We start from the raw sequence: 66,091 nt of genomic DNA on the forward strand, positions 1-66,091 counted from the left end.
CAACACTGTGGAATGGTTGACAGAATTAACAAATCTCTGAAGCAAACCTTGGAAAAGTTATTCCAAAAAACTTCAAACCATGACCAAAACAATTACGTATTGCTCTACTAAGGATGAGAAACATACCCATCTCTAATTTACAACTCAGTTCTTTTGAGTTATTATGTGGAAGACCCTTTCTTCACTTTCCTATTGGATACTGACCTTACCAATTCTAATTATGTTAATTCCCTCTCCCAGTTTCTGCTGGTGGCTCAAAAACTAGGCCAAAATATATTTTCACACCCTGAAAACTCTGACCAAATTTTAAACCCACCCGTACTCAAGTTCTCATCAAGATTTGGAAGGATGGAACTCCAAACTCTCAACTGAGTCTTATTTGGAGAGGTCCTTACACTGTTTTACTCTCCACTCCTATAGCAGTTATGGTGCCAGGGATCACCAAGTGGATCCACTATTCCAAGGTAAAGCTATATGATGCGTCTCGGGCAGAGGAAGTCCTAGAGGTGCCATTGGACACCTGGACCACTTGTCCCCTCCAGGATCTCAAACTCCTCTTCAAGCAAAGCCAAAAGAATAAACATAGGTAAATTAGTAATGCTTTGGCCTGTTATACCATGAGTCATAATACTCCTTGCAGGTTTACTAATATGTCTTTGCTACTATGAACCAAAATCCCCTCCAAGAAAAGGTCTGTTCTGTACTACCTGGATTTAAATCTCAAAGCCATAATCTGGGCGGCATTCTCTCTAATACTCACCGAGTTAACAGCTTCTGTTTCCATAATCAAGAGACATCTTGATTTGGCTTTAATCTGTTCTCTTTGGGATCATGCAACTCAGTGCTCTATGCTCACTAATGCTTCTACCTAAAATCACCCTCATAGGCCCCAGCAGCCCACAACCACAACGAAAATCTCTACAAGCAGCTCAACAACTACTAAAGTTCACCAAATCTTCCTGTGCCTCATCCTATTGGCTATACATGAATTCTTTCCACCCAGGGCAGGAACAGGCTCCCCAGCCATGATACAAGAGTAGGCAACTATTCAAGCCCAATTTAGATTCACCTATCATTGGGAGCTCTGCATACAAAACATTCCAAGAGATGTCATACGGTACCTAATACAAGTTAAAGTGGACATTCAAGCCTTGTCTAAGCCCACTTGCACTATTTTAGGCCCCTTGTACTCCCCCATTACCCTCATCAGCCAGGCATCCCTAGGCATCACTACTACCAGAGATTCTGGAACTTTTGTGGGTTCTCTTAACTCTGAACACTTCAACACAACCATCACCATTGTTAATATCTCTCATACTTTTTTTCTCTACAAACTAAAATCTCCAAATACTAAGTAAGGTTCTCTACCCAACCAAACCAGCATTGGGTCATGCAAAAAGTTTCAAATCTTTAACTCCCTTTGGGAGGTTCTTCTCCTTACCGTTACTGGACACATGATCCTCTGGGAAAGAAGAACCATCCTTCTATTCAAATTAGTCACCCATGTCTGGCTCCCCTGGCAGCTGAATCTTTAGTGACAGAATATCACGTCTCAGGTAGCCAACAGGTATATTGGTCAATGTTTGGAATTGACCTTGCCTCCTTCAGTGTCCGTCCTTGTCTACCTATAACAGAACTTTATTTTCTATGTGGGACACAGGCCCACCTCTGTCTCCCTGCAAACTGGACTGGAGATTGCTCTCTGGCTTATCTCACTGCTAACATCACCATTGCTGCCAGTGATGCTTCTCTGCCTTTTCCCTTATTTATTACCTCACACTGGGCCCACCAAACAATACAATTAATTCCCTTTCTCATCAGACTTGGCATCACCACAGATGCCATGATAGGAATAGCCAGCATTGGCACAGATTCCTCAATCTACCACAGCCTGTCTCTAGAATTGACTCAAGAAATAGGAACCACTGCTTGAACTGTAACAGAGTTACAGTGGCAAGTCAATTCTCTTGCAGCTCTAGTTCTCAAAAGTGGCTGAGATCTTGACATGCTGATTGTAATTTAGGAAAAATTAGTCTATGCTTGGAGAAAAGTATTAATCTGGGTTAAGAAACCAGGGCAGACCCAGGAGCACATTAGAGATCTCATAAACCAGGCCTCTCGTCTTTGGGAAAGGACTACTGAGGGTTGGCTCTCCTGATTCTGACTCTTACGGTTCATCCCCTTCCTAGGACCCCTGGCCTCTACCTTCCTTCTTCTCCTTTCTGGGCCTTGCTTCTTGAACCTGCTAACTAGGTTTATCAACCTCTTTCCTACCCTTGAGGACAATCAAATCCTTGCACGTCTCCGCTGGACACTGTGGTTCAAACCTTTAGAGATACAGCAACAATCTCTGAAACCTTGTCACCATGACAGCAAGGAAGGCAGGGACCCTGAAGACCCTCGATACCCCTTTTTAGCAGAAAGTATCTACAGAATGCCCCCCATCTCATTTCCCAAAAGATGTCTGGGTCCCAACTCCTTGAGGGATAAATGTAAGAGTAGGCAGTTGGTCAGATATGAGCAGGCAGGAGGGGAGGTATCCATGTTGGAAGGAACAGCCCAGAACACCTCTTCAGATGACCAGTACTCACTCTATGGTCAAACTCAAAATGTGGTTAACTAGATCCTGATAAGGAAGGAAAAAGGCAAAAGTAGAATTCCTGAGAGCTGCGCTGGTGCAATGAGTACAAATTTGACTGCTATATGACTTTTCTGGGTGGCACTAATGAGCAATGTCACTATTGGGTAAGATTTATATTGATCTCTAGGTCCAGTACACATGCATTACGAACAGTAAAGGAGAAGCAAGACCAGTCAGGCATGGTGGCTCACGCCTGTAATTCCAGCACTTTGGGGGCTGAGGTGGGTGGATCACCTGAGGTCAGGAGTTCAAAACCAGCCTGGCCAACATGGTGAAGCCTGGTTTCTACTAAAATAGAAAAAATTAGCCAGGTGTGGTGGCGCATGCCTGTAATCCCAACTACTTGGGAGACTGAAGCAGGAGACTTGCTTGAACCTAGGAGGCAGAGGTTGCAATGAGCTGAGATTGTGCCACTGCACACCAGCCTGGGCAACAAGAGTGAAACCCCATCTCAAAAATTTAATTAATTAATTAAGGAGAAGAAGACCACAGAAGACCACAATGCAGAATGTCCTGGGGCTGTTTCCAGCAGGGTCAGTGCACTCCTGTCTTGAAATTCACTTTTACTTCCCCCAATAAAACTTTTGCCTGCTTTACTAATTGGTCTTTTTGGTGAATTCTTTCTCTAAGAAGACAACCAGGAACACTCTGGATCACCGAGATCCATAGTATCAACATGTGATTTCCCTCATGGTAGGAGTCCATTTCTGGGGATCTCAAAATGAATCCAGTAATGACAAGGTGTATCAATTATAGAGTTGGTAAAGAAAAAAATAGTGCAACTATGCTTGATTAATTTTAAGAAACTTTCCTAAGGTTTGACCATTTTTCAACTAAGGGAAAATTACAAAAGCCAGGTGCAGTGGGACACAAATGAAGTCCCAGCTACTCCAGATGCTGATGCAGGAAGATCACTTAAGCCCAGGAGTTCAAAGTTGTAGCATAAAATGCTGGTGCTTGTGAATAGCCACTGCACTCTAGTACTACAGCCTGGGCAACACGGTGTGACCCTGTCTCTTGAAAAGATTACAAAAATTATAAAATACTTGTTTCAACAAAAATAAATAGGCAAATTGTAACTAGTTTCTTGTGTCTTATTTTTATTAGAAAATTCAGTCAGTGCACTTTGGCTTATCATTTGGATGGTGTTTTTGTGATCTCCTTAATGCACAGAAAAGTAATAATAAACCCATGATAAATGAAACCATGAAAAAGGCAGTGCATTTAATAAAATACCTTTCCAGAGCAAAATCTTAGGTGTATTTCTTTAATGCCAGTGTCTTGGATGATGGGCCCCTAGAAGTTGTCAACATCTCTTCTCGATTGGAGAAAGTGTTAAGCCCCAAAGTAGCTGGAGCAGTATATTTTCACCTTTTGTCAAGAAGGCAGGAACTTGATTACTTTGAGTGCTATTCAACAGTTTCTGATTTAATTAAAAATGCAACACAAGCCAACTATATTGCTGCTAACTCCTCGCTAGATATCTTCTGCTACTGTCAAAGGAATTGTGGTCTCACTGGACAATCAATTAACTGGGGAGTCTTCAATCTTGGATGACAGCTGAAAAAACATTATCCACCAGAGGAACACCAATTCTTCAAATACCCCATATCCATCAGTATCTTGAATCATGCTTGATTCTGAAGAATTCTCAACAAGTCATGTCAATGGGGCTCTCTGGCCTTGGATTTGAAATGTTGATGTTCATTTTATAGAAAGGAGACTGTTCTGTTGTAATTATTTTATTGAGAAACACAACTTTTGAGCCGTTGGAAAAAAATACAAGTTGCTGGAAAATCAGAATGAAGAATACAGAATTATCAGACTACAATGTAATATCAAATTTGATTTCAAGAAATTACAGAAAACCTTTCCTCAAGTTTAATCTCACAGAATTTATTTCTACAAAGAATTCCAAGATAAATTCAGTTTTCTGGAAGATTTTTACATGGCTTTTACTCATTCTTCATATCGAATATCAACAGATGAGTACATCAATTATTTGGCTAGTGAATTCATGAGTACAAAACTCAGAGACATTCCAATATTACACTGCTTACATCATTAGGCATACGCTCAATGCCAGCTCTGGCAATTGAAAATAAGCTCTTTTGTGATCTAAAGGCTTAAATTCCTCCAACCAAACTGCTTGATTCAGATGCATCTCTGCAAATTTTAAAATTGTTTCTGGAAGAACATGTAAATGAGACTTAAGAGAGAAAAGGGCTTGAAACTGGGACGTGGAGGTTGCGGTGAGCGCAGATTGCGCCATTGCACTCCAGCCTGGGGGACAAGAGCGAAACTCGGTCTCAAAAAAAAAAAAAAAAAAAAAGGGGGAGAGAGAGAAAAAGGAAAGGAATGGCCACAAACCAGCTGAAATTAAAAAAAATGAACTACGGAGAATGCCAAATCAGAATGAAAACAGAGGTACAAGATTATAAACAGAATGCAATCAAACTTGTCTTGAGCTCACCTAAAGTTTTCTTTCCTGATAATTTTAGGCAACTTTGATTAACATTAAATTGACATTCTAAACTACCAATTCATTTGAGTTTATATATGTTAGTAAACATTCACTATATTAATTTTATTGTCCAAGGCTAAATCTAAAAAGTTTAAGTATAATTTAAAAATTAGTCTTCATTGATCGAAAAATAAAGTTTGTTAAATTTAGTACTTTCCCAATTAAATTGATCATTGTTAGTTCTTTATTTGAGAAATCTGCAAAACTCCACTGAAAATTAATTACTAGTAGAAATTATTCCTAAATATCAAAAAATGAATAATTTAGTCAATTGATTTCACAAAGAAATAAAGGAAATTTGCTTAATTAGCAGAGAGTATCATTCCTACTATTTTTGTTGTACTTGGATTAGTGTTCTGAGACAGATACAGTGGCAAGTAATTGCATAATTAAAGTAAATATGTATATATTTTAATTAAATGACAATAAAAATAGGTTATGCAATGTCCTTAAGAACATTGTGGGCTAATTCTAATGTTATTTACTACTATGCTACACCACACCCAACATCACTTAAATGCTCTGTCTGGAATAGGTGCTATATTACATTTTAGCAAACTTCACAAGACCCTTATGGGATGATATGCTTCAGTGTTGTAAGTTTGTGTGCCTGTACTAGCCTTGAATTTTCTGGGGGTATACTGACCCAGTATTACTCCAGACACCCAAGAATCTGTCTAGACTTCACAGTAGAACTGATATTAATCTTGACCATAGGTGACAGTGTTGTGGCATTTATTTGGAAATTATTTTTCCTTGATTTTTCTTTGCCTTTTAATTGTTTCATGCATTTTTTAATGTACAGAACATTTTAAAATTCTTATCTAGATAAACTGTTTAGTCTTCATTTTAAACTCCTGCCTCTGAGATGTTACTTAGGTTTCTCCTACTCATAATATCATACACATATTTGCAATATTTTTCTTGTACTGTTTTTTGACTCACTTTGTTTTTCAACTTTTTTAGAATAACAAAAGTGATATCAATTAATTGTGAAAATACTGAAGTGGCATATAAGTTTCCGAAGTGCATATATGTATGTATTTATTTATTTTTTAACCGATAGATAGGGGGAATGCTGTGTCCTATTTTAATGTACGTGTTAAATCTTTCAATACATGAACATGGCATGTCTTTCCATTTATCTGTGTCCTCAGTTCCTTTCATCAATGTTTTAGAGTTTTCAGTGTAGAGGTCTTTCACTTCCTTGGTTAAATATACTCCTAGGTATTTAACTTCTTTTTAACTACTATAAATGGGATTGCTTACTTGCTTGGTTTTTTTTTTTTTTTTTTTTTTTTTTTTTGATATCTTGTTGTTAGTGTATGAAAATGCTACTGATTTTTGCATTTTGACTTTGTATCTTTCAACTTTACTGAATTTGTGTATTAGTTCTAACAGGTTTGGGGTGGTATTTCAATTATTTAATGATGAAATCAAGGTCCAGAAAGGTGAAAAACTTGTCTAAAATGCTGTGGCTAGAGCTCCAGGTTAAATCCCATGCTTCAATCTCAACTAGTAGGGTAATACTTTCTGATTTCTAAGTGTATCAAATGTATCACTAGTATGCGTGGTGATTTTAGGTAATAATTGTCCTTTCTTTTCATATGCATTGGAAAAAAATATAATGAACAAACCAAGTCTGGAATTTCATAATTATTCTTGTTTAGGAATTTTTTTTTTAAAGTGAATTGCTGGCCAGGTGTGGTGGCTCGTGCCTGTAATTCCAGCACTTTGCGAGGCTAAGGCAGGCGGCTTATTTGCGGTCAGGAGTTTGAGACCAGCCTGGCCAACACGCTGAAACCCCGTCTCTACTAAAAATACAAAAATTAGCCAGGCATGGTGGTGGGTGCCTGTAATCCCAGCTATTTAGGAGGCTGAGGCAGGAGAATCGCTTGAATCTTGGAGGTGGAGATTGCAGCGAGCCAAGATCGTACCACTGCACTCCAGCCTGGGCAACGGCGTGAGACTCAGTCTAAAAAACAAGAAAAAAAGTGAATTGCTTTAAATCATAAATAATAAATTCAGATGTATTGTAGACATGATTACAGTCGTGGAGGTGGCCCCTATGTGCTTGAGATTTAGGTAACTCTTCCCTACCTTCTATGACAGATGCCATTCCTCTCATTTATAACAATGTTAAGATTTCATCAATTTCACCCTGTGCAATGTATTAATACAAGGAAAAATTAAGTAAAAGTTCATTAATGAATATTTCCCTGAACAGCATTTTTGTTTCTTTCTTACTTTTAAATATTACTTTTCCATTTTCTCCAACACCGGTGTAACTGAACAGTATTCGTTGTATACCAAAAGTATGTCTCTTAATCCAGCATTATGACTTATTACAAACAGAAATGAGATAATTGGTGTACTTAATCCTTTGTAAAAGCTTAGAGGCCATCTTAAAATGCTTCACAGAAATTGGAAATACAGTATTTTGAGTAGGATTTTTAAATGTTTACTGTGGAATTAGAGCACAAATCTCTTCAAGAAGAGAACTGTGAACATTAAAGACTCTTATTGTCCAGTGTGGATGAAAATGGAAATGTAATTCACAATTTGTTGTGGACAAAGAGCCTGGCAGAGAGAATGTGTCCATGGTCTTAAAGTGTATTACACAGCTACCTTACTAGCATTTTTTTCACTGTGCTGACAAGAAAGGGAAGGAAGAATATTCGCAACCCAGGTTGCTAAACTAAGAGCTTTAATTAATGAGACTCCAGAAAGGGCCCTAGCAAGATAAAAATGTGATTGCAGTGTGCTCTCTGACCTCAATTGCAGGTTCCCTGACTTCTCTTTCATGTTCTCAGACCCTCAGTGTAAGGATATAAGGGCTCTCTGAGATGGCAAGTTGTTTTGCTAAAAAGCCTCTTTACACATCTGGAATATAACTCTGAAACCTAACCCAGGCTTATGTTAACACTGTGGCTTATAAACCATGCTTAGACTGCATGGAGTCATAAACATGTTGAATGTAGGAAACACTGTCAGTTTATAAATTGGGTCTGCTATTAAGTTCTGAGGTCATTAGTTTGTTTTTTGGGGGGGGGGGTTGTTTTGTTTTTTTTTTGTTGTTCTTTCTTTTTTATTTCTCCCAACTCTATGTGCTTTGGAAACCTGAGGGTGGGTAAGAAAACAGTGTAGCCTGGTTTCTTTCCATGTTTGCTTCCAGCAAGATGCCTCTGGCCTTTTCTTGTCCAAAATCAACATAAAGCTGCTTCTCCCATATCACCACCGTGACTACCACACAAAGCCAAGATGTCCCCATTTTTAACTTTGTTACTTCACAGACTTACTACTAAATTCCTGGGTGATGGGGGAGGTGGGAAACACGAGGCCCAGAATCATGCCTCTCTGTGTGATAATGGGCAAGTTACTTTACCTCGCTGAGATGTTTATAGGTCTGTGAAAGGAATGATCTGCACCATTTGCTCATTAGATCCCCCTTTGCATCTAAGCCATGATAATACCCCAAATAAGATGATAGGATTTTATATAGGCTTGCCTGCATATTGGCATTTTGATCAATGACAGACAGCACATATGACACTGGTTCCATAGGATTAGAACACCACATTTTTACTGTACCTTTTCCATGTTTGGCTATTTTTGTTTGTTTGTTTGTTTGTTTTTTTTGAGACGGAGTCTTGCTCTGTTGCCCAGGCTGTAGTGAAGTGGCATAATCTTTGCTCACTGCAAGCTCTGCCTCCCAGGAATGATAATGAACAAGTGAAAGTGAAATCAGTTTCCCTTCTTTGTTCAATAAACATGGTTAGAGCACCTGTGTGCAAAGTAGTGGGACAGGGGCTGAGGGGAACGGTAAAGCCGTTTAAGCTGTGACCCTGAGCTGAAAAAGCAATCTAGCAGTGCCATCAGACTCTGCACACTACACAGCACAGTGTCCCAGGGGCCAGGTGGAGGGAAGGATCACTTCTGGCTGCAGCATCAGGGAAGGCACTCTGCAATCAAACTGTCTATCAAATTGTATCTTCCACTACTTTCATTGGGTTTATTTTGCTGCTTTTCTCTGGCTTATCTTGGATTGTTTATTTTTCTTCTTTCTTATTTTCTAATACATGTGTTTTGGACGGTACACTATTCCCTGAGAGCTAGTCTGGCTACTCTCTGGGGCACAGTATTATAGGACTGTTTCTCATGTGATTCTGATGGGTAGATGGAGTAAAAAGCACTGGTATGGCTTCAGATCAAATGTTTTGAAGATAGACCAGATTGAAATCCTAGCGTGGCTACCCACCAGCTGTGACCTGGACAAATCACTCACTATCTCTCCAAATCAGTTTTCTCATCTGAAAAACAGGAACGGCAGTAGCTATCTCACTGAGTGTTGAGATAATTTATGGGATAATACATACAAAATGCTCAGTAAGGAGCCTCGTCCACACTCATGATAAACACCTGCTTATATCGTCATTCAAATTCAACTGCCTAAAACGAAGTGCAAAAAAAAAGACCCAATGGAAGTGAATGGCTTGCTACAGTCTCATCTGTATATAAATAAGTCTCATTTGGATGACTTTTATTTATAACGAACTTTAAAAACAATATATGTAAGAACAGATTAAAGGAGAAAGATCATATGAATATCTTCATAAATGCAGAAATAGCATTTGATAAATTCCAATATCCGTTCTTTCTCCACCCCCTCAGAGATGGGGGTCTCACTCTGTCACCTACAGTGGAGTGTACAGCTACAATTATAGTTCACTGCAGCCTCTAACTCCTGGCTAAACTTATCCTCCCACCTCAGCCTCCCAAGTAGCTGGGATGGTCACAGATATGCACCACCATGCCTGGCTAGTTTCTTTGTTTGTTTGTTTGTTTTTGTAGAGACAGTGTCTTGTTTTGTTGCCCAGGCTGGTCTTGAACTCCTGGCTTCAACCGATTCTCCCGCCTCAGCCTCCCAAAGTGCTGGGATTACAGGTGTGGGCCACCTCTGTCCACATCCAACATCCATTTTTAATAAAAGTTCTCAGCAAAGTTAGAAATACAGTGGAACTTCCTAATTTTGATAGAGGAGATCTACAAAACTCTAGAATAAACACGATGCAAAATGTTGAAAGTTCTCCTTTGAGGTCAAGAACAGGGCACACTTCTAGTCAGCACTGGTGGAAGTTCTAGCCAGTAGAATAAGGGAAGAAACATAAATAAAAGGCATTCACAATTGAAAGAAAGAAAACTGTATTTCTGGACAGTTTTACACCTGAAAAACTGAAAATAATCTACAAACTATTAGAATTAATAAATTTATTTAGCAAGGTTGCTGGTTATAAGGTCAATATGAAAAATTGACTGTATTCATAAAAACTACCATCAAACAATTAGAAATTGAAAAAAAGTGAACCGAAATCATGCCACTGAACTCCAGCCTGCGTGACAGAACTAGATGCCATATCGGAAAAAAAAAAAAAAAAAAAAAAAAAGTTGGTGCAGTGGCTCAGACCTGTAATTCCAGCACTTTGGGAGACTGACACAGACGAATCGCTTGAGCCCAGGAGTTTGACACCAACCTAGGCAACATAGCAAGACCCCATCTTTTTAAAAAAGTCATTTATAATAGCATCTCAAGGTAGAAGTAACTGGAAATTAATCTAACAACAATGTGTAAAACCTCTTAAAATTATAGATATATTAAAGGAGATCTAAATTAATGGAGACAGATCATTTCATTGTTCAGAAGACTAAATAATAGAATTATGTGATGCTTTCTAGACCTTAAGGGAAACAAAATAATGACAATATGTCAACGTTCAACAGCTTTATTTTTCATTTTTGTAGCATGGGACAATGCATAGAACATGCAAAGGTGTAGGAAAAGGCAATTCTGTTGCACAAGATAAGAGGACAAGATTTATCAGATAGCAATGATTGTAAAGCTGCTGCTATTAAGACAGTGTTTTGTTAGCCCAAGGATAAACAGGCCGATGGAACAGAATAGTGTTGAGAAACAGATCTATACATGTAAGTAAAGACAGGGCACATCAATGAAGACTGAATGTCTCAATAAACAGTTCTGGGATAACTGGGCATCCAGATGGAAAAGGTAAAGTTGGAAACCTCTCTCTTACAAAAAATAAGCTCTAGGTAGATTGAAAACTTAAATATGAAAGAAAAAAATTCTAAAACTGTTAGAAGATACTGTAAAATAATATAACTTTAATACAAATAAATGAATAAAAGTGACTACCTTCATAAACTTCTGTTTATCAAAAGGCCCAACAGAGTAAAAAGACCATGAGAGGATATTTGCAAAACATCTAAATGACAAAGTACTGAAGATCAGAAAAAACAAGGAGTGCCTATAAAAAGGTAATAAAAGGACAGACAGCCCATTAGAAAGCTGGTGAGATTGTGGGGAAATGGGCACTATTGTATTCTTCGCTTAGAAGCATAAATTAGTCCCACAGTTTTGAAGGCAATATGGTGATATGTATCATAATTAAAAGTTCATTCTTTTTTCTTTTTTTTTTTTTTTTTAGATAGAGTCTTGCTCTGTCGCCCAGGCTAAAGTGCAGTGCTGCGATCTCGGCTCACTGCAACCTCCGCTTCCCGGATTCAAATGATTCTTTTGCCTCAGCCTCCTGAGTAGCTGGGATTACAGGTGCCTGCTACCACGCCCAGCTAATTTTTTTTTTTTTTTTTTTTTGTATTTTTAGTGGAGATAGGGTTTCACCATGTTGGCCAGGCTGGTCTCAAATTCCTGACCTCAAGTGATCCACCAGCCTCAGCCTCCCAAAGTGCTGGAATTATAGGCGTGAGCCCCCACACCTAGCCAAAATATTCATTCTTTAATCTTCAAATTCCAGATCTTGGAATTTTTTTCTAAGGGAACAAATACCAAAGTGGGACAAATACATGAAATTCGTGTTCATTGCTGTATTGCTTATAATGGTAAAAAAGTAGAGACTTAAAAGTCCCTCAGAAGGGGGGTTTCTTAAATACATTAAAGCACATCTATGTAATAGAATTCTATGCACTAATATTAATGGATGGGTAAGTTTATACATATAGACAAATAGACATATGTTCGTCCAGTGCAGTGGCACACCTGTAGTCCCAGCTACTTGGGAGGCTGAGGCAAGAGGATCACTTGAGCATGGGTGCTCAAGGCCAGCCTGGGCAACATAGTAAGACCTATGTCTTAAAAAAAATAAAATAAAATTTAAAATAGGCATATATGACAATGGAAACCAATTATAGAAGAGATTATATCTATATGTATATATATATAATTGGATTATAGGCATGAGTCACCACTCCTAGCAACTTTCAATTTTATAAGCTGAGTTTTTAACATTATTAACTTAAACATGTTTGTTTTGAAATGGGCAAAACAACAAAAAATTAAATGTTATAATATAAATGTGAATACTTAAATGTCTTTCTAATGAAATGATGACTAACTGTAGAAAAGAAAATGTAGGAATGTATACATCCTTGCAAAGAGTGTGAAACTGATGCAGGCAATGTAGAGAGTCTTGCTTAGGGGCAATGAACAAGAGAACATACCTGGGTAAAAGAAATGTGAGGTTACTCATAACAAAACTAATATTTATATTGCACAATGTAAAACATTATTTTATACCTAGGATCACATTTGATCTTTACAAATCCCTGTGAAACAGCTATTATTATCAGATCCAGTTTATGCATAATAAAAACAAGACTCATATGGGTTAGCTAACTAGGCTATGGTCTCTCCACCAAGCTCTACTTCTCTGCTTGAGAAGATAGTAATATCTAGAGCTTCAGTGTTCTTTCTACTGCCCTATGCTACCGCCCAGTGCAGATATAAGAACAAAACCTTCTAGTAACCTGCTATTGAGTGTTTAGACCTTCAGCAACTTTAATCATCCAAAACATAGCCGTGAGACCAAAAAGAGAAAAACAGTTTACAAAAGCCCATATTTATTACATCATGAAAAAGCCAGGTCTGTGAAATGTTGCCTAGAATTTGTGTACTAAACTCAGCAAAATGAATTAACTCAGTGACTTCATTTTCTCCCAAATTACAATAAATGGAAGATTTAAAAGATGAGAAAAATAAACACAGAAAACTTCAGTTAACAGGGTAGAGGATGACCTATTGAAAGATTGGGAGTCCATGTGTGGGAGGTAAAGGCAGGTCCTATGAGTGTTAGGCAGGCCTAGGCATGTGTTCTTTTTGTTGTTTAATTCTAAATTTATGACAAATGAAGAACAGGGCCTTGACCTGGTCTGGATCAACTTGTTATGGAGCCCATGCAAAATGAAAATGATTCATAAACAAAACTGATTCATTCCCAGCAACAGCAGAGATGACCATGAACAATTAGCCACTTGAGAATCCTCAACTATCCTTGGGGAATGTCATTAATTACATTTTATTAAAGGCAGGGATACCCAAGCTGACCTATGGGTTACAAAGGCAAACTAGAATTTCTTTATGGGTTTTGTTAATGTGGAATATAAATTCAGAAATAACTAGAGTTTGAGGGTATCTTAAATCCAAAAAATAAAAATAAAAACCCAACCAGCAGCAATTTGCTGAATTCCTGAGTGCTTAGGACTCTCCATTTCTAGTCTAGCAAATATCTTCCAGTTGCAATTTTAAACTTTTTTTCCCAGATCTTTCAAGAAACCTCTAATAGTACCAAGTTCAGCACACAAAGCTAGCTTTCTGTAAGCAATCAGTCTCATCTACCCACCTTTACTTTAGACAGGCTCCTAAAGTCAACCTTAGAATAAAAATAACTTTTCTTTTATTATTAAAAGTCTGTTATCTAGCCAGGTGTGGTGGCTCATACCTGTAATCCCAGCACTTTGTGAGGCTGACACTAGAAAATTGCTTAAAACCAAGAGTTCGAGACTAGCCTGTACAATGTAGTGAGAACACCATGTCTACAAAAAGGAAAAAAAAAAAAAGTAGCTGGGCATGGTGTCACACACCTGTGGTCCCAGCTACTTGGGAGGCTGAGGTGTGAGGATCATATGAGCCCAGGAGGTGGAGGCTGCAGTGAATGCAGTGAACCATGGTCATGTACTACCCTTCAGCGTTGGTGATAAGAGCAAGACAGATGTTTCAATAATTAAAAAAAAAAAAAAAAAAAAAAAAAAAAGGCTGTCCTCTGCCTCAAAGGGACTTTGCTGTTATATTAAAACTATTGAAATATGTATAAACCAGGTGTGGTGGCTCACATTTGTAATCACAGCACTTTTAAGAGGCTGAGGCAGGAGGATTGCTTGAGACCAGCCTAAGCAAGTTTGAGACCAGCCTAAGCAAGATAGTGAGACCCCGTCTCTACAAAAAATATGAAAACTAGCCAGCTGAGGCTGGGTGTGCCTGTATTCCCAGCAATTCAGGAGGCTGAGACAAGAGAATCCCTTGAACCCAGGAATTTAAGAGGTTACAGTGAGCTGATTACAAATTGCACTCCAACCTGGGAACCAGAGGGAGAAACTGTTTCAAAAGAAAAAAAAAAGAAGAAGAAGAAAAGAAAAGAAGAAGAATATATGTATAAATGCATGTTTTAAATTGGAACAATTACTACAGCATCAAAATGCACATTTCATGAGATGTGAAAATTTCTTCTTAAGCATCCATTTCTGGTTTTGCAGCAAAGACATTATTATACTTCTATAACTTGTTGTCTTATATAGTCAGATAGAATCAAGCAAAGTTGGCAGAGCCTAGGCGTCTGCCTAAAAGAAATGGTCTCTCACATTTTCGTGTATATATTAACTCTTCCTGAGTTCCAGTGGCACTATTTCTGGAGTCCTTTTTGAGGCACATAATCCTAAAGCAGGTGTCACTTGTTATTCTATTTCAAAGCATCTTGCTCTTTTTCTTCACAGTACTTTTCAAAATATTTAATATACATTTATTTCTTATAAAAGTTGTTTACCTCACTGGACTTTAAGATCTGTGAGGTTAATCCCATGTCTGTTTTATTTTTTACTTATTGCCCCTGTTCCCCAGGCACAGAGCAATGTGTACCTGACATATATTTGGCTCTCGATACACATTTGTCCTATTTGTGAGTGTGCTTGTTCAACTTATCTCACTCTGTGTGTAGGTGTGTACTTTCTTGTCATTTCGGGGACACTTAGGAATTTCCTTATTTTGCCTCAATTTCAGCTATGCATTAAAACTATTTTATAAAAACATGTTTTATTGATTTTTTTTTTTTTTTTTTTTTTTGAGACAGAGTTTCACTCTGTTGCCCAGGCTGGAGTGCAGTGGTATGATCTCGGCTCACTGCAGCCTCTGCCTCCTGGCTTCAAACCATTCTCCTGCCTCAGCCTCCCAAGTAGCTGGGATTACAGGCAACTACCACCATTCTCAGCTAATTTTTGTATTTTTGGTAGAGACAGGGTTTCACCATGTTGGCCAGGCTGATACTGAACTACTTGGGAGGTTGAGGTGGGAGGATTCAGCTACCTTGGCCTCCCAAAGTGCTGGGATTACAGGGGTGAGCCGCTGCACCTGGGCTTAACATGCTTAAGTGTTTTATATCAGAAGGCATTTTTCTGGTCCTCTATTTCAGGAGTTGGCAAACTTCTGTAAAGGGCCAGATAATATTCTCAGCTTTGCTGGCCATGCGATTTCTGTCCCAACTACTCAACTAATTGACATTTCTTGTCAACATCAGCATCACTGGAGTTCTAATTTGTTATTATGATTTAAGTAGCAGGAAATCATCCAGCTGTCAAGACACAAAAGACCTTCAATGTCAGGCTCTAAAAGATAAAGCTCTAGAGTGTCAGGCTCTAAAAGATAAAGCTCAAACTCCCTCACATATTTGAGTATGAATTTAAAGCTAGTATTTGCTGAGCATTTACCGTGGTTCAGGCACTATTCTAAGTGCCTTTCCTATGTTAACTCCTTTACATCTCACAACGGTACCAAAGACAATGACCACTATCATCTCCATTTGGAAACTGAGGCTCAGCTACATAAAGTTACACCACCCAGTGGTGGATAAAGGGCACCATCTGTCTCTCTGACTCCAGAAACCATGTTCCACTCAGGATGCTAACCCCCTAACACCCATTCTTCTATCTCTTGATGAGTTCTGAATTATCACTCAGGTATTCGCCCTTCTCCAGTAGCCTCCTTGCCTCAGAAACACATACTCTCACCCCAGCTTCAGAGAAAAGCTGATTGATCTCCATGCACTCTTATCCTCTAGACAGTGATTGGCTTACGTCTGAGGTTTCTCAACAAATTAGTACATGGCATAACCTCAGGTCACAGGGGCTGGCCAGAAATGGACAGGTAACCTTAACTAGGCTGATGTGATGGGAGGGAAATTTGCTGAGGGTTTTTAGAAAACAAGTTTCATCAATCTTGGGAGAAAATCTTGGAGAGGGCCAGCCTCTCTTCATCCAAAGATTGCCATATATGCATGTAAAGCTTGAAGCTACAGAAACATCTTACTCATCATGAGGATAAAACCAGAACAAAGTGGCAGAGTTGAGAGACTCAAAGACCAAGGCAGCCAGAGCTCTAGTTGAATCACAGCTGCTCACCACTCTAGTGCTGGATTTTTTGCATTGTATAATCAATACACCACCTTTGTGTTTTAGACCAGTTTCAACTGAGTTTTCATTCAATGGAATGTAACCTGACTGTAGTTATTTGAAATCTTTCAAGATCTGGCCTCAGCATACCTTTCTAGTCCTTATTTTTACTTGTCTAGGGCTAAATAAATTACCCAGAGTTTCCCAAACACATCACACCATTCATGGATTTGCAAGCGTGATTCCTTCTGCCTTCATTGTCCTTTGCTCTTCTCTCCCTGGAGAATTCATGTTTGGTTGCAATCATGTTTTAAATGTCTGTCTTCACCACTTGATGCAGCTACATCATTTTTGTCTTTACACTCTCTGCACTTCTCATGCACTTAAGACATAATAAGTGCTCCAATAAGTGTCTATAAGATTAATAAAAAGGGTGGGCAACATGGAAACCTGAATCATGATATAAACTTTCTCTACAAGATACTTAGCCTGGCGCAGTGGCTCATGCCTATGATCCCAGCACTTTGGGAGGCTGAGGCTGGTGGATCATGAGGTCAGGAGTTCAGGACCAGCCTGGCCAAGATGGTGAAACCCTGTCTCTACTAAAAATAAAACAATTAGCGGGGTGTGGTGGCGGGCGCCTATAATCCCAGCTACTTGGGAGGCTGAGTAGAAAATTGCTTGAACCTGGGAGGCAGAGGTTGCAGTGAGCTGAGATTACACCACTGCACTCCAGTAAAAAACAAACAAAAAAACCGAAAAACAAAAAAAACCCAAAAACCTTAACTATTTAGATCAATGCTTTCTGGTTAAATATTCTGTAATAATGGAAATGTTCTGTACCTGCCCTGTCCGATAAAGTAGCCACTAGCCAAGTGTGTGTAATGAGCACTTGAAATGTAGCTAGTATGATGGAAGAACTGAATTTTAAATTTCATTTAATTATAACTGATTAAAAGTTAAAGAACCATATACAGCTAGTGGCTACTATACTGAATACCATAGATGTAGACAACAAATTTAAAAAATGTTCCAAACATGGGAATGGGTCACCTAAATGATTTTAGATACCAAGCTAAATAAAAACATCTGGAGATGGTACTGTTTTGACTCTAATAATTTTCTTGTTGAAAGCAATATATATTATATATACACACACATATATACACACATACATATAAATATATACACACACGTATGTATATGTATATAATCTAGAGGTTTCTTTCCTTTCAAAAATAGTTCATACCTATAACTTAAAAAATATAATTTTATGTTTCTTGTCTTCATTTTGAATTTTCAATTTCAAAGTTAATATGAGCAACAATATCATTAAAAAGTGGGCAACGGATATGAACAGACACTTCTCAAAAGAAGTTGGCTGACAAACACGAAAGAAAGCTCAACATCACTGATCATCAGAGAAATGCAAATCAAAACCACAATGAGATACCATCTCATGCCAGTCAGAATGGTGATAAAGTCAGGATACAATAGATGCTGGCGAGGCTGTGGAGAAACAGGAATGCTTTTATACTGTTGGTGGGGCTGTACATTCGTTTAATCATCGTGGAAGACAGCATGGTGATTCCCCAAGTATCTGAAACCAGAAATACCATTTGACCCTGCAATCCCATTACTGGGTATATACCCAAAGGAATATAAATCATTCTACTTATTGCAGCACAATTTACAATAGCAAAGACATGGAACCAACCCAAATGCCCATCAATGAGAGACTGAATAAAGAAAATATGTTACATGTACACCATGGAATACTATGCAGCCATGAAAAATGAATGAGAGCATGTCCTTTGCAGGGACATGGATGAAGCTGGAAGCCATCAACCTCAGGAAACTAACACAAGAACAGAAAACTAGACAAGCATGTTCTCATTCAGTGGGAGTTGAACATTGAGAACACATGGACACAGAGAGGGGAACAACATACACCAGGGTCTGTTAGGGGATGGGGTGAGGGGAGGGAACTTAGGGGATGGATCAATAGCTGCAGCAATCCACCATGGCACACGTATACCTGTGCAACAAACCTGCACATTCTGTACATATATCTTCTTTTTAGAAGAAGAAGAAATAAAGAAAAATAAATGATCACTTCATTTCAGGAGGTAGAGTTTTCCTCTTAAAGTTTTTCAGATTTTTATCTCAACGGTTTGGCTTTTTGTGCATCTCACTACGTGTAATTTGCAGTTAATACATCAATGCCTTCTGCTCTTCTTTCTTCTCAAAACAGTACATCTTTTTGCTTAACTAAAGTGGTGACTCTCATTTTTTTTTTTTTTTTCTGTCAGTTCCTATTGCATTTTTCCCCACTTCACACTCTAGTATTATATCCTGACACTGAGAATGTTTGTCTCAAAAAAACCTGGAAAAAGAGTGTTTTTCCAGTATAGATTAATTCTGTACTCTTGGCTTTTCTGATGTATCCAAATTGTTCTTTGTAACCAGGAAATTTCACATGCTCTTACTTTTTCTAAAAGCCATCCATTCCACCTGGTAGAGGTACTACTTGTGTGTGTGTGTGTGCATGTGTGTGTGTGCGTGTATTATTATTCCATAATATGGGTTACTTATAATATTAGACACACACTCTTCCAGCCTCTAATTGAATTAAAGTAGTTTTTCATGGGGTTTAATTTCCAGCTTACTCAAAAGGGCATATACAAAGAGAAATGGTCATGCTACAAAAGGTTTTTCTCTCTCTCTCTCTCTCTCTCTCACTCTCTCTCTCTCGCTCTCTCTCTAAGTAATCCACCTAACAAGCAGATATTTTATGTTTTAAGATAGCCTTTGTGGTTTGGGCTGTCTTTATTCGGGTTTTGACCACCTGAACAAACTAACTCATCTCTAATGCAAGTCTAAGTATTTTTTTTTCTCTTGATTATGTAACTTTTGAATTTATTTTGAAGTCTTTCCATTATTACTCTGGTTAAATAAGTGACCATTATCTCTCAAGGATATGTAATTTTACTTTAATTAAATGTTTTTAGGCTTTTTGCACCCCAAAAAATGAAAAACTTCCCCAGAATCAAATTCAAATTTAACTCTTTTTAACCTAAAATTGACTAAGGGATTTTCTAGTTGGGATCCTGGGAAGTCTCAAAAGATGTGTCTCACATTAGGCTTGTTTGACCAGCTCCCAAAATATTCTCTAGGATCTGTAAGCTTTCTTTCAAAACAATGTGTAGCATTTCTCTTACTAGTAAACCCCCAATCTTCTCTTTGTCCTTCACAAATACAGAAGACCACCGCGGTTTTCAGTTTTTTTTTTAAACTACAACTCGGTGATTCCCAAATAAATTGTATAATTTAGAGATCCATCTTTATTTTGACTTCAATAGTGGTGATAAATTCTGATACAATATTCAAGAATATGTTTTATAACAATACTAAGTCAATTTAGAAATGCATTTTACTGTGATATAAAATCCTTAATTTTTCTTCTCCACTGACGTTATGTATGATTTTGTTATTAATTTATGAGTACTTAAAAATTCTTTATTTTACATAAGGTTTCTATTAGATATAATTTTGTGAGAAAAATAAAAGGTCGGTTTTCTATTTGCATTGTGCTAATTCAGACGGCACTAGATTCTTCACGCACACTGGTATCCGTCAAAGTTTTGACAAATTATTGTAAAAACCGATATACACACAGACCATTATAGAGTTATTTTTAAAAGCACAAAAAACTACTTTAAAAGATCACAAAATTGATTTATATTCTTGGGGTGTGCCCAAGATGGCCGAATAGGAACAGCTCCAGCCTCCAGCTCCCAGTGCAAGCGACACAGAAGATGGGTGATTTCTGCATTTTCAACTGAGGTACTGGGTTCATCTCACTGGGGTGTGTCGGACCATTGGCACTGGTCCACGGGTGTAGCCCGACCAGTGAGAGCTGAAGCAGGGCGAGGCATCACCTCACCTGGGAAGCGCAAGGGGGAAGGGAATCCCTTTTCCTAGCCAAGGGAACCTGAGACACACAGCACCTGGAAAATCAGGTAACTCCCACCCTAATACTGCGCTTTACCAAGTGTCTTAGCAAACAGTACACCAGGAGATTATATCCCACACCTGGCCCAGAGGGTCCCATGCCCACAGAGCCTCCTTCATTGCTAGCACAGGACTCTGAGATCTAACTGCAAGGCAGCAGTGAGGCTGGGGAGGGGTGCCGCCATTGTTGAGGCTTTAGTGGGTAAACAAAGCCACCAGGAAGCTCGAATTGGGTGGAGGCCACCGCAGCTCAAGGAAGCCAGCCTGCCTCTGTAGACTCCTTCTCTGGGAACAGGGCATAGCTAAACAAAAAGCAGCAGAAACCTCGGCAGAGGTAAATGCCCCTGTCTGACAGCTTTGAAGAGAGAGCAGTGGATCTCCCAGCACAGAGGTTGAGATCTGAGAATGGACAGACTGCCTGCTCAAGTGGGTCCCTGACCCCTTAGTAGCCTAACTGGGAGACATCCCCCACTAGGTGCAGACCGACATCTCACAGCTCACACAGCAGGGTACACCCCTGAGACGAAGCTTCCAGACCAAGAATCAGGCAGCAACACTCGCTGTTCAGCAATATTCTATCTTCTGCAGCCCCTGCTGCTGATACCCAGGTAAACAGGGTCTGGAGTGGACCTCAAGAAAACTCCGACAGAACTACAGCTGAGGGTCCTGACTGTTAGAAGGAAAACTAACAAACAGAAAGGACACCCACACCAAAACCCCCTCAGTACATCACCATCATCAAAGACCAAAGGCAGATAAAACCACAAAGATGGGGAAAAAGCAGTGCAGAAAAGCTGGAAATTCAAAGAATCTGAGTGCATCTCCCCCTCCAAAGGAACTCAGCTCATTGCCAGCAACAGAACAAAGCTGGACGGAAAATGACTTTGACAAGTTGAGAGAAGAAGGCTTCAGTCGATCAAACTTCTCAGAGCTAAAGGAGGAACTACGTAACCAGTGCAAAGAAACTAAAAACCTTGAAAAAAGAATGGATGAATGGATAACTAGAATAATCAATGCAGAGAAGACCTTAAAATAACTGATAGAGATGAAAACCATAACAGGAGAACTACGTGACAAATGCACAAGCTTCAGTAACCGACTCAATCAACTGGAAGAAAGAGTATCAGCGATTGAAGATCAAGTGAATGAAATGAAGTGAGAAGAGAAGTGTGGAGAAAAAAGAGTAAAAAGAAATGAACAAAGCCTCCAAGAAGTATGGGATTATGTGAAAAGACCAAATCTACGTCTGATTGGGGTGCCTGAAAGTGACAGGGAAAATGGAACCAAGTTGGAAAACACTCTGCAAGATATCATCCAGGAGAACTTCCCCAACCTGGCAAGGCAGGCCAACATCCAAATTCAAGAAATACAGAGAACGCCACAAAGATACTCCTCGAGAAGAGCAACTCCAAGACACATAATTGTCAGATTCACCAAAGTTGAAATGAAGGAAAAAATCTTAAGGGCAGCCAGAGAGAAAGGTCGGGTTACCCACAAAGGGAAGCCCATTAGACTAACAGCAGATCTCTCAGCCGAAACTCTCCAAGGCAGAAGAGAGTAGGGGCCAATATTCAACATTCTTAAAGAAAAGAATTTTCAACCCAGAATTTCATATCCAGCCAAACTAAGTTTCATAAGTGAAGGAGAAATAAAATCCTTTACAGACAAGCAAATGCTTAGAGATTTTGTCACCACCAGGCCTGTAGTACAAGAGATCCTGAAGGAAGCACTAAACATGGAAAGGAACAACAGGTAACAGCCATTCAAAAAACATGTCAAAATGTAAAGTCCATCGATGCTAGGAAGAAACTGCATCAACAAGCGAGCAAAATAACCAGCTAATATCATAATGACAGGACCAAGTTCACACAAAACAATATTAACCTTAAATGCAAATGGACTAAATGGTCCAATTAAAAGACACAGACTGGCAAACTGGATAAAGAGTCAAGCAAGACCCATCAGTTTGCTATATTCAGGAGACCCATCTCACATGCAGAGACACACAGAGGCTCAAAATAAAGGGATGGAGGAAGATCTACCAAGCAAATGGAAAACCAAAAAAAGCAGGGGTTGCAATCCTAGTCTCTGATAAAACAGACTTTAAACCATCAAAGATCAAAAGAGACAAAGAAGGCCATTACATAATGGTAAAGGGATCAATTCATCAGGAAGAGCTAACTATCCTAAATATATATGCACCCAATACAGGAGCACCCAGATTCATAAAGCAAGGCCTTAGAAACTTACAAAGAGACTTAGACTCCCATACAATAATAATGGGAGACTCTAACACCCCACTGTCAGCATTAGACAGATCAACGAGACAGAAAGTTAACAAGGATATCCAGGAATTGAACTCAACTCTGCACCAAGAGGACCTAACAGACATCTACAGAACTCTCCACCCCAAATCAACAGAATATACATTCTTCTCAGCACCACATTGCACTTATTCTAAAATTGACCACATAGTTGGAAGTAAAGCACTCCTCAGCAAATGTAAAAGAACAGAAATTATAACAAATTGTCTTTCAGACCACAGTGCAATTATACTAGAACTCAGTACTAAGAAACTCAATCAAAACCACTCAACTACATGGAAACTGAACAACCTGCTCCTGAATACATAACAAAGTGAAGGCAGAAATAAAGATAATAAAGATGTTCTTTGAAACCAATGAGAACAAAGATACAACATACCAGAATCTCTGGGACACATTTAAAGCAATGTGTAGAGGGAAATTTATAGCACTAAATGCCCACAAGAGAAAGCAGGAAAGATCTAAAATTGACACCCTAACATCACAATTAAAAGAACTAGAGAAGCAAGAGCAAACACATTCAAAAGCTAGCAGAAGGCAAGAAATAACTAAGATCAGAGCAGAACTGAAGGAGATAGAGACACAGAAAACCCTCCAAAAAACCAATGAATCCAGAAGCTGGTTTTTTGAAAAGATCAACAAAATTGATAAACCACTAGCAAGACTAATAAAGAAGAAAAGAGAGAAGAATCAAATAGACACAATAAAAAATGATAAAGGGTATATCACCACCAACCCCACAGAAATACAAACTACCATCAGAGAATACTATAAACACCTCTATGCTAATAAACTAGAAAAACTAGAAGAAATGGATAATTTCCTGGACACTTACACTCTCCCAAGACTAAACAAGGAAGAAGTCGAATCCCTGAATTGACCAATAGCAGGCTCTGAAATTGACGCAATAATTAAGAGTTTACCAACCAAAAAAAGTCCAGGACCAGACAGATTCACAGCCGAAGTCTACCAGAGGTACAAGGAGGAGTTGGTACCATTCCTTCTGAAACTATTCCAATCAATAGAAAAAGACGGAATCCTCCATAACTCATTTTACGAGGCCAACATCATCCTGATACCAAAGCCTGACAGAGATACAACCAAAAAAGAGGATTTTAGAACAATATCCCTGATGAACATCGATGAAAAAACCCTCAATAAAATACTGGCAAACCAAATCCAGCAGCACATCAAAAAGCTTATCCACCATGATCAAGTGGGCTTCATCCCTGGGATGCAAGGCTGGTTCAACATATGCAAATCAATAAATGTAATCCAGCATATAAACAGAACCAAAGACAAAAACCACATGATTATCTCAATAGATGCAGAAAAGGCCTTTGACAAAATTCAACAGCCCTTCATGCTAAAAACTCTCAATAAATTCGGTATTGATGGAATGTATCTCAAAATAATAAGAGCTATTTATGACAAACCCACAGACAGTATCATACTGAATGGGCAAAAACTGGAAGCATTCCCTTTGAAAACTGGCACAAGACAGGGGTGCCCTCTCTCACCACTCCTATTCAACATAGTGTTGGAAGTTCTGGCTAGGGCAGTCAGGCAAGAGAAAGAAATAAAGGGTATTCAATTAGGAAAAGAAGAAGTCAAATTGTCCCTGTTTGCAGATGACATGATTGTATATTTAGAAAACCCCATCGCCTCAGCCCAAAATCTCCTTAAGCTGATAAGAAACTTCAGCAAAGTCTCAGGATACAAAATCAATGTGCAAAAATCACAAGCATTCCTATACACCAGTAACAGACAAACAGAGAATCAAATCATGAATGAACTCCCATTCACAATAGCTTCAAAGAGAATAAAATACCTAGGATCCAACTTACAAGGATGTAAACAACTTCTTCAAGAAGAACTACAAACCACTGCTCAGTGAAATAAAAGAGGACACAAACAAATGGAAGAACATACCATGCTCATGGATAGGAAGAATCAATATTGTGAAATGACCATACTGCCCAAGGTAATTTATAGATTCAATGCCATCCCCATTAAGCTACCAATGAGTTTCTTCACAGAATTGGAAAAAAACTGCTTTAAAGTTCATATGGAACCAAAAAAGACCCTGTATTGCCAAGACAATCCTAAGTCAAAAGAACAAAGCTGGAGGCATCACGCTACCTGACTTCAAACTCTACTACAAGGCTACAGTAACCAAAACAGCATGGTACTGGTACGAAAACAGAGATATAGACCAATGGAACAGAACAGAGCCCTCAGAAATAATACCACACATCTATAGCCATCTGATCTTTGACAAACCTGACAAAAACAAGAAATGGGGAAAGGATTCCCTATTTAATAAATGGTGCTGGGAAAATTGGATAGCCATAAGTAGAAAGCTGAAACTGGATCCTTTCCTTACTCCTTATACGAAAATTAATTCAAGATGGATTAGACACTTAAATGTTAGACCTAATACCATAAAAATGCTAGAAGAAAATCTAGTTAATACCATTCAGGACATAGGCATGTGCAAGGACTTCATGTCTAAAACACCAAAAGCAATGGCAACAAAAGCCAAAATTGACAAATGGGATCTGATTAACCTAAAGAGCTTCTACACAGTCAAAGAAACTACCATCAGAGTGAACAGCCAACCTACAGAATGGGAGAAACTTTTTGCAATCTACTCATCTGACAAAGGGCTAATATCCAGAACCTATGAAGAACTCAAGCAAATTTACAAGAAATAAACAACCCCATCAAAAAGTGGGCGAAGGATATGAACAGACACTTCTCAAAAGAAGACATTTATGCAGCCAACTGACATATGAAAAAATGCTCATCATCACTCGCCATCAGAGAAATGCAAATCAAACCCACAATGAGATACCATCTCACACCAGTTAGAATGGCAATCATTAAAAAATCAGGAAACAACAGGTACTGGAGAGGATGTGGAGAAATAGGAACACTTTTACACTGTTGGTGGGACTGTAAACTAGCTCAACCATTGTGGAAAACAGTGTGGCGATTCCTCAAGGATGTAGAACTAGAAATAGTATTCTACCCAGCCATCCCATTACTGGGTATATACCCAAAGGATTATAAGTCATGCTGCTATAAAGACACATGCACATGTATGTTTATTGCGGCACTATTCACAATAGCAAAGACTTGGAATCAACCCAAATGTCCATCAGTGACAGACTGGATTAAGAAAATGTGGCACATATACACCATGGAATACTATGCAGCCATCAAAAAGGATGAGTTCCTGTCCTTTGTAGGGACATGGATGCAGCTGGCAACCATCATTCTCAGCAAACTATCGCAAGAGCAGAAAACCAAATACCACATGTTCTCACTCATAGGTGGGAATTGAACAATGAGATCACTTGGACACAGGAAGGGGAGCATCACACACTGGGTCCTATTGTGGGGAGGGGGTAGGGGATAGGGATAGCTTTAGGAGATATACCTAATGTAAATGACGAGTTAATGTGTGCAGCACACCAACATGGCACATGTGTACACATGTAAGAAACCTGCACATTGTGCACATGTACCCTAGAACTTAAAGTATAATAAATATATATATATATATTCTTAGGTTTAGAGAGAAAAAAGCTTATTAACTATTAATTAAATCATATAAGTAAATGCATTCAAATCCTCTATTCATAATTATTATTATTTAATTGATCTGAGAAAAAATTGACTAGTATATGAAAATCACTAAATTTTTTTTGTTATTTTCTTACAGTTCTAATAGTTTTTGCTTTATATATTTTCAGTCTGTATTAGACCATCATATTCTTATTGGGAAATATGTCTTTTCTCAATGATTCATTTTAATTGTATCAGATTCCTATGATCTTAATAAATATTTTTCACTTAAAAAAAAAATCACAAGATTATGCAAATGAATCTTCATATTCAGTCCGTCAATGAAATATAATACTAGTTTCAATGTCTTTTTTCCAAAAGCCTAATTTTCAAGTGAAAGCTTTAGATCTTTGAAAGTAATAGAATTAAAGATAAAGATGGAAAGATAAATAATTCATTTCAGCAGTTTTCTGAGAAATACCACATTTTCCAAAATATATATATTTTATAAGAAATGGTTTCTCTTTAGGCTATTAGAATATCAATCTTCTACAATAGGCCAATTTTTAAAGCACTAGGCCTACATTCACTTAATCAGTCTCATGAAGCAAAACTTGAATTAAGATATTCCATTTAATTTAGTCCACATATTTATCAAGCAAAGAAACTATCAAACAAATACTCTTTCTTGCCGAAGTTCTTGGGATTTCCACGGTGCTTAATGTGTATTTTTTTCAATTGTGAGATCAAACAACACACATCTTGAGCCATTGTATATGTTATCTGGGTAAAAAAACTAAATTAATCTTTTCAAATATCTAATGGAATCCCAGGCATAGTGATTTATTAAAATATTAAATTAAATTTTGAGAAAATTAATCACTAATAATGAAATGAGTTGATTTTCTAAGAAAAGCAAGTATGTAATTAAGGAATCATTAGCAGACTGAAAACCATTACAACATTTAAAAGCAATCAACATTACAATTCTTAGGGTGTGTTTTAAATTCCTCATAACCTAAACATATACATTCATTAATTATTCACTTGCCATGATCAACAATGAAAGATGAGTTAGAAAAACCAGAGGCTTTAATTCAAAAATGACAATCTTTGGTACTGCAGCAAGGAAATAACTAGCTGGTGAAATTAATGACTCCATCTGGCTTTATCTCGGCAATGTTCTGATATACATGCAATGAACAACTTCACATTGTTTGATGTTGTTAATTCTTTACAGCCATCTCTATGGCTGGTCATAATACATAAGGTCAATCCGAAATGATCATATTATGAAACATAAATCATTTCACATGCCTTATCTGGAAAATGTGCTTGTACTTACTTGCACCATCTCAAGTTCCAAGAGCCAAAAATATATACATGCTCATGAAGGAGAATTTCCTTTCTGATTTTAGAACAGTCTGAAAATGGGGTGAAAAAATGAAAAAGAAGGGGGAGCTTACAAATAACAAAAATGTATATCCCAAATGAAAATTAGAATTTCTATGGAACGAGTAGCAGTAACAATAGTAGACAAAAGATAGAATGTAGATGTTAAGAAGATGTCTACAAGGGAAGCACAAGACTCCACAGGCTCTTGCTACTAAAACATAGACTCAAGGTTTACCATCTGTAATATTCTGCTGCCAAGTACATCTATGCCACTAGTACTGTCTAAAATGAGGATATATATTAAGAAATCACCAAAAAGGACTGCATAGCAGAAACTTTTCTGATATCAAGGGATCAACCTAACTACAATTATATACAGGTGCCAATTTCCTCTGGAGTAAACTAGCACACTGGGCCTCATGTACCAGTTAGATAATCCAAACCAGCCCTTATTACATAACTTATCTAAAATATTGGACTCTACATTTTGGCTCTGCAGAACTGAGAGAAGAAATGTATAAATAGGATAGTGATATTGCCTTTGTCTATGGGAATTCTTGAGTCTAATAAAAAAAGTCTGGGAAAAATCTAACTCCATGATTACACTTGGGCACATAGGTGATTAATATGAATGAAGTAACAACCATAAATACAATCATAACCACAAGAACAACAGTAATTCAAATTTTTTCACTTCACAGATGTTCTTAGAATGCTTTGTTGGTATCTTGCAGGTGCTGTCCCCAAGCCTCAGGTGTCATTCCATAATCTCAGGTGATGCAAAGGCAAACACCACACTCTCCTCTGTTCAATGTCTGCCATCCCTGTCTTTTTGGCCTCTGACTCTTCCCTATACTACTATCTGTGCACTTGAGATCTTCACTGACATAGCTGGGCTCTGTATTTATTGATAAGAATATCTCCTTTCTCTTAGACTAGGCATGACCAAAAGGTTAATCTGGGTTCAAAGATCAATGACAATGACCACTCAGTTTTCATTCAAGATCAATTTTATTTATTGTACAAACAAACATGGGTTACATTCCAGACAAACAGATATAAGTGAGTAGACTTATGCCCTGGTGCCTCCTTGGCCCTTCACAGGATGCAAAACAAATCCTGCCAGCAGGAAGTGGCAGTTTGCAGAGGTGGCAGGTGGCAGAAGTGGCTGGTTGTTCTTTGAGCTGGCTTGGACTTGTCTGGCATGCACAGGCCCTGGCACAGCAAAACATTCAGGGAATAAGAGTGTTGCACAAAAGATTTTACCAACTTTGTCACATTAAGCAGCATTCAAGGATTTGCTGACCACCACTTAAGCAAATTTTGTGTTATGCTATAGCAGTGAACTTACTTGTTCTATTTCTAAACAAAACATTGGGTTCACACACAGGCCTGGACAAAGCTTCTCACTTCTGGACTATTTACTGATCTTCTTATTCTCAAAGAAAGCAAGATGAATGATGCGTCATACCATGGCTATGGCGTGTGACTCTTCTAGACCTGGATAGTTAGTGTCCCAATATTTAACTGATTTTGAGGGGGACTGAAAATATGCCATCAGTTCTTCCTTCTATCATCCCCATCACTACCATACACATAATGACATAATCATGTCACAGTATGTCCTCAGAATCACTATTTCTAGCTGAGTGTATACTAAGGCTTTATATCTAGGTCAGTCCATTGTACCTGTGTCTCCTCTACACCCTCCTTCACCATGCCTACCTTGAGGAATTCAGCAAGTGATCATTCACACAAGTTAAGGATTTTAGCTTTCTCTGCCATAAAGATTATTGCTAAAATACATACCATACAACAAACCAACCCATTTCCCACAAATCTTATTGTCTGACTTCTCGCAGAATACATAATGACTTTTATTGTGTCTCTTCCTTCCGTGTTTCTCTTTCCTAACTGAACTTTGTTCTTTATCCAGGCCTTCTTCCAATCCTGACACATTTTAAAACCTTTAGCATTTCTGCCTATAATATTCGGGTGTTCTTCTTTTCCTATCTTTACTTAATAAGTCCCACACAAATATTTTCCCCATAATCACAATGTTTTCTTTTCCCTTTGCTCAAGAACTGAGTTATGAGCTCCAAATGAGGTCTGAAAAAATTTGGATAAACTCTACATTGGCTAAGTTTTAGTCATTTGCACTGCTAATAAAGATGACAATTCAACATGCTGAAGACAACTTCCTCCTTCATAAAGGGGCTAACACAGAGGGCAATACTGTTCTTGTTTCTGATTCTTGATCACAAGAATTGCTTTAGGCAATTACAATAATGTCTCCTCTGACACATATTATTATTCAAGTGAGACAGAGAAAGAATATGTCCTATGTCACACAGCCAGGTGGTGACAGCTGACGTAGCATCAGCACACTGTGTTCCCTCTAATTTCTTCATTCATCTCTAGGTGGCAGTAAATCTGGTCCTGAATACTGACTTTGACACTCTGCTTTCTCCACATCCTTCCTGTCACTTCCTTTGAGACTACTTCAGATTCTTCCCTTAGCTTCTATTTCTCCATTTGTAAAATTGGGTTGATGAGGATATCTTCCTTCAGTAGCTTTGACAATAAAAATGGGATCATCACGCATCCTCCTTAGCCCCATGAGTAAGCTCCCAGTAAGTGAGGTTGCCATCATTATTGTATATTTAAGGTGATCTACCCATTTGAAAAACCCTAGTCACAGAGCCTCAGTTGCTTTTCTTTTTGGGTGAATGATCACTTGCTGAATTCATCAAGCAAGCTCTTTAACATTTACCTTCCTTTATTATGCTGGAGCATTTCTAATGTAGGAGGCTTTTGTGGCTTCTCACTATGACTGCTTTGTTTGTTCAAAACTTATACAGGCTGAGTATCCTTTATCTGAAATGCTTGGGTCAGAAGTGTTTTGAGTTTCAACTGTTTTCAGATTTTGGAATATTTGCTTATATGTAATGAGATATCTTGGGAATGGGACCCACGTCTAAACACAAAATTCATTTACGTTTCATACACACTTAGCCATATACATGTAACCTGAAGGTAATCTTTAAACAATATTTTAAATACTTTTATGCATGAAACTAAGTTTTGAATGTGTTTTGACTGTGACCCATCACATGAGGTAAGATGTGTGGAATTTTCCACTTATGGCATCATGTCAGCACTCAGAACATTTTGGATTTTGGAGAATTTCAGATTTTGGATTTTCAGAGTAGGTGTGTTCAATTTGTATATATGGGTCAGATTCAGTTGTCTCCTTTAATCCTTGGCTGAAGGAAGCACTAAAGACTTTGGGGCCTCAATCTCCCATATGCAGTGACACTCTCAAAGCCATTGACTCAGCTTCTCACCTGAGTTTCCTTCCAGTAAGCCACAGATAGAAGTCATAGATGATGGTAGGGGCCTGGTGGCTGATGGCATTCCAGTACTGGGTTGTGAAGTTGCTGGTGGTGAAATCAGCATATGGCCTCCTAAAAGCTCTCTCAAATGGAATTGGAATTTCAAAGGTTGGCAAGACCTGGAATCCTGGGGAAAAAAAGAGAGAGAGTGTTAGAGGAGAATAGGAGGATATAAACCATCATAGTGGAAGGTATTTGTAATGGGTCACAGCAATAAAGACAAAGGATTTGCTGTGTAGAGTCAAGAATCAATTTCTGAGAACAATATAAACATTTTTATGCTAAGCAAGTGGTTATCTGCAAAATGAAACAATGTGAATGGGTTAAGAATTGGATCCTTTATTTGAAACATCTACTCTAAAACAAATTCCTGGGGAAATGCACGTAATCATATAAGGGGGTACTGTTCAGAAAAAACATAAATCTGCATTTAATTCTAAGGTTATCTAGTCTATTCTGAAAGCCCCAAGGCAGAGGCTAGAAACTTTATTTCCCTGGCTGGACCATTACTTTCAGAACCATTTAGAAAGTTTCTTAACATTTTATTTCAATCTTTATTAAAAGTTTAACTAAAAAATTCTAAAGGCAATATTTTCTTGTGTTAGTTTACTTTCAATATTTCTCTGGGAATATGGCAGACTCAGTTGTCCACTCTGCTATCCAGGGTTTTATTCATAATAGTGTCTTTTTATAGAGTAAGCTTAATTAAGAACTTTTTACATACATTTGTGAATTCAGTAGTTCTTTCAAAAAGATATTCATTTGAATTCAATTTTATTTAAGGTATGTAGGTTTTTGCAAAGCATATGCCTAAGCTCATTATTCAATTATGATGTCAGTTATTACAGTAATATGATTATTGCCCTACTTTAAAAATGCCAGCTAAAAATCTATCTGAAAAATATAGCTCCTCTTCAGAGAAGATTCTCAAGAATCATCTGGTCCATAGGGATTTATACTTTAAAAAGATGGTGGTAAATTAAAAAGTTATGTACAGGTTGATAGCATAAGAGATTCTGATCTCCACACTGACATTCTGATCTATATATCCATATACTTGTTCAACGTTTCCAACTGGAGGTGTAATAGACATTCACATTTAACAGCTCTAAAGTGGGCCTCCTGATACACCCACTACTAATGACCCCCTTCCCAATGCATACACAAACTTGCTGTTTCACCAATCTTCTACCTCTGACCAAATGGTAATTCAATTTGTTTAGTAGTTCAGCCAAAAACTTTGGGGTTATCCTTGATTCTTCTCTTTAACAACCCACACACAATTGAACAAAATCTATCAGCTCTCTGTTTGAAAAATACCCAGAATCATGGTCTGCAAGGCCTTGCACTCTCTGCATCCTCTCTCTCTGCCCACCACTCTGACTTCATCTCTTACCGCTCTCCCTCTCAGTGCTTCTGCTGCGACCATACTGGCCTCCTTGCTGTCCTTGAATATGATTAAAGAACTTTAGCACTTACTGTTTCTTCAACTTGGAATATTTCATCCACATGTTCTTCTGATTTGCCCTCTCATTTATTTCAGGTCTCTACTAAGAAGACACCTTATCGGAGAGACTTTCTTTGGCCATCACATATCAAATAGCAGCCTTCCCACAACACTATTTACTTCTTTAATCTCCTTTATTTTTCTGCACTCAACCATATCTGATGTATATTTCTCCTAAGATTTAAATACCAGAATGAAATTTTGTGTGCATTGTTTGAACTTATACGGTACCTTAAAGAGTGGCTGACTCAGTGACTAATAAACAGTTTTTGACTAAATGAACGAATAAATATCTCAGCAACATACAATTACTTTCCTTTTCCTAAATCTATGTCAATCCTTCCTTTAGTCATTTCAAATATATTTATTTAGCATTTAACACTTGCCAGGCACTGTGGTAGATGCTGAGGTAAAAAAAATTACTTATGACATATTCCTTGTCTTTAAAGAATTGGCAATCTGGTGGGAGATGTGGACAATTCATGATTACAATACTTTGCCTGAGTATTCTGCTAGAGGCCAGGACAATAAGCTCTGGAGGAATACAAAAGAAGCATCTAGCTCTGTCTGGGTGCCAGGAAGGGGAGGGGTGGGGCTGGGTTAGGAAGGCTTTCTGAGAAAGCTGTCCATATGGTGATCGCAGGCGTTTACTAAAATGTTCACTGTTCTAACCACTGTATGAAGCACTTTATCTCCCTACATTCTCCAAAGAGCTCCCTAGAATAGAATAATTATTATTCTCATTCACAGATAAAAAAATTGATATACAGGGAGAAACTGAGAGACTTTTTCAAACTGATACAACTAATAAGCAGTGGAATCTACTGAATGGTGGGACGCATCCCAGCATATAACAGCTATGTGAGCACGGATTTCTGTTTAGTGATACATCCTCAGCACCAAGAATAATGCCTATTTAATGAATACAGGAGTGAGTGAATGAGCTAGGATTTGAATCCAAGTCTATCAGATCCCAAAGCCCAAGACTTTTAACCATGAAGCTACCGTCTTTCTGATGTGATGGACAAGTAGAAACTCATGCACATGTAGAAAATGTAATTTGGCAATTGAAAACTGCACTCTACATCCTCATAGGTCAAAGAAGAAATTCAAATGAAAACTGTTTAAGGATTAGAGAATAATGATAACATAAACATTATACAATAAAATGTGTGGGATACAGCCAAAGTGGCATTTGAGGGAAATACAAGCCATGAATGCATGTATTAGACAAGCCGAATATTTGTGGGCTATATTTCTAAGTTAAAGAGAAGAAAAACATAATCAAAGAAAACAGGAGGAAGGGGAAAAAAGAGATAAGGCAATACATCTATGCAACAGAAAACACAGCAGCGTAATAAAGAGTCAATAGGCTGGGCTCAGTGGCTCATGCCTGTAATCCCAGCACTTTTGGAGACCGAGGTGGGTGGATCACCTGAGGTCGGGAGTTCGAGACCAGCCTGACCAACATGGAGAAACCCCATCTCTACTAAAAACACAAAATTAGCCAGGCGTGGTGGCGCATGTCTGTAATCCCAGCTACTCTACTCAGGAGGTTGAGGCAGGCGAACTGCTTGAACCCAGGAGGCAAGGTTGTGGTGAGCCAAGATCATGCCATTGTACTCCAACCTGGGCAACAAGAGCGAGACTCCATCAAAAAAGAAAAGAAAGAGAAGAAAAGAGAAAAGAAGAGAAGAGAAGAGAAGAGAAGAGAAGAGAAGAGAAGAGAAGAGAAGTCAATAAAGCCAGAAGTAGTTGGTCCTTTGAAAAAAAGAAATAAAGTAGACCCTTTAGAGACTAGCTAAGAAAAGATAAGACACACAAATATTATGAATTAAAACAGAAGCATAATTACAGATATAGTTTAGGACAAAAATATTAATATAATATGAAAACAATGTAAATACATTTTAAAACAGATAAAATCTTAGAAAAAGAGACAAATATAACTAAAACTGATTCCAGCAGAAAATGAAGCCTGCAAAATTCTTTAACTATTAAAGACTGAAGCAATAAAAAATGTTCTCACCAAAAATTATAAATCCAGATAATTTAAAGGTGCTTTTCCCAAGTTTTGGAGAAACAGATTACTCCACTATTACACTTTCACTCCACTAAGCATTTTCAGAGAATAGAAAAAACAAGGGAACTATATGATTAGCAAATTGAATTAAACAAAATATAAAAAAAGATAACACGGCATGACCAAGTTGGGTTTATCCTAAAAATGGCAGGAGAGTTTAATATTTGAAGTCTTCTGCTTAAAATTAGCAGCAAGACAACAATATGCACTATTGCCATTTGTATTCACCATTATAGTAGAAGTTCAACAAGAAGGCTGGGCGTGGTGGCTCACGCCTGTAATCCCAGCACTTTGAGAGGCCAAGGCAGGCAGATCATGAGATCAGGAGATCGAGACCATCCTGGCTAACATGGTGAAACCCTGTCTCTACTAAAAATACAAAAAATTAGCCAGGTGTGGTGGCAGACGCCTGTAGTCCCAGCTACTCAGGAGGCTGAGGCAGGAGAATGGCGTGAATGAACCCAGGAGGCAGAGCTTGCATTGAGCCGAGATGGTGCCATCAACAAGAAAAATAAAGACCTAAGGCTTGAAAAAATGGGGAGAATACTGGTATTTTTGCAGATTAAGTAACTGTCTACATAGGAAATCAAGAGGAAATTTTATACAATTTCTAGCAATAAGTTTAGCAAGATAGCTGAATATAAGGTCAATATACAAAAATCAATTGCATTTGACATCATCCACAAACAATTAAAAAATATATTTTTACAAAAGACATTTAAATTAGTAAAAAAAAAAAAAAAAAAGCATCAATTACCTAGGCCCTAGGTATAAATCTGATAAAAGATGCTTAAGACCTATATGCAGGAGATTAAAAACTCTTCTTAAGGGACACTAAAGGAGACAATTCTATGGAGAGATAGCCCATGTTCACCCACCCAGCTATCACTCCTTGTAATATCACTGAGACTATATATGCTCAACCTCCTGTTAACATGGCTACTGCTCCTAGTAGGAAGCATTTTTATCCCTCCTAAGAGTCCCCGATAGGAAACACAAATGAGTTTAATTTGAATGCAACATCAAATTAATTAGTAATAGCTTCCAGAAATGCTGTGTTAGAAGGGAATCCAGAACAGAGCCTTGGCACAGGGATAACCAATGTCATATCAGCCTACAATGTTTGCTATAGGTGTGAGAAACTGTAGAGCCACAGTGTCCAGCTGTCCTGCAATAGAACTCTCAGTGTGGTACCATGGCTTCCCATTGGAATATGAAGAGCCAGTGTCATCTATGTAACAGGTACAGAAGGGGTGTGTTCGCAGGTACTAAGAAATCCTACAGAATAGCAAAATTCCCTATTTTTATCTTCTGCCATCATTAGATGTTTAAGTTGTACTCAAATTGATTTCCATGGTTTTTGTACATTGAACAGATTAAATCCCTTACCTTCAGACAAATTAATCATTTGTATAGTACAGGGTTTCTCAAAGAGCATTTCCCCAAGTATCAAGAATCATCTAGATGCTTATTAAAAATATAGTTTCCTCAGCATCACCCAAGACCTTGGTCCCAGGGTCTAAGGAATCTGGATGTTGTTTTATTCTCCCATAGTGATTCCTATTCACTTTTACAAATCACCAGTAGAGTAGTTAATGCACACCCAAGAGAGGCAAGTTGCATAAATTAATGGTCAGTATTACAGACGCAATCAGGAAGGAATAAGATCACTCGACTTTTCTAAGTCCCATTGGTCACTGATCATGTCACATTCTCAGTGATGTATCAAGAAGGGAAGGGGTGTGTACAGGACCCACTGCCCCAGCAGGGAGGAGTATTTCAGCATTTTATCACTGAGATTCTTTATAATTGCCAACTTTTGCTTTATTTCATCACTGTTTTTTAAAATCTTTATAACCAATGGACCCCCTACTGCTTACAATCATGTATGTGTTCCCAATGACTCCTTTCCTTGGTAACCACAGTACCTTCTAGTTAATTACCACAGATTTACAATTTCTCATTATTTTGTCTCTTTATGTACTTTCTGTCTTTCTCCCCATGTAGGCTCTAAGCTCCATGACACACTTTGTCTATTTTTTCTCTGTGTCAGACACTAGTAATTATGCAGATACATGGCTAAAGTACTTACCCATTTTGCCCCAATTGCAGGGATTGAGGTTACCAGATGTACAGCGGTAGACTAACATTGACTTAGGTCTGGAAAATGAAATAAAAATTAAATAAATACAACAGAATGGAAAACTAATGAAAGAAAAATAAGGGAGACAGAGTTGTTTCCATAATTCATCTGATTAAGGCAACCTATGCAAGAAGGCTTTTGTATTTTTTTCTTTCTTTGGGTTAATAAGCAAACTGGAAGAAGAGTAGCAAAAGGCTGTGTGTGGGGGGGTGCGTGTGTGTGTGAAAGACATGTGTTAAATAGGAGTGACATATTATGAAGCACATATGTGTGAGTTCACATAAGAAAAATTTAATTCTGTTTACCACTTACTAACGCAGCCAAATGTATGAACAACCTGTTTTTCTTTTTTTCCTTTGTACCAGGAAACTTCCCCACACATAGTGATTGAACACTTTTGGCATTAACCAGAGTTCAACTAAAAAAAAATATTCTCTCATTTCATCCAGTTCTATCTCCTTTGCCCTAAAAAAGAAGGCAGAATGTTAAACTACCAATAGAAAGAAAAGCCTTTTGGTTATCAAGAATTTTATGGTTAAGTGATTTAAATGTTTTATTACTTTGTGAGTAGCCAAGTACTAAACTGTATTTTGAAAACAACTCAACATATATATGATGGCATATTAGGAACTCTATAAAATATTGAAATGAACACCCTCTCACATTTGGGGTCTTATACAATGAAATGCCTATATTTGGAAAATGTGCCTAATAGATGAACCCTCCCTCTCATGAAATCTTTGAAAGCCCACTTGAGCATCCACACCTGTGAACTGCAGCACACCATCCTCCAGCTAGCGGGAGATTAATGGCTGTATCAACCGGAATTGGAATTTAGTCTGCCACAGCCATTGGAGTAGTTTTTATGGCCAGAAGAAACCCTTTCCCAGCCTGCACAGGAAAAAGAACATAAAATGTGAAACCAGGTCTTAAGTAACAACTGGGGCTAAAGTATGTATCATCAAACTGATTATACTAGTGCAATAAGTGAAGACAGCTAACATCGATCCATCGCTTACCAGGTTCCTACACTAAGTCTGACTTCGTCAGCCTATCCTAGCTTCTCAGCCAAGGTCACCTTCAGCATTTTCTTGAACTACTAGTGTTCCTCACGTTCCTTTAGGGAATAAAATTCCTCATATTTGTGAGAGGTTAATAAACTTAGTTAATTACCAAACACCAAGAATACACCTTCACATTTTAAAAATTAATTAATAAGACACATTAAGAATTAAGGTTACACAAATTTCCCATTAATGTTTACCATTTCCTTGATGATTTTGTTTTCTGCTAGGGTTTATTAACCCACAAGCAATAGTAGGCACTGAAAGTTTAAGAAATTTTATTTGAAAAAAAAATTAATTGGTGAAATTCCACAATTAATAAGACAAAAACTTTTTTGGCTTAGAAAAATGGTCTTATTATTTACTTTTTATTCAGAATCTCAGTTCACCTCACAGATCACTAATGTTATATAGATACAGGAGTTGGGAATTATTTACATTAATAATTTGTTGAGTTTATGAAGTTGATTCTTTCTGCTTTGCATGTTTCCCACTTTGATCTGAAATGATTAGCTTTCTTACCTTACTCAATTCTCTTTTCTTATAACTAGCTCCCCTTCTTTTGGACGTAAGAAACCAATTTAGAACATTTTTAAAAATGTAAATAAATATGCATCTTTGCATATAATGAAAACCGCTTTGGGATCATGTTAAAATAATGATGTTCTAAGTCACCAAACGTTCACCCCAACTGAACTTTTTTAGGAGAAAGAGTTGAAGGCAGGTGGGAAACAGAAAGAAAGGGGCTGCTGGAAAAATCTGAAGTTCGAAGGAAGGTCTTTGTCACTATCATAATTCATTGTTTTATATTTGTATTTTAATTCATGTTGAATCTAGCTCTGGGAGGAATAGAGACAGAGTCTGAAGCGCAGTTCAAATCCCTAATAAGATTTAAACTCATTTAGATCACTGATTTCCTACTCACTGTACAAAAAAGTAAAGTGGCATTTAGGCCCTAAATGCCTCAGTGTGAGCTGTGAACCCCACAGCTCTACCGGATCCATCTGGACTTCAGGGAGATGCGCACTAAGGGCTGTTTACCTAGAGGAGCCACGTTTCTCCTTGTAAGACATTATTGAAAAGGCGTTGCTGGCACATGTGTACCCATGTAACAAACCTGCACGTTGTACACATGTACCCTAGAACTTATAGTAATAATAATAAAAGAAAAGGCCTTGCCTATATTCACTGATGTTTGTATTTGAAAAATTTGCTCCAATATTGGTAGTTCTCTTTCTTGTATTCATTAAGAATTTTTGATGTATACCTGCTTTCCATACACACACGTAAACTCGTATGTGTTTTATAATAACGAATTTAATAATCTTTGAAGATATTATTTTTACTGCATCCTCAATTCACTGCACTAATTCACGCAATTATAAACTGCAGAAAGGAAGAAATACCCCCATCTTGCGATAAACAAAGCAAAATCCTTGGCAGAACCATGCCCCCCTGCCCGCACCCCGACCAGCCCACCCGGGCAGCCACTCACCGGTGTGAGTCGTCCTAGCTCCCGGCCATGTGGCCAAGTGAATCCATCCTGCCGTCCGTCTCCACTTTCGCCAGCCGGTACCGTGAGCACCGCCTGCAGGAGGGCTGACCCCGCACGAGGGGCACCCACTAGTACCTCAACACGTGGCGTGCGGGACTTCATTTGGTCCACAGGGCTGGACGGCCTGGGGCCGAGGACACCCCGAAGCCCCCGCGACCCCGCCGTCTGCGTCTTGCTATCCAAACACTGCACGCAGCTGCCCTATGGCACCCCAGTGAATGGCCTGGTGTGGGTCCCAGCTGCTGCGACCGGAGCTGGACCCGCCGCGGATGGCCCGCCGGTTTCTTTTCTTTTCTTTTTTGATGGAACCTTGCTCTGTCGCCCAGGCTGGAGTGCAGTGGCGTGACCTCCGCTCACTGCAAGCTCCGCCTCCTGGGTTCACGCCATTCGCCTGCCTCAGCCTCCCAAGTAGCTTGGACTACAGGCGCCCGCCACCTCGCCCGGCTAGTGTATATATATATGTGTGTGTGTGTGTGTGTGTGTGTGTGTGTGTGTGTGTGTGTGTGTGTGTGTGTGTGTGTTTGTGTTTTTACGGTGTGTGTGCGTGTTTTTTTGTTTGTTTGTTTGTTTTTTTACGGTTTCACCGCGTTAGCCAGGATGGTCTCGATTTCCCGACCCCGTGATCCGCCCGCCTCAGCCTCCCAAAGTGCTAGGATTACAGGCCTGAGCCACCGCGCCTGGCCTGCTAAACCGCTTTCTACTGGCGCTGCCGAGCCGCCTGGTCAAGGCCCGGCCCCCTGAAGCGGACAGCGGCGGCCAGGACGGCGCACCCGGGTTCACCCATGGACCTCGCGGCCTCAAACACGAGGGCGCCCCGGGCCGGCGGCTTCATGCATGCGAAGTCCCGGGTCACCCCTGCCGCCCCCGACACCCGCCCCTCAGCCCCTACTGGCCCGCGCCCCTCCTGCCCGCTGCCCTTCCGTGGCGGGGGCTTAGGACACCCAACCCGGCCTTTATGAGGCGCCCCCCAGCTCCCGGCTCCCCAACCCCCACCGCTGCCCGTTTTCGGTAGCTTTGGCGCCGCCGCCACAGCCCTGGGCCTAGGCCTGGCACCCCCAGTCGCCCGCGGTCTCCTCGTGGTGGCGCCGGCGTCCCGGCTGGAGCTGCTGGAGGCCAAGCCCAAGAGTGGCGGCCGCTCCTGGCCTGGGAAAGGTACCACCATGTATGCCTGTGAGGCTAGGGCAAGCCCCACAGCAAGAGATCTCACCCGAAGGCACATCCGCGCAGCACACAAGTGACAAGCCGAACCACTGCCACTGGGATGGATGCAGCGGGAAGCTGCTCACTCAGACAAGCTATGGCTCTGCCACCCCAAGCACAGGGGCCACTGGCCATTTCAGGGCCACTGGTGCCACCGCGCCTTCTCGCGCTCCGCCCACCTTGCCCTGCACAGGAAGCGGCACATGCAGCCCAGACGCCCCCGCCCACCTGTGCAAGGCCCCCTCCCAAACTGTGACCGGTATTTATTGCACCCAGAGAAGCGGGCAGGGCACAGTGTGGCTACAGAGGGTCTGAAGACGACGCCACCGCCCCAGCCCCCATCTGTGACTGAAGGCCAGGTGGGAAAAGACCACTATTTGCCTTGATGAGTTCTGTTTCTCAAAATGGTGCAATAATTAAGTGGCATCTTCCCTCCCACCCCACCAGGTCATAAGGCTTGATGTCCTACGAGAAATAAGGGCCTTAACTGGTACTGTCTGTGACATTTTTTATAATATTGTACAAAACTGTGACAAATATTGCATTACTGTATATAGAGCGGCAGGTGGGCATTTTTTGGGCTACTTGCTTCATTTTTATAAGACTTTTGCTGGTTTTATTTTTAAGTTTAAAAAAGTTTTTTTTTTTTTTTTTTTTTTTTTTGAGACGGAGTCTCCTTCTGTCGCCCAGGCTGGAGTGCAGTGGCCAGATCTCAGCTCACTGCAAGCTCCGCCTCCCAGGTTTACGCCATTCTCCTGCCTCAGCCTCCCGAGTAGCTGGGACTACAGGCGCCCGCCACCTCGCCCGGCTAGTTTTTTGTATTTTTTAGTAGAGACGGGGTTTCACCATGTTAGCCAGGATGGTCTCGATCTCCTGACCTCGTGATCCGCCCATCTCGGCCTCCCAAAGTGCTGGGATTACAGGCTTGAGCCACCGCGCCCGGCAAAAGTTTTTTTTTTTAAAAAAAAGAGAAAAGAAAAATCCTTAATTCTCAAAGACTTTTCAAAATAGAACTCTTAAATAGTAATTGATAGCGCTTTACCTGTTTTCCTGATAAAAAAAAATCTAAAAGAATAAAAATAATTTCATCCTGCCTTCATATTATAACCAGAATAGTTGAAATAATATGCTTCAATTGATAGTAAAGTAGCATTTACGTTTTTGGATCAATGAAGCTAAGCCAGCACTAAGAATTCTGTTACTATTCCTCCACTACATTTCAGAGTTATTTCTTCATCCCTATACATACCGTAATAATGAGTCGGCTAGGTCCATTTAGATTATCAACCCAACCCTAAAAGAAAGAAGATTTCCATTGGTTACACATTTTAGAAAATTGTTGTTATCTTGGAACATCTGCAGTCTAATCTCAATAAATTTCAAACAAGGGCACTGAGACCCCAGCTAATAGAACTATCTAATTCAGTATTATTAAGATCCCAAAGATCAATGGCAAAGCATTGGCTATTTTGTGCACTTTGTCCAATAATTAAAATTTGGCCAGGATTGTTGTTCATAGCAGGAGCCATGAATGGTTTTGCAGCGTTTTGTGACATCTTAAGGGCTACGGTGGACCTTGTCCTTATATCATGATCTGCTAAGCAATTCGCCAACCATACTTCTCCACCTCAGTCCTGATTTTAGCCTCCTTAGGAGAACATTGAAAACATGATTGGTAATAATGTGTGTTGACTTGCTTAAAGATGTTACAGGAAAGATTATGCTTAAGAGTAGTTAGAGGGAAATGTCTTTTTGAGTTTGTTTCCTAAGCCCCAAGCCATTCAGCTGACCTTATTATGTCTCTTTACCTTACAGTATAAAAGTTGAAATGTGTATAATGGGAGACAAGAGATATGGGAGGAGAAGATGAAGGGACTAATATTAATTGAGCCTTTTCAGTAGGGACCCACCTTTTACTAGAGTCTGAGCACTCCTCTCCTCACACATTGTCTCATTAAACCAACTCTCCAAAGTAGTATCTGTCCTGTTTTATGGAAAGAACAACTCAAAAATGTCGCATTGCCAGTAAGTGGTGGAGCTGGAATTTATCTGCCCCCAAAGCTTCACAGACCTGCTTTGAAGAAGACAGTATAATTCAAAGTACTTTCAGAAGGACACAGCAGTATACTGAGGTTAAAAAAAATTACTATTCCCAAACTGAGATCCTTCTGTGAGCTTTGTAACTCTTGTTTACCCTGGCAGTTAGTTGCAATACTATCAAGTTGGCCATCAAGAACATTCTGGTCTGTTTAAGCTATAGTGGGAAAGCCAAGATATAAAAACATCACCCATGGGAATTTTGAGACTAGAGTAGTTAGAAGCTAATTTAAGATCTCCATCCAACTCTAAGATAGTCAGGGTAACTGCCAGAAAGAGCCTCATGATCCCAAAGTGGGATTTTGCCCTAGTATAATGGGTTCATATTTGATTGGCTGCATTTAGCTATAAATCCTGAGGAGAAGAAGAAAGACATCAGAAAATAATTGGGCTAGAAAAACCTTAGTTTGAAAGCAAAACACAGAATCCAGGTAAGTGGGCTTACTGGGAAAGGCTTATGCCACGTTGCTCCCACAATGGAGGGCCTTATGATGGCGATGGTTAGGCTCCTGCTCTCCTGCTGCACCACCATTTCTCCCAAGGCCTTGGTGTAGGTGTAAGTATTGGGCCAATCTCTGATCCGCTTGGGTGTGATCTCGTCAATAACAGCGTTGTCTGTACATAAAAGGTAGTCAGAGTAAAATGAATTCTAGCAACATGTGTTAGACAATAGACCAAAAGGAAAATGTGAGACACAGTCAAACAAAACTTCCACCCTTTAGCCATGGTTCTGGAATTCAGAACACTCACATGATACCAAGTTTGAGTGCATACCTGCTTAAAGCATACATGAGTTCTTTTCACTGCTAAGCCCAATCTTATCAGTCAAATCCTGTGCCCTCCCATCCAGACAGGTAGGTAGATAGATGGATAGAATCAATAGCAATGCCACTTTATTACTACTACTAGTGTAGGGCTATTAGTACTACTTTATTAGTACTACTTTAGTGCTACTTTTACTTTACCAGTAGTGATTATTCTGTAGTAGTACTAATTTGAGGTAATTACATACAACCTCTTTACTTCCTCTCCAACAAGCTCATAAGTACATTCATTGCACACATTTTTGAGTCCCAGTCATTCTCCCAGTAGTGTGCTGGATGCTGTGTTCAGGGAGTTTGAGGCTCTCATCCAAGGTGTTTCAGTGGCAGCCCTGTTCAGTGTTGTCCCATAGAAACCCAGTGCAGTGATCCTGAAGACTTTAGCTTTACATTTTAAAAATTTCATTCAAGGCAAATCAAATCAAAGTGACTACTTTTGGCAGACTGACGATCTGTTTTACCAATACTATGTAATGCATTTTGAAGGTCTGTTTAGAGCCTGTGATAATAACTTGGTAATTATTTCCAGAGATTTTCAACGAATTCTGAAGTCTGTCAAGTGGGGTGATTATAGCACTCTGAAACAGCTTCAAAATCATGAATATTGAATACTCCTACTTTCAAGATGACATGTATCATGAATAACTGAGTTACCATAGCATCAGCCTAATCTTTCTTAAAAATATGTCAGAACCAGCCGGGCACAGTGGCTCACACCTGTAATCCCAGCACTTTGGGAGGCCACGGCGGGCAGATCATGAGGTCGGGAGATTGAGACCATTCTAGCCAACGTGGTGAAACCCCGTCTCTACTAAAAATACAAAAATTAGCTGGGCATGGTGGTGTGTGCCCATAATCCCAGCTATTCAGGAGGCTGAGGCAGGAGAATCACTTGAACCAGGGAGCAGAGGTTGCAGTGAGCAGAGATTGTGCCACTGCACTCCAGCCTGGTGACAGAGCAAGACTCCATCTCAAAAAAAAAAGTCAGAACCATTTGATTGATAACCCCAAAATCTATCTACAGCTCTCTAAGAGAGCAAAAAAATTAGTCAATTAAATATGTAACATTTATTCTAGCTCAGATCTATGTGGTTAAATTATTAACATAACATAGCTTTTTAAAAATTAAGCTGTTGGAATATGCTAGTGTGATTTTGCTGATCAATGTGGTACATTTATTTCTATTTTATACAACAGAACATAACTATACTATTTCGATTGTAGAAAATCTTCAGTGTTACCACCTTGCTGACATGACAAATTTTTGAACAACTAACATGTTCATGAGGTTAAGACTTATTCAGAATCACAACTCTCAGTATTAATCCTCATTTGATCCTGGGGGAGAACTTGGGCATTGACCATTATGTTTCCATTTTTCTTGCTTTGCTTCTGAGTGTTGAGTGTGTTCTGGATACTCAAATGCCTTTTCATTTAAATTGAATAGAGAAAGATTGAGAGGTTCTAGAATTAAAAACAACTTAAACTACACAGAAATATCAAGGATATTTTAATTATATGGTCACCTAGAGGCTGGGAAAGAGTGTAGGATGCTGCAGACACCTCTCCATCTTCACAATAATCCTACCTCATTCCATTTCTGGGTCAACAGTGGATTGACTGACCTAAGACTATTTTCCCTCAACTGCAAAAATAGAGAGTTTATAAAAACCAGGTCTTGAGGGAATACAGCTTCATTTCACTACAGCTGTAAAGAAAAAATTCCTAGAAAACATCAGAGCCCAACAATGTGCTGGGATTGTATGTCACATGGCTAGTATTGGTTGCTGTCATTAATGTTGGGGTACATGGAAAGGATAATACTTGCAGGAATGGGAGCCTCATAAAGCTTAGTGAGTTTGCTTGTATTAGAAAATGTTGGATTTTTTTTGTTGTTGTTCTTGTTGTTTGTTGTTTGTTGTTTGTTGTTGTTGTTGCTGTTTTGAAACGAGGCCTCACTCTTGTCACCCAGGCTGGAGTGCAGTGGTGAAATCTCATCTCACTGCAATCTCCACTTCCCAGGTTCAAGCAATTCTCCTGCCTCAGCCTCCTGAGTAGCTGGGATTACAGGCGCCCACCAGCACACCCGGCTAATTTTTGTACTTTTAGTAGAGACGGGGTTTCACCATGTTGGCCAGGCTAGTCTCGAACTCCTGACCTTAGGTAAGCTGCCCGCCTTGGCCTCCCAAAGTACTGGGATTACAGGCATGAAAAAATTTTGGTTTTATAGATTTCTAACAATGCACATGGAAGAAATTTTAATATTCTATAGATGGCTTACCTCTGCTACTCTTAGCTACACCTGTATTCCACTGTTTTATCTTATTCTAATTCTACTTGTGAAAATGGCAATAATTATATTCATTGTAAATTTTCAGGCTATTATGAGGGTAAACAGAAATATTCACAACTGCATTTAAGCTCTTTGATAAAACAAAATGAGCCAATAAACCTAAGGCGTTCCCATTTTTAAATAAAACAACCGGAGAGCATCATATGTCTGTATAGGTAATAGTTGGTTTTAAAATGTCATTTCTGGCCACATGTAGTAGCTCAAACCTGTAATCCCAGCAGTTTGAGAGGCCAAGGAAGGAGGATCGCTTGAGTCCAAGAGTTTGAGACCAGCCTGGGCAACATAATAAGACCCAGTCTCTACAAAAAAAGTTTTAAAGATTAGTTGGGCATGGTGGTGTGCACCTGTAGTCCCAGCTACTCAGGAGGCTGAGGCAGGAGGATTGCTTGAGCCTGGGAGTTGAAGGCTGCAGGGAGCTATAATTGCATCACCATACTCCAGCCTGGGTGACAGAGTGAGACCCTGTCTCAAAATGAATGAGTGAATGAATGAATGAATGAAACAAATAAAAATAAAGTATCATTTGTAATACAGCCAAAGAGATCATCTGCTAGCTCATTGAGCCACTTCCAAGGTTCAGACAGGAGATTAGTGTAAACATGCACATGCACTGGTTGGGCAATGCCCTTCTCAGGACTTTCACTCAACTCAGGGTTGCTGCTGTTATTCTCAATTTATTTTAAACACAGTAAATAAGTTAGTATGGATGAAAAACACTATGTAAACCAAAATACATGTCTGAAATTAATCTAAATGTTCTTCAGTACACTCAGGAAGATATTTTGACCCATGGATCTCAAATTCTAAACTTGAATTGCTTCAGAAGAAGCACAAAGTCATTGAAAATTTCAGAAAGCAATATGTGTATATCTACATGTGTACACACATAGACACATACACAGTTTCTTCTAAAGATGACTCTCAATTTTGGTTTCAAACTTATTGAATCAACATGATGATATCATTAATAGTTACATTATTTATGCATTTATGGATTGAAATACCAAGAAGCATACGTACTTCCCCTCCCCCATGTTCCAATTTTCTTATGCAACAAGTTGGCAAGCCTAGACGTTCATCAGGAAATCTGTTAGAGAGTAAGTACTGGACACACTGTCTTATGATAACATTTGCTCTCTTTCTCCAGTCGGGATTATATAATTCAGTTGACTGTTGTAGTTATCAAGTTGCATTTGCTTATGTGTCTGTCTCCCCATTGGACAGTGAATCCAGGAGAGTAGGGATTATGATTTTTATCTCTGTGTCTAATCATTTTTCTGCCCCCAGGAGCCAGCTGCCTTATTCAGTAAACGGATGCTCTTCGACACTGTAATCTTGATTGGTCAATTTCTGTACTATATAAGGTTTTGGGAAGCAGAGATGGACAATGATGAGACAGAGTGGATGAACTCAAAAGAAGATGAGGTTGTAGGGAGAATGCAGGAAAGGAAGGAAGGGGGTATCTTTGTAGAGCAGGTAGCAAAATTGGAAGTCAAAGTGTCCAGTGGCAGTGGTGATAAGTGTTGACCAACCTCAGTTTGATGAAGGTGGCGGGAAAGTCAATTTAAACTTTTCACTGGGAAGCAAGGTATTTCTGAGTCTAATGCTTATGGAGAATTGGCCTCTGTATTTCCCTCCAGACTTTTATGAAGCACCCAGCCTGGCCCAAACATAAGCCAGATGCTGAATGGCCTGCCAATGGCCTGCCTATGTGAAAATTATTCAGTTTGATTAAGAAAAATTTCATCATATTCTGGTTTGTATATTAAGCCTGCTAACATCAAAGTACACAGAATTTTCATTTTTATGTCAGCTACTTAGCTGTCATTTTGAAGCTGTGCAATTATTAAATTAAATTAAATCACAGCCTGGGCACAATGGCTCACGCCTGTAATCCCAACACTTTGGCCGAGGTCAGGAGTTGGAGTCCAGCCTCGCCAACATGGCGAAATCCTATCTCTACTAAAAATAAAAAATTAGTCAGGCATGGTGGCGGGCACCTGTAATCCCAGCTACTCAGGAGGCTGATGCAGGAGAATCGCTTGAACCCAGGAGGCAGAGGTTGCAGTGAGCTGAGATCATGCATTGCACTCCAGCCTGGGCAACAAGAGCAAGACTCAATCTCAAACAAACAAACAAAAAGCACAAGTGCTAGCATCAGCTTTCACCATTCCCCTAGAAGAGATCAGCTTTTTTGGTGTTAACAACGTGTTCTATAGCACGAAGGCAAGACTACTGTCCACTGTCTGACCTCCTTTCATATCTCCCAGAGGGCTGTGATGAGGGCCACTGCTGCTGGCTGTGGGGGTCTCCATTCCCCTGCCTCTCACCCCTGTACCCTCAGGGCACACGAACCTTTCCTTTTTTACGTGGCAGACTAGCTGTGGCTTCTGGTGGCCATGTCGCTTCAGAAGTGTGGTTTTTAGTAGGTACAGATATACTAGGATCTGTCATTCAATTAAAGCTTCTAGGAACTGAAAGACAGCAGGAGATAAAGAGAGCAGGAGAAAGAGGAAGCATGGGTATTAGAAGATAAATGATCTTCATTTCAAATGAAGACTGCTCAGTGAAAAATCTCCTTAAGGCACTATTTCCCAAACTTGCCTGTTCATGAGTGTGAATTACACAGGGACCCTGGGAAAAATCCAGGTCCCTTGGTGCCATTTTAGAACCACTAAATACATCTGCAGAGGTAAGAGTCTGGATAATCTGTGTTTTCAACATGCCCTGGAAATTCCAACAGTCAGGGAAATTGGGGAATCACTAATTTAAAAGAAGTTCGCTCCATCAACTTAAGTCATTAAGATTTGAATATATCAGGATTAGCTCTCAAAAACACATGGCTTCTTGGAGTAAAAATTTCAATAGAATTGAATTTTAAAATTATTAAACCCCCTAATGCTATCCCTCCCCTAGCGCCCCACCCACTGACAGGTTCCAGTGTGTGATGTTCCCCTCCCTGTGCCCATTTGTTCTCATTGTTCAACTCCCACTTACCAGTGAGAACATGTGGTGTTTGGTTTTCTGTTCCTGTGTTAGTTTGCTGAGAATGATGGCTTCCAGCTTCATCCATGTCCCTGCAAAGGACATGAACTCATGCTTTTGTATGGCTGCAGAGTATTCCATGGTATATATGTGCCACATTTTCTTTACCCAGTCTATCACTGATGGGGATTTGGGTTGGTTCCAAGTCTTTGCTATTGGGAACAGTGCTGCAATAAACATACGTGCACATGTGTCTTTTAGTAGAATGATTTGTAATCCTTTGGGTATATACCCAGTAATGGGATTGCTGGGTCAAATTGTATTTCTGGTTCTAGATCCTTGAGGAATCGCCACACCGTCTTGCACAACGGTTGAACTCATTCACACTCCCACCAACAGCGTGAAAGCGTTCCTATTTCTCCACATCCTAATGTAGCACCGAATGTCGATGACAGGTTGATGGGTGCAGCAAACTACCCTGTCCTGTGTATACCTATGTAACAAACCTGCACATTCTCCACATATGTCCCAGAACTTAAAAGTATAATAATAATAAAAAAGATTGAAAATTTAAAATGCTAATACAAAATTAGGCTTTAATTATTTGCAGAATACATTGTATTTTCAATGTGAAAAACAAAGGGTTATTGCATGTATTATCAATAAAGTTACATAGTTTCTCATAAAAATAACATTAAAAATGGAAAATTCTAAAAGAAAAATAATTAAATTCCTTTAGGACTATTTAAATATCTATCTGTCAATTTTAACATGAAAATTATCTTACATTTATACATCCCACATTCTAATAAGGACTAATTGACATGAATTATGATCAGTAAAGAAATACGTGTATGCGTGTCTGTATACTTATAGGTATATATCTGTTCCTGTAAAAATATCTCTTTTAGAGTCAGAAAATCTGTTTGGTCCCAGTTCTCACTAAAGATACTTAATAAACTCAATAAACTTTACTCTTAATGAGGCAAGAATGAGAACACAGGCGCCAGCAATGAGCTGGGGTTCCTCTGGCACAGGCTTCAGAGATCCTACCTTTAACATCCTCCTTTCATTCATTTGAGCCTGATAAGAGAGGAGTCTCTTGGGAGAGGAACAAGTATATACCTTGGGATCAGACAGCCCATGGTCAAAGTTGAACTCCACCACTGTTCAGCTGTGTGACTTTAGGCAAGTGACTTTCCCTCTCTGATCCTCATGATCATTTTTGGTAAAAACAGCACAGTGACAGGTCTATGAAGATTGGAGGAGCTGAAATAAAAATGTGTGTCTTAGTTTGAGTTTCCTGGAAGTAGATCCTGAGGCAAAGATTCAAGTATAAAAATTTTATCTGGAGATGACTCTAGGACAGCAATTATGCTGCCAGTTCTTCCTTAGGGTACTAATTGCAGGAAACACTAGTACAGGAGTGGAGAACTGAAACAGGAATGGAATGCAGCAGTTAAAGGGACCTTCATCAAGAAAGTTTCCACTGTGGTCAGTCAGGACTCAGCCCTGCCGGGTACCTCTGAGACACAGCATAGAACATGTGTCTCAGAGTCATCCTACCCAGAGCAAGGGAATTTGGGTATTTATCCACTCTTACCTACCAGTCACTTCTCAGGGCTTCTTCCAAGGGCATGATTCCTCCAGAATGCCCTGCCTGCACTGCAAGAATGAGACCTGGAGGGTCAACGGCAAGGGCCCTGACAGCACTTCCAGCAATGAGCACAGCCTGGGGTGGAGAATTTCAGTCCCTCAGTGACCCCAACACACACACACACACACACACACACACACACACACACACACACAAACACATTCCCTCTCTCTCTCTCTCTATTGCTCTCTCCCCCTCTCTCTCTCTCATGCACACACACATTCTTTCTCTCCCTCTTCTCTCTCACACACATTCTTTCTCTCTCTCTCTCTCTCTCTGACACACACACACACACCACACTCCAACACCAACACAGGGTATATGTACATACACACACAGGCATACATGACTGTTACCCACTCAGATCCTGGTGAATCCATGGGATAGAAGATAAGGTGGGAATCAGAGGGAAGAGCAAAATTAAGGGGAGTGAAGGTCTTGGGAACAAAATGCAAATGCAGTCAGAAAATCAAGAGGGAAGAGGAGCGGTCTGGACACCAAATGCCTGCTGGTGGTACCTGCTCTACACACACTGTCAGTCATTCCCCAAGCAGCCTCGTAGGGTAGAAGGAATTCCCCTCAACTTACAGATGGCAGAAATGTAGTTCAGAAAAGAAAACTGACTTTACTAACTGATTTTACTGCTCCTGGGCTCTGCTCCTTTTCTTGCTAGGCAATCATAGCAGAACTGACAAAAACATTTTCCCCCTTCACCACCTGGACCAGAGCCAATGAGAGGGGCTGGGGAACAGGCCATGAGGCCCTGCACCCACCATTCAATGTCTTCAGGACTGTGGTCCCTCAGGATTGTTGCACCACATGCTGGCAGCACTCCCGGTGTCTGGTTGTCTTGTGAAGTTGTACAGGATCCAGTAGAGGCCACTGGCTCTGCTGTCATACCCAGAGGCAGCCAGGCAGGCTTGTGACTCTTGGCTGCTTCAGCACCAGAGGATGAACAGCACTCATGCACTGAGGCTTTTGGGAGAATGAGAGGAGGGAAAAGAAGGGCAGAATGGAGTGATGTAGGTCCATCCATCACATCCCTGAATGGAAGGACCCCTGTTCCCACAGTAGTCCCACACCGAGACCACCACCGGCATTCATGAATATGCCAGCCTCCATTTCTATGTCCTCGTCTGACAACTCCTTCCCATTTTCATCCTGGAGGCAAGACTCTGAATGTACTAGCTCTGAGGGCACCTGAGTGTAACCTGAGACAGTGTCTGAAGACCTTTCATCCAAGCAGGATCCCTCCCTTGCTATCTCCAGACCTGCCCCACAAGCTCCCTCCCTGGTCTCCTGGCTCTTGTTCATTCCTAGGCAGCCTTCTACAGTCATCTCTAAGATGAATCTGACTGTCACACCTTTATCCAGCATCTTCCATGGCTCCCCAGAGCCTTCCAGATGAAGTGCAAGTTCTTTCATCAGATGCTTGATCCCAAGCTCCATTCTACCTCCTGAATTAAGATCCCGGAGAAGTCCGCCTCTCTCAGCACAAGTGCCTCAATGAAGTCAGAAGCCTTGAACGTGGCCTTGGCCTTGAGGAAGTCATCAACACCCTGGCTAGTGAGGGTGCAGTACTGCTCCAGGATGATGGTGTCTGAAGTTGTGCACCAAGTCAGAGGCCCTGCAGAAGCATTGCTCCTCAGGAATGAGGTAGTACAGGAAGTCCGTGCACAGGCAGATCTGCTGCTGCCGTTACACTATGAGGGCACTGAGCTCCAAGATGGCGGCAACATATTCACTGGCATTTCTGCAGGGTGAGGCTGGGGAGAGGAAGCAGCTCCACAACACATATGAAACCCTGGAAGCCCTTCCCAGCCAAAATCTCTGGACCACACTACTTCCAGAAACGGCTGCCCTCTGAGCACACTTGTCTCTCTGTCTTCCACTCCGAGTTCCCTCCTGGCCCCACATGCCCCAGTCTGGACCAGGACTTTGAGCCCAGCCGGTGTTCAGTCCATGGTGTTGACTGCTCCCTGGGCCAGAAGAGCCCTTGGTGGCTCTGTGACTCCTCCTGTGGGACCACTGCCTCTGCCTCAGGACCTCCCGATTCCCATGGGAAGAACCCAAGGCTGTGGATTGCCCCACCTGCCCAGGGATCCTCCAACCCCATAGGCATTACTCGATGCCTTAGCCCTCCCAGAACATGACATGCTTCTCAGAAGGTGACTTATTTCCAATGCCATCTGTGGATGTTTCCTGGGGACCTCTCGCTGTTCTCCTTTATAATCTGTAGGTCAGGGCCAAGAGGAGAAACCAGCCCAACCTCAGAATAAACAAAAGGCCCACTGCCACAAATGGCAACCGCCAAACAGTCAGCAGTGCTTCTGGAAGGAAGGAGGCTTCATTCTGCACAAAACTCCTCACTTGGCTTCTTTCTGCATCCGGGGAGGGGTAGGTACCAAGCCCAGCTTACCTGTGGTGTCTGTGCCTAGGATGTACAATGGGCCCCTGTTCCCACTGCAGGGTTGATGTTTCCTCCAGCTGGAGATCTGGGCTCCTGACACCGCCTGGCCTATTTGTCCTGCGCTGGATGAGCGTGGAAAGGCTGTACCTGGTATTTCCCTAGGCCCTTGGTTTCCACCATATAGACATCCAGCAGGAGTGGCCATGCCCTGCCCCACACCTGAAAGGGAACTCCCTCACAGAGCAGCCGAGACATCTACGGAGGGAAGAGTGCTCGGTGAGACAGGCCACAGGGGTCCCCAGGGAGAGAGCTCGGTGAGACAGGCCACAAGGGTCCCCAGGGAGAGAGCTCGGTGAGACAGGACACAGGGGTCCCAGGGAGGATCGGGGGTAGAGGATTCTGGAGGTTTCCAGCCTTGGGCTCTGTGGTTCCTCAAAGAGGTTAGGTCCACCTAGTACCAGGCCTCCCCTCCCATGATTCAAAGAACGGATGAGTGTTCAATGTCAAGAACTCTGATCTGGACCTGTTTTTTCATTTACGTCACCAAGAGACAAGCCCTAGCCCCTCAGCTAAGGATGGTCCAAGCTCTGGGATGAAATTCTCCTCCAGCAATGTGATGCTTACAGGGACAGGTAGAAAAGCTGGTGACCAGGCCTGCTGTCCTCTGGGTAAGGACAGTGTGCCACCCACCCTCTGAGAGGCAGCTGGTGCCAGGCCACAGCACTGGGCGCCTGTACCCCTGGCTCTGCAGACACTAGTCATGGAGGTCCCTCCCTTTCCGCATTACCTTCTTGCTGCTCCTAGATTTCTTCTAGTCAGTAAGCACTTTGAGTCATTTTTCTGTGCATCTGATTTTACATGTTTGCTCTCAGATGACACGCGATAAAGTATGCTGAGCTGCCTGGATTCCTGGAGGAGACCTTGGATGCTGAGTCTTGGGCTCCAGGGCCCTGATGGCCCTGAATCAGAAGGAGCCAGGGAAGGACAAATATTGGGGCTGAACCCCTATGACCCAATGGCCATTGGTTGCCTGGCCTTATAGTCCCAAGACACCCTGTCCTCAGGTCAGAGACACCATGGGCTTTGGTCAGGTCCCAGCCTCCCAGTAGTGTCCTGGCACTAGCAGGTGCTGACCCCTGAGCCACAACCGCAGTTCTGGGTTTGGGGTTTGGTAAAACCACCTCAAGGACAGAGTCCTGGGGTCAGATTTGGCAGGAACCATGGTGCCTCCCAGAGATGGTGTGCCACTCCCACTTGCCACGAAATGTGCACACAGGCTGTCCCCCTGTCCATCCCATCCTGCTGGACAGGATGGAGGAACTCAGGGAACAGGCAAGGTGGGCAGCTGGGGTGCAGGAAGAGGCAAGAACATGCTGGGAGGTCAGACCCTGTGAGGGCTGTGGAGGCATCAGGTGGAGTGGGCTTCAGGTGCACCTTCAGTGCACTGGGCATGTCTCAGGCCAGGCTCCCCGGACCCTGGATGTGTGATGTGGTCACTCCCTGGGGGACTGCTGTCAGGACAGAAATAAGGAGATTATGTTTAATCATTTGTGAAGGATCCACCTGCCACCATCATTTTTCACCCCTCACCCCCAACATAATCGCCCCATTCTCCCTATCTCCCACCTTCCAACCCCCACTCTCCACCATGATTAAATCATCTTCCACCAGGCCCCACCTTTAACATTCCCCATTACAATTCCACATGAGTTTTGGTAGGGACACAGAGCTAAATTTTATTATTCTGTCCTTGGCCCAAATCTCATGTCCTTCTCACATTGCCAACGACAATGATACCTTCCCTACAATCCCCCAAAGTCTTACATCATTTCATCATTTATACAAATGTTCAAAGCTTAAAGTCTCATCCAACACAAGGCTGCAGACCCTTAGACTCATGAACCTCTGAAATATAAAGCAAGTTAACTACTTCCAAGGTACAATGCTTATACAGGCAATAGGTAAGCATTCCCAGCCAAAAGGAGTAATTTTGCCAGTAAGAACAAAACACAGAAAGGACTTACAGGCCCCATGAAACTCCAAACCCGGAAGGCCAGTCATTCAATCCTACAACTCCAAAATTACCCTTTTGGAAACCTTGTCCCACATCCAGGGCACACGGATGTAAGGGCTGGGCTCCCAAGGCCTTGGGCAGCTCTGCACCTGTGGCTTTGCAGGGTTTATGCCCCAGGGCTGCCTTCATGGGCTGGGCTGGTGTTGAGTGCGTGTAGCTTTTCCCCACTGACAGTACAAGCTGTTGTGGGGTCTATGAATCTGGGGTCTGCATGATGGTGGCCTCCAGTGTGGGGGCTCCAACTCCGTATTTTCCTTCTGCACTTCCCTGGTAGAGGTTTCTTATGAGGTGCTGCCTTTTTGGAAGGCTTTTGCCTGGACACCCACACATTTCCTTGCATCCTCCAAAATCTATACAGAGGCTCCCAAGCCTCTAGTCTCATGCTCCATCCAACCAGTGGCTTAACACTATGAGGAAGTTCATGACAACTCACTATCACGAGGTCAGCATCAAGAAGATGGTGCTTAATCACTGGTGAAGGATCCACCCCCCAACCCACCTCCACCCCCTACTGTTTCCAGGCAGAAGCCTGAGGCAGAGGCAGAGCCTCTTGGAAAACCTGTACCATGCCAGTGCAGAAGAAAAACATGGGCTTGGAACCCCTATGCAGGAAGCCACCATCCTCCAAACCCCAGGTTCATAGCCCCACCAACAGCTCTCTCCTTCAGTATGGAAAAGCTACTGGCACTCAACATCAGCCCAGCCCATGAGAGCAGCCGTGGGGCTACACCCTGCAAAGCCACAGGTGCACTGTCCTAGTAGAGGTTTTCCACCAGCCTCTGCCTCTGCAGCAGGCTACTCCTCCTTCCTACTACCCCCACCCTCCCACCACACTACAGCCAGCTTACTCCTCACCACCCTACCCACCCCTTTTCCCTCCAACCCCACCCCCCTCCCATTCATGATAAAATCACCTCCCACCAGGCTCCACCTCCAACATTCGGGATTGCAATTCCACATGAGTTTTTCTAGGGAAATATAGCCAAACCATATTATTCTGCCCTTGACCCCCTCCCGCTGAATCTCATGTCACTCTCACGGAGTAAAATACAGTCATGCCTCTTCAAATGTTTCCAAAAGCCTTAACTCATTCCAGCATTAACTCAAATGTAAAAAGTTCAAAGTCTTATCTAATACAAGGTTACAGTCTCTTCTGCCTATGAGTCCCTGAATTTCAAATGGAGTTCTTTTAAGATACAATGATGGTACAGACATTGTGTAAGCTTTCTCAATCCAAAGGGAAGAAATTTCCCAGAAAAATAATACAAATGGGACCACAGGCCCAATGCACATCCAAAACCCAGCAGGCCAGTATTCATTGAATCTCAAAGCCCCTAAATCATGAAGCAAACTATCAGAAGGACAGCATTAAAAAGATGGTATTTAACCATTTGTGAAGGATCTGCCTCCCACCCCTGCCTTTCCCCCGAACCCCACCACAATTCCTGCAATGCTCCTCACTACCCCCACCTTCCAACCTCCACTGTCCACCATGATTGAATCACCATCCACCAGTCCCCACATTTAACTTTTCCCGTTACAATTGCACAGGAGTTTTGGTAGGGACACAGAGCCAAATCATATTATTCTGTCCCCGGTCTCCCAAATCTCCTATCTTTCTCACACTGCAAAATACAATGATGCCTTCCCTACAGTCCCCCAAATCTTAAATAATTCCAGCATTTACTCAAATGTCCAAACCCCAAAGTCTCATCTGAGACAAGGCTACAGTCCTTTCTGCCCCTGAGTTTCTGAATTATAAAGCAAGTTAACTACTTCCAAGGTACAATGATTGTACAGCCAACGGGTAAACATTCCAGGCAACAGAAAAAAGAAATTGCCAGAAAGAAAAACAAAACACAGATGGGTCTCACAGGAAACAGGAACATCCATTACCCAGGAGGTCAGTCATTCAATCCGACAGCTCCAAAATCATCCTTTTTGAATCTTTGTTCCACATCCGGGGCACAGGGGCGTGGGGGCTGGACTCCCAAGGCCTTGGGCAGATCTGCGCCTGTGGCTTTGCAGTGTTCAGCACCCAAGGCTGCCTCTCATGGACAGGGCTGATGTTGAGTGCCTGTGGCTTTTCCACACTCAGGGTGCAAGCTGTCGGTGGGTCTATGAATCTGGGGTTTGGAGAATGCAGCCTCCCTGTGTGGGGGCTTCAACCCTCTATGTCCCTTCTTTGCTGCCCTAGTAGAGGTTTTCCATGAGGCTCTGGCTCTTGGAAAGGCTCCTGCCTGCACACCCAGGTTTTTCTGTACATCCTCTGGAGTCTAGACGGAGGCTCCCGAGCCTCTGGTCTCTTGCTCTGTGCACCTAATGGCTTAACACTATGTGGAAGCCATCAAGGCTTGGAGCCACCTCTGAAGCAGTGACCCAAGCTCTATCTGTGCATCCTTCAGTCATGGCTGGAGCTCGAGCTGCAGGGATCAAGGCAGCAGTGTCCTGAGGATGCACACAGAAGCGGGGCCATGCAGCTGGCCCAGGAAACCATTCATCTCTGCTAGGCCCCAGGACCTGTGACAGCAAGGGCCACTGCAAAGGTCTCTGAAATGCCTTCAAGGCCTTTTACCCTTTGTCTTGGCTGCTTGCACTAAGCTCCTTTTTATGCAAATACCCTGAGCCTTCTTGAATTTTCCCCATTAGCTATTTTCTATTTTATTAGCTATTAGCTGTTAGCTATCCTATTTTCAAAAAGAAAATAGGATTTCTTTTTGACCACTTGGCCAGGATGCAAATGTTCCAAACTTTTGAGCTCTGCTTCTCGTTTAAATAGAAGTTCCAACTTAAGGTCATTCCTTAGGCTCACACATAATACAGGCTGCTCATCGCAGACAGGACACCTCTTGAGCTATGCTGCCTAGATGTTCATTCCACAAGATACATCCTAAATCATCACCCCCAAGTTCATAGTTTCACAGATCTCCAGGGCAGGGTCACTGTGCAGCCACGTTCTCTGTTAGGCCAATCAAATGGAACCTTGGCTCTTGTTCACAGGAAATTCCTCATTTTCATCTGAGACCTTTTAAGTCTGGCCTTCACTGTGCATCCTTCTGCCAGCCTTCTCATCACAAGCATTTCACAATTCTCTACAGTGCTCCAAACTTTTCCTCACCTTGCTGTCTTCTAAGCTCTCCCAACTCTCCCGACCTTTGTCTTTTATCCACTTCTGAACCTGCTTCTACACTGTCAGCTATGTTTGTCACAGCCTGGCAATGTGGTAAAAGAAAAGTCCAATTTCAGGGAAAAAATTCACGCAGGCTTCAGATATTTGCATGAAAAGAAGCTGAGCACTGATTGCCAAGACAATGGGGAAAAGGCCTTGAAGGCATTTCATGGCTTGAGTTCACAGTACTGTCTGTATGACCATAAAGAAAGTTTAATTGGCTCACGGTTCTGCAGGCTGCAAAGGAAACACAGTGGCTTCTGCTTCTGGGAGGACTCAGGTGCCTCCTGATCACACCAGAAGGCCAAGGGGCAAGAAGATGTTTCACGTGGCAGGAGAAGGAGCAGACTCAGAGGAAGAAGGTGCCACACCCTGCTATAAAACCAGATCTCATGAGAACTCACGATCACGAGGTCAGCATCAAGAAGACAGTGCTTAACCACTGGTGAGGCTTCCACCCTGGAAAACCACCTCCCACTGTTTCCAGGAAGAAGCATGCTGCAGAGGCAGAGCCTCTCGGGAAACCTCTGCTCAGGCACTGCAGAAGGAAAATACAGGCTTGCAGGCCCCACAGAGGTCCACCACCCTCCGGACCCCAGGCCCACCCTAGCAGAAGTGGCTGGTTGCTCCTTGAGCCAAAATGGCTTTGCCTGCAATGCACAGGCCCCAGCCACCGACACACTGCTCCGAGTGAGCTTGTCCTGCCTTGTACCAAATTCTAAGTCAGTCCAGGGCCACAAAAGGCCGAGGCCCATGGGTGGTAATCCTGCCTGCTTTCTGCACTTGAACATAAAGTCCTCCTCAAGACGGCCTGTGGTCTGCCTTTTGGCAACCAACAAGACCTCAGTGCCATAGGAGCCCTGAGGCCGCAGTGCCATAGGAGCCCTGAGGCATGGACTGGAGCACGAAAGGCAGCACTCACCCTGCTCCTGAGCCTGCTGCTCGTTTCCTCTATATGGTTCCATTTGAAGCACGGTTGTTGCACTGAGGCTTGTGCATGCCAGGCAAGGCCAAGCTGGCTCAAAGAGCAACCAGCCACCTCTGCAAGGGTGTGCCAGGAGCAGGTGGACCAGCCACCAACCTCACTCGCTGATGGACATGGTACATCAGTTCTTCCACCCTAAAGGTAGGGCCGAGAGGCAGACCTCAGGCCATTTGAGGAGGACTTTATGTTCAAGTGCAGAAAGCAGGCAGGATTACCACCCAGTGGACTCGGCCTTCTGTAGCCTACAGTGCCACATGAGCCCTGAGGCATGGACTGGTGCCATCTCCTTTATACAAAAATTAACTTAAGATGGATTAAACAGTTCAACATGCAATCTGCTTTTCCTCAGGTCTCTGTTCCATCAGACATTAGGTGGCAGCCACTCAGGTTGTGGGAACCAGGCCATTCCTGCGTCCTTGAGTAGCTGAGGCTGCTGGATGGTGCACTTGCTCCAGGTGCACGCTTGCAGAGGTGGCTGGTTGCTCTTTGAGCCAGCTTGGCCTTGCCTGACATGCACAGTCCCCACCTACTTACATGCTATTCTGAATTAGCTTGTCCCAAAGTCTGAGTCTGGCCAGGACCACAGATGGCCGAGTCCCTGGGTGGTAATCCCACCTGCTTTCTGCACTTGAACACAAAGCCCTCCTCAAGACGGTCTGTGGTCCACCTCTTGGCAACCAACAACCACGCATTACCATACAAGGCCTGAGGCACTGACTGGAGCCTCAAAGGCAGCGCATACCCTGCTCCTCAGCCTGCTGCTTGTTTCCTCTATATGGTTCCATTTGTAGCAAGGCAGTTGCACTGAGGCTTGTGAATGTCAGGCAAGGACAAGCAAGCTCAAAGAGCAACCAGCCACCTCTGCAAGGGTCTGCCAGGAGCAGGTGGAACAGTCACTAACCTCACTCGCTGATGGACATGGTACAAGAGTTCTTCCAACCTAAAAGTAGGGCCGAAAGGCAGACCACAGGCCATTTTGAGGAGGACTTTATGTTCAAGTGCAGAAAGCAGGCAGGATTACCAACCAGTGGACTCGGCCTTCTGTGGCCTACAGTGCCACACGAGCCCGGAGGCATGGACTGGTGCCATCTCCTTTACACAAAAATTAACTTAAGATGGAATAAACGGTTCAACATGCAATCTGCTTTTCCTCAGGCCTCTGCTCCATCAGCCATTAGGTGGCAGACACTCAGGTTGTGGGAACCTGGCCATCCCTGCTTCCTTGTGTAGCTGAGGTTACTGGATGGTGCACCTGTTCCAGGTGCACCCTTGAAGAGGAGACTGGTTGCCCTTAGAGCCAGCTTGGCCTTGCCTGACATGCACAGGCCCCAGCTACTTACATGCTGCTCCAAATCAGCTTTTCCCAGAGTCTAAGTCTGGCCAGGGCCACAGAAGGCCGAGCCCCTGGGTGGTAATCCTGCCTGCTTTATGCACTTGAACATAAAGTCCAACTAAAGACGGCCTGTGGTCTGCCTCTTGGCAACAAAGAAGCCTGCACTTCCATAGGAGTCTCGAGACATGGACTGGAAACCCAAAGGCAGCACATACCCTGCTCCTCAGCCTGCTGCTCCTTTCCTCTATATGGTTCCATTTAAAGCACGGTTGTTGCACTGAGGCTTGTGCGTGTCAGGCAAGGCCAAGCAAACTCAAAGAGCAACCAGCCACCTCTGCAAGGGTGTGCCAGGAGCAGGTGGACCAGCCACCAACCTCACTCGCGGATGGACATGGTACATCAGTTCTTCCACCCTAAAGGTAGGGCCGAGAGGCAGACCACAGGCCATCTTGAGGAGGACTTTATGTTCAAGTGCAGAAAGCAGGCAGAATTACCACCCAGTGGACGTGGCCTTCTGTGGCCTACAGTGCCATACGAGCCCTGAAGCATGGACTGGTGCCATCTCCTTTATACAAAAATTAACTTAAGATGGATTAAACAGTTCAATGTGCCATCTGCGTTTCCTCTGGCCTCTTCTCCATCAGTCATTAGGAGAAGCCACTCAGCCTGAGGGAACCTGGCCATCACTGCTTCTTTGAGTAGCTGAGGTTGCTGGATGGTGCACCTGCTCCAGATGCACCCTTGCAGAGGTGGCTGATTGCTCTTTGAGCCAGCTTGGCCTTGCCTGGCATGCACAGGCCCCAGCTACTTACATGCTACTACGAATTAGCTTGTCCCAAAGTACGAGTCTGGCCAGGATCACAGAAGGCCGAGTCCCATGGGTGGTAATCCTGCCTGCTTTCTGCACTTGAACATGAAGTCCTCCTCAAGACGGCCTGTGCTCTGCCTCTTGGCAACCAACAAGCCTACAGTTCCATAGGAGCCCTGAGACATGGACTGGAACCCCAAAGGCGGCACTCACCCTGCTCCTGAGCCTGCTGCTCGTTTCCTCTATAGGGTTCCATTTGAAGCACGGTTGTTGCACTGAGGCTTGTGCATGCCAGGCAAGGCCAAGCTGGCTCAAAGAGCAACCAGCCACCTCTGCAAGGGTGTGCCAGGAACGAGTGGAAGAGTGACCAACATCACTCGCTACTAGTCAGGGTACGTTAGATTTTCTACCCTAGAGGTAGGGTCAAAATATCATCTGCTTTTCCTCAGGCCTCTGCTCCATCAGTCGTTAGGTGGCAGCCACTCAGGTGGTGGGAACCTGGCCATTCCTGCATCCTTGAGTAGCTGAGGTTGCTGGATGGTGCACCTGCTGCAGGTGCACCCTTGCAGAGGTGGCTGGTTGCTCTTTCAGCCAGCTTGGCCTTGCCTGGCATGCACAGGCTCCAGCTACCTACACGCTGCTCAGTCAGCTCGCCCTGCCTTGGCCCAAATTCTACGTCTGGCCAGGGCCACAGAAGGCCGAGTCCCCTGGGTGGTAATACTGCCTGCTTCCTACGCTTGAATATGAAGTGCTCCTCAAGATGGCCTGTGGTCCGCCTCTTGGCAACCAACAAGCACGCATTGCCATTCGAGGCCTGAGGCACAGACTGGAGCCCCAAAGGCAGCGCACAGTCTGCTCCTGAGCCTGCTGCTCATTTCCTTTACGTGGCTCCATGTGCAGCACGTTTGTTGCACCGAGGCTTCCGCATGCCGGGCAAGGCCAAGTTGGCTCAAAGAGCAACCAGCCACCTCTGCACGGGTGTGCCAGGAGCAGGTGGACCAGCCACCAACCTCACTCGCTGATGGACATGGTACATCAGTTCTTCTACCCTAAAGGTAGGGCCGAGAGGCAGACCACAGGCCATCTTGAGGAGGACTTTATGTTCAAGTGCAGAAAGCAGGCAGGATTACCACCCAGTGGACTCGGCCTTCTGTGGCCTACAGTGCCATATGAGCCCTGAGGCATGGACTGGTGCCATCTCCTTTATACAAAAATTAACTTAAGATGGATTAAACAGTTCAACATGCCGTCTGTGTTTCCTCAGCCCTCTGTTCCATCAGTCATTAGGTGGAGGCCACTTAGCCTGTGGGAACCTGGCCATTACTGCTTCCTTGAGTAGCTGAGGCTGCTGGCTGGCCCACCTGCTCCAGGTGCACCCTTGCAGAGGTAGCTGGTTGCTCTTTGAGCCGGCTTGGCCTTGCCTGGCATGCACAGGCCCCAGCTACTTACATGCTACTCCAAATTAGCTTGTCCCAAAGTCTGAGTCTGGCCAGGACCACAGAAGGCCGAGTCCCATGGGTGGTAATCCTGCCTGCTTTCTGCACTTCAACATAAAGTCTTCCTCAAGACGGACTGTGCTCTGCCTCTTGGCAACCAACAAGCCTGCACTTCGATAGGAGCCCTGAGACGTGGACTGGAACCCCAAAGGCAGCACATACCCTGCTCCTGAGCCTGCTGCTCGTTTCCTCTATATGCTTCCATTTGTAGCACGGTTGTTGCACTGAGGCTTGTGGCAAGCTGGCTCAAAGAGCAACCAGCCACCTCTGCAAGAGTGTGCCAGGAGCAGGTGGACCAGCCACCAACCTCACTCGCTGATGGACATGGTACATCAGTTCTTCTACCCTAAAGGTAGGGCCAAGAGGTAGACTATGCGCCGTCTTCAGGAGAACTTTATGTTCAAGTGCAGAAAGCAGGCAGCATTACCACCCAGGGGACTCGGCCTTCTGTGGCTACAGTGCCACACGAGCCCTAAGGCATGAACTGGTGCCATCTCCTTTATACAAAAATTAACTTAAGATGGATTAAACAGTTCAACATGCCATCTGATTTTCCTCAGGCCTCTGCTCCATCAAGTGGCATCCACTCAGGTCGTGGGAATCAGGCCATTCCTGTGTCCTCTAGTAGCTGAGGCTGCTGGATGGTGCACCTGCTCCAGGTGCACCCTTGCAGAGGTGGCTGGTTGCTCTTTGAGCCAGCTTGGCCTTGCCTGGCATGCACAGGCCACAGCTACTTACACACTGCTCCAAATCAGCTTTTCCAGAGTCTAAGTCTGGCAAGGGCCACAGAAGGCCGAGTCCCCTGGGTGGTAATCCCGCCCGCTTTCTGCACTTGAACATAAAGTCCTCCTCAAGATGGCCTGTGCTCTGCCTCTTGGCAACAAAGAAGCCTGCAGTTCCATAGGAGCCCTGAGACATGGACTGGGACCCCAAAGGCAGCACACACCCTGCTCCTGAGCCTGCTGCTCGTTTCCTCTATATGGTTCCATTTGAAGCACGGTTGTTGCACTGAGGCTTGTGCATGCCAGGCAAGGCCAAGCTGGCTCAAAGAGCAACCAGCCACCTCTGCAAGGGTGTGCCAGGAGCAGGTGGACCAGCCACCAACCTCACTCGCTGATGGACATGGTACATCAGTTCTTCCACCCTAAAGGTAGGGCCGAGAGGCAGACCACAGGCCATCTTGAGGAGGACTTTATGTTCAAGTGCAGAAAGCAGGCAGAATTACCACCCAGTGGACGTGGCCTTCTGTGGCCTACAGTGCCATACGAGCCCTGAAGCATGGACTGGTGCCATCTCCTTTATACAAAAATTAACTTAAGATGGATTAAACAGTTCAACGTGCCATCTGCGTTTCCTCTGGCCTCTTCTCCATCAGTCATTAGGAGAAGCCACTCAGCCTGAGGGAACCTGGCCATCACTGCTTCTTTGAGTAGCTGAGGTTGCTGGATGGTGCACCTGCTCCAGATGCACCCTTGCAGAGGTGGCTGATTGCTCTTTGAGCCAGCTTGGCCTTGCCTGGCATGCACAGGCCCCAGTTACTTACATGCTACTACGAATTAGCTTGTCCCAAAGTACGAGTCTGGCCAGGATCACAGAAGGCCGAGTCCCATGGGTGGTAATCCTGCCTGCTTTCTGCACTTGAACATGAAGTCCTCCTCAAGACGGCCTGTGCTCTGCCTCTTGGCAACCAACAAGCCTGCAGTTCCATAGGAGCCCTGAGACATGGACTGGAACCCCAAAGGCGGCACTCACCCTGCTCCTGAGCCTGCTGCTCGTTTCCTCTATAGGGTTCCATTTGAAGCACGGTTGTTGCACTGAGGCTTGTGCATGCCAGGCAAGGCCAAGCTGGCTCAAAGAGCAACCAGCCACCTCTGCAAGGGTGTGCCAGGAACCAGTGGAAGAGTGACCAACATCACTCGCTACTAGTCAGGGTACGTTAGATTTTCTACCCTAGAGGTAGGGTCAAAATATCATCTGCTTTTCCTCAGGCCTCTGCTCCATCAGTCGTTAGGTGGCAGCCACTCAGGTTGTGGGAACCTGGCCATTCCTGCATCCTTGAGTAGCTGAGGTTGCTGGATGGTGCACCTGCTGCAGGTGCACCCTTGCAGAGGTGGCTGGTTGCTCTTTGAGCCAGCTTGGCCTTGCCTGGCATGCACAGGCCCCAGCTACTTACATGCTGCTCCAAATCAGCTTGTCCCCAAGTCTATGTCTGGCCAGGGCCACAGAAGGCCGAGTCCCCTGGTGGTAATCCTGCCCGCTTTCTGCACTTGAACATAAAGTCCTCCTCAAGACGGCCTGTGCTCTGCCTCTTGGCAACCAACAAGCCTGCAGTTCCATAGGAGCCCTGAGACATGAACTGGAACCCCAAAGGCGGCACTCACCCTGCTCCTGAGCCTGCTGCTCGTTTCCTCTATATGGTTCCATTTGAAGCACGGTTGTTGCACTGAGGCTTGTGCATGCCAGGCAAGGCCAAGCTGGCTCAAAGAGCAACCAGCCACCTCTGCAAGGGTGTGTCAGGAGCAGGTGGAACAGATGCCAACCTCATTTGCTGCCGTTCAGGGTACCTCAGTTTTTCTACCGTAGAGGTAGGGTCCTAGTGCCATCTGCTTTTCCTTAGGTCTCACCTCCATCAGCCGTCAGGTGGCAGCCACTCAGGCTGTGGGAACCTGGCCATCCCGGCTTCCTTGAGTCGCTGAGGTTGCTGGCTGCTCCACCTGCTCCAGGTACACTCTTCCAGAGGTCGCTGGTTGCTCTTTGAGCCAGCTTGGCCTTGCCTGGCATGCACAGGCTCCAGCTACCTACACGCTGCTCAGTCAGCTCGCCCTGCCTTGGCCCAAATTCTACGTCTGGCCAGGGCCACAGAAGGCCGAGTCCCCTGGGTGGTAATACTGCCTGCTTCCTACGCTTGAATATGAAGTGCTCCTCAAGATGGCCTGTGGTCCACCTCTTGGCAACCAACAAG

At 42.3% G+C, this 66,091-nt stretch overlaps 1 pseudogene; it reads right to left on the minus strand.

Moving 5' to 3' along the window:
• Positions 1–29,066: 29,066 nt before the first annotated feature.
• Positions 29,067–49,386, minus strand: LOC135964889 (fatty acyl-CoA reductase 2-like; annotated as a pseudogene).
• Between the last annotated feature and the right edge of the window lie 16,705 nt (positions 49,387–66,091).

This window comes from Macaca fascicularis, chromosome 9 (assembly GCF_037993035.2).
Source record: "Macaca fascicularis isolate 582-1 chromosome 9, T2T-MFA8v1.1".
NCBI classification, from domain to species: Eukaryota; Metazoa; Chordata; class Mammalia; order Primates; family Cercopithecidae; genus Macaca; species Macaca fascicularis.